Below are 72,089 nucleotides of genomic sequence, written 5' to 3'. Positions count from 1 at the left end.
ATAAAATAAAAAAGGGAAAATAGGCTATTTAACACTTAGCCCATTTCTATTTTAATTACAACCCTTGCACCTTTCAATTTTGGCCCTCAATTTGACCCAATTCCGCCCCCAAATTAAACCATACCAATCCCCAAACTACCCGACCCCGACCCGATTAAAAAAAACCACCCGGCTCCCCTTTGATCCAGGGCGTTGATCATTTTGATCAACGACCGTAATTCACCCTTTTCTTTTTAATTCCCAAACCCCCTTGACCTAATTCATTTCACCTAGATTCCTCCTTTGAACCCCTTCGTCTCTCAAATCCTCTCGAGCCTCTCCGAAACCCTAATCGTCTTCCACCTTATCTCACCATGTTTCCACCGGAATCCATGGTGTCTCCGGCCATGGATGGTCTGTACTCATCCTTTCTCACCATCAGACCTAAACTATTCAAGGTTTTGAAGCCCGACTTCAATGGCTCTCTTCAGATCCTTCTCAGATCTGTAGATCTATGGCTTCTCCGGCCATTACCCCGGCATGTTCAAGCAAGATGAGTCTTTTCGACTCAGGATCTGACTTTCCTCAAGACCTTTCTCATTTCTAGGGTTTTCTCTGCAATTCTAAGCCGTCTGAGGTTCTGTACTCGCCTATGTTTTCTTAGATCTGTGATATGTCTGGGCTTTACTTGAACTTTTTAAAGGTTTTCCCCAAATTCTCTTTTCAAAATCATTTAATTTCAATTTTAGGGTTTCTGAAAGAGTTTCTTCAAATATCTTTCCGATTCTTTCTTTTCTTTCTTCATGTGTATTTACCTATGTTATGCTCGTATTCTTTCTTTTCTACTATGCTTGAGTTTGCTCTCGTGTTTCCTTTCTATTATGCAAGATTCTTCTACTTTTGTTGTTATTCCTGTACTCACATGTTAATCCGTGTTGTTAATCCTTATTCTTTTCTATACGTGTTTATGGTTGAGTTCTTCGATTTTGTTCACTTTATTTAGCTCTGTTTGTGTTCTTGCTACGCATATTTCACCTGCTTTTGTTTAAGCTCGTATCATCTCTTTCTTCTGAACTTGTTTAAACTCCGAGTTTTCTCAAACATGTTCTCATGACCTTGAATCAGTTCTTTCTATCATGTATGTTTGTTTCTCATAAAGTCTTTGGAAGAGACTTCTGAGCCTCTTTCAATGACCTGCTCTCTCACCTCTATGTCTGACTCAATTCGAAACCCTAGGATTTGGGGGTTTCTTTGGCAAGTGATATTAGGGTTCCACTTTGGGACCCTAGGCTTTCAGACTCACTATGAGTCTGTAACTGAACTCAATTCCCTTTTGTTGTGACTCTAAGGCTTTCAATGTTAGACTCTTTTTCTGAGTAACTTGGCGATTCTTTTCGTTTGATTGGTGTGCTTTATATATGTGAAATTTCTCTTTCAAAAGGTTTTTACCAACTGATTGATTGATTCTGAAATCCTTTTAATAAGGCTGACGAATTGTCACTGATTTTTCTTCGATTGAACCTCCTTTACCTTTCTTGACTTGGTTCATTCGAATTGAACCTATAATTTTGGTTTCATGGCTGTTTGATTGATTCACTTGCCATATTTGGCACAAACCGTGTACTATTGATGGTTTTCCTTAAATAACTTCTATGTATTTACCCCTTTTGTGCTACTTTGAAAGGTTTTAATTAAAATTTATTTCCTTAACTGGCTTTTACCCGTTGGAATCAGAATCCCTTAACCAAAGGAAGATTGATTTCAATGATATTTTCTTGACTTTCTTACTCGTTTTCTGCACTATAAAAGGGACTACCCTTCTGCACTTTTGAAACCACTTCGAGTTCAATACACGACACCTTCACATTACCAATCTTTAAACTTTCAATTCAATACTTACAATACTGCTTTGAACTCAATACTTCTTTCAATGCTCTGCTTTGCTTGAGATCTTTTGGAACTGCTTTCCTTACAACTTGGATCTTTCAAGACTACTGTTTTTACTTGTTTTCCCTGAAACTGGTATGTTCTGGTTTAATTTTCTGTCTCACCCCTATGTGTTTACTTCATAGCTTCAGCATTCCTGTCTACTTTACTATTGTTGTTGAGTGCTTAAACTACGTATGTCCTTTCTTTGCATCTGTTTCTATTGTGAATCCCTACCCCATATTCCCTTCTACGTGTTTGAGTTAAGGTTCTTGGCCTGGCAGTATTCAAATTACTGCCCAGGTCATAACCTGATCCATAATGGATCCTAACTCCTAAGATTTGGCTAACAGGCTGGTCAGGGATGTGCCAGCATTCCCAATTGCTGGGCATGACCACCAGCCTGCCATGGCTTTCCCTGATCCCCCTATGAACTTACACTTACTCTTAGATTCTTAAGTTCTGCCCCCTCTTATGAGCCATGCTTTGGGACCTTGAGTTCCTTCTGAACTTGGACATCTGAGGGCTGGCCCTTCCACACTGCACTATGATCTTAATTCTGCAATGTGTTTGTGGTGTAAGCACTGCCCGGAGCCCCTTTGAGACTCTTAGAAACTTTGACACATCCCAAGTATGAGAAAGGCTTTTGGAAATCCGATCCTGGAAGTTGGTTTATCTCATATTGTTGGACTTTGAGTCTTAATTAGGCTGTTCGGTTGTAGCTGGAACTTCTAATGTAATTTTTTACCTTTTCTTCTAAGTCATTCGGGTCTGTAATAATTTGTAATAACTATTGGGGATGGCTAGTGGAAAGGGATGGGATGAATGTATGCAAAGGGGTATATAACTTGCCTATAGGATTTTCTGATTCCTGCATTCACATAAACAACATGCCTATAGGTTACTTATAAATTTCTGCATCTTAGAAATTATGCCTATAAGTTCTGCATTTCTGCATATAGAAATCCTGTATCTAGGTTTCTACATATAGAAATCCTGTATCTAGGTTTCTGCATTTCTGCATATAGAAATCCTGTATCTAGGTTTCTGCATATAGAAATCTTGTATCTAGGTTTCTACATTTCTGCATAGAGAAATCCTGTATCTAGGTTTCTGCATTTCTGCATATAGAAATCATGATCATATGTTTTCTGCACTTCTGCATATACATGTCATTAGGCAAACAATCATAGGTTTAATAATAATCAACTTCATTCTAGATATCATGCCTATAGGACTCTCGCATTTTTGCAATCGTTTAAAACCCAATAACGCTTAGAAATCATGCCTATCGAAGTAATCAATTGAACTAGTTTCGCTATTCCATATCAGAGTTTAAAATCAGTAGTAATATCCTTTACAATCTGCAGAACTCTTGTTTATAAAACCAGTAATCCTTTCTTTAAAATTAGTATTGTTAGATGTCATGCCTATAGGTATCACCTAGGCAAACCATTAGGTGATCAATTAATTGTGTCAGTTTTGATAAACTACAATCAGACAAGGCTAATTCGGACTCCTCATCTGAGAAATATGTGATAAATCAGCCTGTCCTACGCTTTAATTCAGACCATAACCAGTATTTGAAGTCATGCTATATATTTGCTCCTCTAGGTGAGAGGCTTGTTTGAGCCTTAACTGCTATTTGTTTTTCCCCTAATTGCTTATGTATTCTGTTTGTCGCCTAGACTTTTTATCCTTTTAAAACTCTGAAAAGCCCCAACTCCCTCCCCTTTAGGATTAGTAGTCTCAAATGCCTCCGGGACTGATAGGATTGGGACGGGTAATAGCATGCAATAAGAAATAATACTATTCTGCGCTTTAATACCTTACCGGGTAGGAAGGGTAGATATGGATATGATGACCGGTGCGCTAATACCACGTGTAGCCCCTCTTTTGAGGAGTGATTACCGGGTATTGCATTGATGTGATCCATATTATTTGTAAACCGAGGACCCCCTTTCCTTAATTTGTTTATTTTATTCTCAAACTATTTCTTTAAAATTTCTGCTTTCTTTACTTTCATTAAACTCTCAACTTGCTTGCAATATTATGTGAAAACCTCCCTTTACTTGAGACTTCTATTTGCTTACTTGTTATTCAAAGTCACAATTGTAACATGGCCGGGAACCACACTAGTGGATCTTAGGGGGTGCCTAACACCTTCCCCTCGAGATAATTTCTAGCCCTTACCCGAACTCTGATTTTCCAACTCGAACTCTTCTTTAGTGTCCTAATGCACTTTAATCATTAGGTGGCGACTCTTCAACCAAAAACCCAATTCCCAAGAAGGAACGAGTTGTCCTCCTAAATGTCATGAACCCGATTTCGCCTCATAAAAAGGGGGCGCGACAGCATGGCAACTCTGCTGGGGATGCTTTAGGCTTTTACCATCTCATGTTACTTGTGACTTCACTGCTTCTTTATTACCTTTATTTAATGTCTTTACCTCTTTTTTTATGAAACTGACTTGGCTCTTTGTTTCTTTTCTTTAATGTTTTCTTTTACTGCTTTCCTTCAATGTCGTTGTAATTATGAACAATTATTGTAATCATTACTTTATGAACGTGCAAATACGTGACAACTTGTTTCATTCTTGTAATTGCATATTCAACATCATATTCCACTCGTGCCCAACAAAATACCATAGCAACGCTTATAATGAGTGGTTGCGCCCTTCCAATATTATCACCCCCTAAATTTGGTAAAGGCGTATTTGCGGTAAAACCAGTCGATCAGCGGTGCAGTCGACGGTTCCATGCCTTTCCCTCTTGAGTTGTCCGCTCAAGGGTACCGGTCTAATACCCCATAGAAACCTTACTCTTTTCAATTGTGCATGCATCACTGTCAAACCTATTTGAGTTAGTTATGTTGTCCGCATAATGACTTTTTAAGATAGCATTGTCCAAAGTCCACTAGGTTTCCTTGAAACCCAAACGGACGCTACCATGTCTGTGCATTTATTTGGAGAACTAAATGCTGCTCATGCTAATTGTTGATATGTAATAGCCGAGTCTGTCAGAAGTATGGCCTCACCCTTTTATTTTGCAGAAATGAATGACAAAGTTCCCGACTTTGGTATGGTCAACATATCCTCACTCTTGCTGACCTGGTGGAGGAACCTCCCATCAAGTAACCAAATCAACGAATGGAAAAAGGGAATCACTAGGGCTAGTGAAAAACTGGAATATCTGGAATACAGTCTGCTGGAGTTGGAAGGGAAAGTGAGGAAGAGAGTCACCGACTGTCAAAACGCTGAGCAAGGCAAAGGAGAACGCCTGGCGAAGGCATTTTTACTAGAAAATCTGTGCGAGCTGGAGGATCTGATCAATGAAAACATTCAACCTGAAGAAGGTCCTTCTGGGACCAAGTAGCTAAGAGTCTTTTCTTTTGCTTTAAGAATGTAATAAGGCCAATGGCCATTAGTGACATTTTATTTTCTGCTATTTTTAGTGTCATTTTGGGATTCGTCTTATTTTTATCAATAAAATGAGGCATTTAGCATTATAAGTTCTCCAAATCAACTTGTCGCTAGGCCTACCTCGGGCACGACGAGGCTCCCAAATTAGGACACGATTTATATTCTTGCACTATATGAATATTGCAACGTTTTCTTCTCATAACCCGCACTAACTTGCTACCTTTGTTTTTTTGTTTTATTCCCCTCCCCAAAGGTTAGTTCGTGCACTCTGGCATTGTCATCATACTCCACAAGATCTAAGGGCCCTCCGCCCCTCCTCCTCTGAGTCCTATCAGAAACAAGAACAAGGGAAAAATGGAAGATTTGAGCGACATCAGAAAGGAGAACTCAGTTGAAAGGGTAGAGGTTCCTCAGGGTATTCAGGTTTCCAAGGTAAGTGCCTCCCAGCTCGAGCAAAGGTTGTTGAAATTTCAGGAAGAACTGGACCAAGTTCGGAACTTGGCAAGCTTGTCGTTTTCCCTCACCACCCCAGATGTCAACTTTCCCAACACTCAAAACCCCACACCTCCACAAAACATCCCGAAACCATAAAACCAACCCGTCCCCATCACCACTGCAACACATGCCACACTTCAAACAACACCCCACTACTCATCCCTGAACCACTAAACTCCCCAAATGATCATCTCCACAACACCCCCATCTATATGGAAACCATACCACACTATACTCAACCTATTTCAAGTACACCTGAGTCTGATGACAAAGACTCTCTTATCAGGAATCTGGCCGCAGAACTCAAGAAGCTGACTAGCCGAGTTCAGGGTGTTGAAGGAAGTAAGAGGATCGAGGGATTGAATTACGAAGACCTTTGCATTCACCCAGATGTCGAACTGCCCGAGGGGTACAAACCTCCCAAGTTCGAGATGTTTGATAGCACAGGGGATCCTAAAGTCCATTTGAGGACCTACTACGACAAGCTGGTCGGAGTAGGAAAAGATGAAAAGATTCGCATGAAGCTCTTTATGAGAAGCCTGAAAGGCGATGCTCTATCTTGGTACATTAGCCAAGACCCTAAGAAGTGGTCAAATTGGGTAAGTATGGCATCCGATTTCATGGACAGATTCATATTCAACACGGAGAATATCCAGAACTCGCAAATCCTACTCAGAAGCACACACTTCGGAGATTATCTAACAACTTCTTTCATAGCGGAGGAATCCTGTATAGTAGGACTCCTGATTTGGGATTACTAAGGTGTGTCGACGCAAAGGAAGCATCCAGGCTATTGGAGGAAATTCATGTAGGGACCTGCGGTCCACATATAAACAGCTTTGTCTTAGCCAAGAAAATACTCCGAGCTGGTTATTTTTGGATGACTATGGAAACGGACTACATCCAGTATGTCCCAAAATGCATCGCTGTCAGATACATGCAGACATGATAAAGGTGCCTCCAAACAAGCTTACTGCAAGAAGCTCGCCATGGCCGTTCGCCGCTTGGGGAATGAATGTTATCAGACCTATCGAGCCTGTCGCATCAAACGGGCACATGTTCATTCTAGTGGCAATTGATTATTTCACCAAATGGGTTGAAGCAACATCGTACAAAGCAGTGACTAAGAAAGTGGTAGCAGATTTTGTCCGCGGTCGTATTGTTTGTCGGTTCGGAATTCCGGAGTCAATCATCACTGATAATAGTTCTAATCTCAACAGCGACCTGATGAAAGCCATGTGTGAAACCTTCAAGATCAAACACAAGAATTCTACAGCTTACAGACCTCAGATGAATGGAGCTGTAGAAGTCGCCAATAAAAATATCAAGAAGATACTAAGGAAGATGATAGAGAAGCATAAGCAGTGGCATGAGAAGTTATCATTTGCTTTATTGGGATACCGCACCACAGTTCGCACATCAATTAGGGCAACTCCCTATATGTTGGTTTATGGTACAGAAGTAGTCATTCCCGCCGAGGTAGAAATTCCCTTTTTGAGAATCATACAGAAAGTAGAACTGGACGATGCAAAATGGGTAAGGAGTCGCTACGAGCAGTTAGCTCTTATAGATGGGAAAAGAATGAATGCAGTTTGCCATGGTCAACTTTATCAGAACAGAATGTCTAGAGCCTTCAACAAAACAGTCAAGCCGAGACAGTTTGCACCAAGGCAGCTGGTGTTAAAGAAGATTTTCCCGTATCAAGATGAAGCCAAAGGGAAGTTCTCTCCCAACTGGCAGGGTCCATACATGGTTTACCGGGTTCTAACCGGAGGAGCCCTCATACTTGCAGAAATGGACGGTGAAGTTTGGTCGAAGCCGATCAATTCAGATGCAGTGAAACGATAATATGTGTAACTCTTACGATTTCCTGTATGATGTAATTTGAACTACGCCTGACCTGATTCCCGTTTAAGAGGGGATACATAGGCAGCCTTATGGGTTCGGTCACAATTCAATAAAATTTTCATTTCCCCTCGCTATTAGAAACTGGGGCAGAATTTTGAGGAGGACCCTCAAAATTCCGAAGTTGATTTCAGCCATTTATCGCACGCAGCCGTCAAAAGCACCAACGTAGTAAACTGGGGCAGAATTTTAAGGAGGGCCCTCAAAATTCCGGAGCGAGAGAGGTTTCAATGTTTTGAATCGCGTCGCATTCGTCTGTTTATCTAAAGAAAACTTTTTTAAATTATGTATTTATGTTACATTTTTTCTAAATCATGCATGTCTGGTATCAAAATTGCTTTGTTTAGCAACACTACCCCAATTATACACAACACCAAGCAGGACAAGCGAAGCTCATGGGGAAACGAACTAACCTTCCCCCTTTACAAAACTCACGAGTTTTCTTTGGATGCAGACACTCAAGTCATAAAATCATCAGATATATCTATACACTCATACTTCCCGGGAATACAACTCTCGCAATCATCACCTATTTAAAGTTGCTATCCGTACACGACATCCACAGCAGCCACAATATAGCAATCAGCTATCAGCTATCATCTATCAGCTAAGAGATTTCATTACTATTCGCCTTTTACTTTCTGCATTGCATAAGGCTACCTTTCTGTCTTCCAAGGTTAAGTTCTACCTCCATTTGCATTTCTCTGCATTGCATAAGGCTACCTTTCTGCCTTCCGAGGCTATGCTCTGCCTCCATCTGCATTTTATGCATTGTATAAGGCTATCTTTCTGCCTTCCGAGACTAAGCTCTGTCTCCATCTACATTTTCTGCATTGCATAAGGCTACCTTTCTACCTTCCGAGACTAAGCTCTGTCTCCATCTGCATTTTCTGCATTGCATAAGGCTACCTTTCTACCTTCCGAGACTAAGCTCTGTCTCCATGTGCATTTTCTGCATTGCATAAGGCTACCTTTCTGCCTACCGAGACTAAGCTCTGTCTCCATCTACATTTTCTGCATTACATAAGGCTACCTTTCTGCCTTCCGAGGTTAAGCTCTACCTCCATCTGCATCTTCTACATTGCATAAGGCTACCTTTCTGCCTTCCGAGACTAAGCTCTGTCTCCATCTGCATTTTTTGCATTGCATAAGGCTACCTTTCTACCTTCCGAGGTTAAGCTCTACCTCCATCTGTATCTCCTACATTGCATAAGGCTATCTTTTTGCCTTCCGAGGTTAAGCTCTACCTCCATCTGCATGGCTGAAATACTGCCACCTTATTTCTCTTGCATGGTTGAAATATCGCCACTCTATTTCTCTTACATGACTGAAATACCGCCATCTTATTTCTCTTGCATGGCTAAAATATCGCCACCCTTTATTTACGTCTTGCATCGGCTGAAAGATCGACACCTTTTGCATTTTCATGGGCTGAAAGATCGTCAAATTGTCCAAAGGCGTCATTGTTCGGAGACACCATTTTCATAGCCCGAGGACCCCTTTTATCTTTTGCATATTATTATTCAAAGGAATCATAGTTCGGAGGCATCATTCTCATAGCCCGAGAACATCATTTCATGGCCTGCAAATCCTTTACTATACGCTTCATGGCCTAGGACGTCATGGTCTAAGGACGTCATCCTAACCGTCCAAAGACAGCATTCATGGTCCAACGGGAACTTGCATCATGTTTAAATTTCCGCACAATACATATGGTTCATTTGTAGGTAAACCATCGAGTAATGGCCATCTCAGAGGATCAATCCCGCTCCAGTTCCCGCAACCTTATTAGACTTTAACCATCCATCCTAACCCCTATCAGACTCTGGCCATCCTTTCTCAACCTAAACATCGCGTCCGCTTTTCGAAAATCTCCATCGGCATACTCCGCCAATGGATCCCAAACTACATATGGCCTGATTCCTGTAATACCAGGGATATGTAGGCAGCTCAAAAACCAGAGCTCGGTCAAAACTCTTCAAAATCGTTTCATTCGGTCAAAATTGGGCATCATATCTTTACCTGACAACTCTTTCATCCTTCCCGGGTAAAGATGGGCAGCTGTTGATACCCAATTTTTTTCTATGTATTTTTATATACAAAATACTTTCCAAATAGCATGTACATACATATATAAGCATTCCCAAGAGTTTTGGTATTTTTTCCTAATTTTTAAGATTTTAAAATCAATTTATTGTCTATTTTAAGCAGTACAAAATCCAATAATTATTCCCAAGATTATCATTTTGGTGAATAACTTATTTTATTCTTATATTTACACCAAAATATAATTAAGGTGATTTTTTTATTTTTTTTACAAATCTATTTGATATTTTTAAGCTAAATTACATGTAATTGCAATTATAGCCTATTATACGATTAGTAGCATTTTATAATTATAAAATTATTTCCAGTATTTTTAAATTAATATTTATATAGTATTTGTTGGCTCAGTTTTTTTAATTTACTTTTAAAATTATTATTACTATTTTTATAAAATAAAAAGTGAAAATAGGCTATTTAACACTTAGCCCATTTCTATTTCAATTACAGCCCTTTCACCTTTCAATTTTGGCCCTCAATTTGACCCAATTCCGCCCCCAAATTAAACCAGCCCAATCCCTAAATTACTCGACCCCGACCCGATTAAAAAAACCACCCGGCTCCCCTTTGATTCAGGCCGTTGATCATTTTGATCAACGACCGTAATTCACCCTTTCCTTTTTAATTCCCAAACCCTCTTGACCTAATTCATTTCACCTAGATTCCGCCTTTGAACCCCTTCGTCTCTCAAATCCTCTCGAGCCTCTCTGAAACCCTAATCGTCTCCCACCTTATCTCACCATGTTTCCACCGGAATCCATGGCGTCTCCGGCCATGGATGGTCTGTACACATCCTTTCTCACCATCAGACCTAAACTATTCAAGGTTTTGAAGCCCCACTTCAATGGCTCTCTTCAGATCCTTCTCAGATCTGTAGATCTATGGCTTCTCCGGCCATTACCCCAGCATGTTCAAGCAATATGAGTCTTTTCGACTCAGGATCTGACTTTCCTCAAGACCTTTCTCATTTCTAGGGTTTTCTCTGCAACTCTAAGCCGTCTGAGGTTCTGTACTCGCCTATGTTTTCTTAGATCTGTGATATGTCTGGGCTTTACTTGAACTTTTTAAAGGTTTTCCCCAAATTCTCTTTTCAAAATCGTTTAATTTCAATTTTAGGGTTTCTGAAAAAGTTTCTTCAAATATCTTTCCGATTCTTTCTTTTCTTTCTTCATGTGTGTTTACCTATGTTATGCTCGTATTCTTTCTTTTCTACTATGCTTGAGTTTGCTTTCGTGTTTCCTTTCTATTATGCAAGATTCTTCTACTTTTGTTGTTATTCCTGTACTCACATGTTAATCCGTGTTGTTAATCCTTATTCTTTGCTATACGTGTTTATGGTTGAGTTCTTCGATTTTGTTTACTTTATTTAGCTCTGTTTGTGTTCTTGCTAAGCATATTTTACCTGCTTTTGTTTAAGCTCGTATCATCACTTTCTTCTGAACTTGTTTAAACTCCGAGTTTTCTCAAACATGTTCTTATGACCTTGAATCAGTTCTTTCTATCATGTATGTTTGTTTCTCATAAAGTCTTTGGAAGAGACTTCTGAGCCTCTTTTAATGACCTACTCTCTCACCTCTATGTCTGACTCAATTCGAAACCCTAGGATTTGGGGGTTTCTTTGGCAAGTGATATTAGGGTTCCACTTTGGGACCCTAGGCTTTCAGACTCACTATGAGTCTGTAACTGAACTCAATTCCCTTTTTTTGTGATTCTAAAGCTTTCAATGTTAGACTCTTTTTCTGAGTAACCGGACGATTCCTTTCGTTTGATTGGTATGCTTTATATATATGAAATTTCTCTTTCAAAAGGCTCTTACCAACTGATTGATTAATTCTGAAATCCTATTAATAAGGCTGACGAATTGTCACTGATTTTTCTTCGATTGAACCTCCTTTACCTTTTTTGACTTGGTTCATTCAAATTGAACCTGTAATTTTGGTTTCATGGCTGTTTGATTGATTCCCTTGCCATATTTGACACAAACCGTGTACCATTGATGGTTTTCCTTAAATAACTTCTATGTATTTACCCCTTTTGTGCTACTTTAAAAGGTTTTAATTGAAATTTATTTCCTTAACTAGCTTTTACCCGTTGGAATCAGAATCCCTTAACTAAAGGGAGATTGATTTCAATGATATTTCCTTGCCTTTCTTACTCGTTTTCTGCACTATTAAAGGGACTACCCTTCTGCACTTTTGACACAACTTCGAATTCAATACACAACACCTTCACACTACCAATCTTTAAACTTTCAATTCAATACTTATAATACTGCTTTGAATTCAATACTTCTTTCAATACTCTGCTTTGCTTGAGATCTTTTGGAACTGCTTTGCTTACAACTTGGCTCTTTCAAGACTACTGTTTTTACTTGTTTTCCTTGAAACTGGTATATTCTGGTTTAATTTTCTGCCTCACCCCTATGTGTTTACTTCATAGCTTCAGCATTCCTGTCTACTTTACTATTGTTGTTGAGTGATTAAACTATGTATGTCCTTTCTTTGCATCTGTTTCTATTATGAATCCCTACCCCCTATTCCCTTCTATGTGTTTGAGTTAAGGTTCTTGGCCTGGCAGTATCCAAATTACTGCCCAGGTCATAACCTGATCCACAATGGATCCTAACTCCTAAGATTTGGCTAACAGGCTGGTCAGGGATGTGCCAGCATTCCCAATTGCTGGGCATGACCACCAGCCTGCCATGGCTTTCCCTGATCCCCCTATGAACTTACACTTACTCTTAGACTCTTAAGTTCTTCCCCCTCTTATGAGCCATGCTTTGGGACCTTGAGTTCCTTCTGAACTTGGACATCTGAGGGTTGGCCCTTCCACACTGCACTATGATCTTAATTCTACAATGTGTTTGGGGTGTAATCACTATCCGGAGCCCCTTTGAGACTCTTAGGAACTATGACACATCCCAAGTATGAGAAAGGCTTTTGGAAATCCGATCCTGGAAGTTGGTTTATCTCATATTGTTGGACTTTGAGTTTGAATTAGGCTGTTCGGTTGTAGCTGGAACTTCTGATGTAATTTTTTACCTTTTTTTCTGAGTCATTCGAGTCTGTAATAATTTGTAATAACTATTGGGGATGGCTAGTGGAAAGGGATGGGATGAATGTATGCAAAGGGGTAGATAACTTGCCTATAGGATTTTCTGATTCCTGCATTCACATAAACAGCATGCCTATAGGTTACTTATAAATTTCTGCATCTTAGAAATTATGCCTATAAGTTCTGCATTTCTGCATATAGAAATCCTGTATCTAGGTTTCTGCATATAGAAATTTTGTATCTAGGTTTCTACATTTCTACATAGAGAAATCCTGTATCTAGGTTTCTGCATTTCTACATATAGAAATCATGATCATATGTTTTCTGCACTTCTGCATATACATGTCATTAGGCAAACAATCATAGGTTTAATAATAATCAACTTCATTCTAGATATCATTCCTATAGGACTCTCGCATTTTTGCAATCGTTTAAAACCCAATAACGCTTAGAAATCATGCCTATCGAAGTAATCAATTGAACTAGTTTCGCTATTCCATATCAGAGTTTAAAATCAGTAGTAATATCCTTTACAATCTGCAGAACTCTTGTTTATAAAACCAGTAATCCTTTCTTTAAAATTAGTATTGTTAGATGTCATGCCTATAGGTATCACCTAGGCAAACCATTAGGTGATCAATTAATTGTGTCAGTTTTGATAAACTACAATAAGACAAGGCTAATTCGGACTCCTCATCTGAGAAATATGTGATAAATCAGCCTGTCCTACGCTTTAATTCAGACCATAACCAGTATTTGAAGTCATGCTATATATTTGCTCCTCTAGGTGAGAGGCTTGATTGAGCCTTAACTGCTATTTGTTTTTCCCCTAATTGCTTATGTGTTTTGTTTGTCGCCTAGATTTTTTATCCTTTTAAAACTCTGAAAAGCCCCAAATCCCTCCCTTATAGGATTAGTAGTCTCAAATGCCTCCGGGACTGATAAGATTGGGACGGGTAATAACATGCAATAAGAAACGATACTATTTCGCGCTTTAATACCTTAACGGGGTGGGAAGGGTAGATATGGATATGATGACCGGTGCGCTAATACCACGTGTAGCCCCTCTTTTGAGGAGTGATTACCGGGTATTGCATTGATGTGATCCATATTATTTGTAAACCTAGGACTCCTTTCCTTTATTTATTTATTTTATTCTCAAAATATTTCTTTAAAATTTCTGCTTTCTTTACTTTTGCCAAACTCTCAACTTGCTTGCAATATTATGTGAAAACCCCCCTCTACTTGAGACTTCTATTTGCTTACTTGTTATTCAATGACAATTGTAACATGGTCGGGAACCACACTAGTGGATCTTGGGGGGTGCCTAACACCTTCCCCTCGAGATAATTTCTAGCCCTTACCCGAACTCTGGTTTACCAACTCGAACTCTTCTTTAGTGTCCTAATGCACTTTAATCATTAGGTGGTGACTCTTCAGCCCAAAAAACCCAATTCCCAAGAGGGAACGAGTTGTGCTCCCAAATGTCATGAACCCGATTTCGCCTTAGAAAAAGGGGGTGCAACACGTTCGACTTGATTCCGAAAGGATACGTAGGTAGCCTCTCTCTGAGGTTCAGTCACACCAAAATAAAAATCCAAATTCCCCCAAAGTTGAAACTGGGGCAGAAGTTATAATGGTTCGGCGGTGGTTTCGCCTGAGAGGTTCCAAAGTTGTAATTCAGTCAAAATTCTTTTTACCCCAAATCCAGTTCAAGTCCTTCCGATCAATTAGTAAAAAATTTCAAAATTGGAGGATATGTGTAATGACCCGGTTGGTCGTTTTGAGAAATTAAGCTCTGTTTTGCGGCGTAAGGTCCGGAACATCTTCATAATATGAGTATCGACTTACGTACATGGTTGAATTCAGTTAATGGATGATTCAGAACCAAATTGGAAGAAGGAATCTAGTTTTGGAAGTTTAAACGGTGAGAATTTGACCGGAATTGGACTTTTCACTAAATGACCCCAGAATGGGTTTTGGGTAATCTCAATAGCTTTGTTTGGTGATTTTGGACTTAGGCGTGCACGAATTCGGATTTTGAGGTCCGTAGTGTAATTTGAGGCATTTCGGTGAAAGTTGAAAATTTTGAACCCATAGTTGACTTTTGTGATATCGGGGTCGGAATGTGATTCCAAGAGTTGGAGCAGCTCTGTTATGTCATTTTGGACTTGTCTGCAAAATTTGGCGTCATTCCGGGTTGATTTGATAGGTTTCGACATACGTTTTCGGAGTTGGAAGATTTGAAAGTTCATAGTTTGATTCATGGTGTGATTCGTCGTTTTGGTGTTGTTTGATATGATTTGAGACCTCGAGCGAGTCCGTGTTAGGTTATGCGACTTGTTTGTGTGTTTAGACGGAGTCTCGGAGGACTCGGGTGTGTTTCGGATGTATTTGAGATCATTTTGGGCTACTTTGGATGTTGATTATCTGATATCTAGTGTTGTTCTTCATGTTTGTGAGGAGCCTATCGCGTTCGCGAAGCAACTCTCACGTTCGCGAAGAAGGAAATCTAGGTTGTACAGGTCTGACTTCGGAGGCTCATATCTCATAATCTATAAGTAATTTGGAGATAATCCAAAAATGAAAGTTGTAGCCCTTTGTATCTACTTTTTAGAAATGTAAATTAATTGGAACTTAGATTTGTATGCAAAAAGATATGGTAGTTACACTACAGTCTGTCCGGGGAGAGTTCGAAAATCTCTGCTTCAGAGGGTTGACTTTGGAAGATTATATCTCACAATATATAATGACTCAGGAAATGAACAACCTATGTAACTATAGCCCTTAGTATCTAGTTTTCAGAACATTAAAGCATTTGCCATTTGTAGTTGTGTGAAAATAGTTATGACCATTATACTAAAGGCTGTCTGGAATGAGTTTGGAAATCGCTGACGAGGAATTTAGTCATCGCGAACGCGAAGCACAATCCGTGGGCAGGCAGAATATGTTTCCAAATCAAGGGTTAGACCATTTTATTCATATCTTGACTTGTAGAGCTCGGTTTTGAGCGATTCTTTGAGGGGTTTTCACACAAATCGACTGGATAAGTGTTCTTCACCTAGAATCTAACATATTCCATGATTTTATCTTCAGTTTCATCATTTAATTTGTGTTTTGGGTTGGGAAAAATGTTGGTTTTTGAGAAAAATTCCTAAAATAAAAAATCTTGATTTGAGGGATCAAATGGTATCAGAATTTGATAAATTTTGTATGGTTGAACTTGTATCAGAATGAGTATTCGGTTTTTGTAAACTTTGTCAAGTTTCGAGGTGCGGGCCCGGGGGATCGACTTTTGGACCGATTTTTGGATTTTGTTAAAGATTGAGACTTTATGATTCGGAATAGTTTCTTATATGTTTTATTTGTATGTTGAAGTTAATTTGGTTAGATTTGAGTCGTCCAGAGGTCTTTTCACCCGAGAAGTGCATTTTAGAGTATCAGTTTGTCGTCTTTGAGATAAATTTCTTGCCTAGCCTTCTGTGGGGGACTTACCCTTGGGATTTGAGTCTATGTTGATTGTAGCTCATGTACTCAAGGAGACGAATGTGTGCCCGAACCTATTTGTGGAAAAATTGAGCTTTTAGGGTTCTTAGGTCCTTATATTCATTGTGTATGAATGTGTACTTGATATGCTTGTGTTTTTCACTTACTAGTTTCACCTCTACATGTTCTAATTTGATTTAATTGCTTATGATTCATTCTTATTGCCTATATCACTCTTATTTTGCTTAACAAAAGATTTTTACCTCTTCTATTGTCATGTTATCTTTCATAATTACTCGTCTTTATTGGAAATCATTATTATCTCCCCTGTAATTATTTAGTCTTAATTGAGGTTATGCTTATCTTCCCGTTGTTCATCCTTAATTGAAATTGTTGTATATTCATCGTAAATTACCCAACCTTAAAAGAAGTTTAGATATCCTATATTTAGTTGATATTTCCTTATTTGGAATTATTTGATTCATGTTAGCTTCCTTGTTGTTGAATTACATATTGTGGGGTCGTTGCTTCATATTATTTTCTCCCTTGTTGAGTTGTTCTTATTACGCTTAGTATTCTCTATTGTTGTTATTCCTTATGAGCTAGTTTTACCGTCTCCTTGTGATCGAAAGTTTTTGAGTTGATTTACTTATCGTGTTCTTCTATATATTGTTATTGTTGTTTTTGTACTTGTTATGGTGATGCACGAGGTTCCTGTCGTGCGTTTGTTGATATTGTGATGCACGAGGTTTCTGTCGTGCAGTTGTTGTTATGGGATTGCACGAGGTTTCCGCCGTGCTATTGCTACTATTAATATATTGCACATGCGGCGTGACAAGGTGGGGTATGTATATATATGCTTATATGTGGGTTGCGCATGTGGCAAGACAAGGTGGGAACATTATGATGCACGTGTGGCAAAATAAGGCGGGCACTTATTATGTTATTATTTTCACACGTGGCGAGATAAGGTGGGCTATGTCATGGATTGATTGTGATGATTTGTGATGGCCTGGGGGCATTCTTGTTGTTTGATATTATGTTGTGGTACGCTTACCTGTATGAGCTTTATCCCGTGGAAGTTGTGAGGAAACATCTTACGTGCTATCCGTTCTTTTCCTTATGCTTATTAGCTGGTAAGAACTATGTTAAAGCACTTGCACAAGCATACACGTAGTCTAACACTCCTATTGATGTGAAATCCTCCTGATTTTGCTGAGTATAGATGCACACCCTTGTTTACTTGTTATATATGTGAGAGTGGCTCTAGTTAGCAAGTGAGTTGTCAGCATGACCATGAGGTGTGATGGGGACACATGATGCCAAGTGTTAGATTTCAGGTACTGGGACTCGTGAGCTGTAATTTGTCCGAGTTTTGGTACTTCGTGGAAATTGTTGGATAAGACCTGATGTGAACACTGCCGTAGGATCTGAGTTATTGCTTACCTTTATTGTATTGTGAATTTAGGATTTGGATTTGTATTTTCGCTCGCTCTTCTATGTCATTATTTTGGTATTTCCATTGTTACTTGCTATTTTCTTCCCTTGTTGTGATTGTAGTATTGTTAGCCATTTCGTATAGTCTTTATGTATACATCATGTTCCGTTGTTCCTATATTTGTACAGTTTATTGGATCAGTAGGTGTCTTGACTGTTCCTCGTCACTACTCCACCGAGGTTAGTCTTGATACTTACTGGAAAACGTTGTGGTGTGCTCATGCTACTCTTCTACACATTTTTGTTGTGCAAATCCAGGTATCGATCATTAGTAGCTGTGCGGATCATTTCTGAGGAGACTCAAGGTAAACCTGATGCTGCATTAGCAGGCTTCAGAGTCACCTTCTTACTTATATTCAACCGTTTTCACTCTTTTCCGAACAATTATATTTAGAAGTGGTAGCTAACTCTGTAGAGCTTATGACTTGTACTACTGGGTTTTGGGAATTATAAATTTTGTAGAGATTTCTGCTTCAAGACTGTTAAAATTCATTTATTATTGTGGTATTTTAGTATGCGTTAGGCTATCCTAGTCCCTAAGATTAGGTTCCATTACGATACCCAAATGGAGGGAAAGTTGGGTCGTGACAATATGGTTACTTGGATCTGATACAATCAAATAAAAGAAATAAAATGAGAGAGTCTTACTGGTGAAAACCCACACGGGCATCGTAAGGCGATGAAAAGCAGAGAAATTGAAAATGAGAGAGCCTTGTCAGTGAAAACTTGAAAAGAGCACTATAAGGCAACAATGAGAAGAGAAATGAGAGAGGTCAGTTGGTGAAAACCCACAGAAGGCGGCATTGATCGAAAAGAGGATCCTCACAATCATCAACATCAAACAGAGTCCTGGTAAGGTTCCTCAGTTTCCATGCAAAGTTGTGATGAATTTTTTAGAGTCGGACGGCTTACACAGATCAGGCATCCAGTCCAAAAGACATGTCATGTTCATTGAAGCCCGCATACACTCTAGATAAGTCCTTTGTTCTTTTCCCCGAAAGGGATACCTCTCGCCTAAATTCATTATCTATTCCATTATTTATTTTTTTATGAATCCCTTCTGGTCTAACTCTATTCCGAAACTAAGACAAAGAAAGGATGGTTAGACTGATTTACAGGGCTTTCGTTTGATACGAGCTAATGTGAAAAAAAGGCACCCAGTCGTTAGGGGCATCAAGTCGACCTCGACTGGTCATGGAAGCCTATGCTTCGAAATTAGAAACTCTTGGAAGGAGAAAATCAAATTGAAGTGCCTATAAAGGCAAATGAAGTTGAAAAGGTTGAGTCCCACATGGCTAACCGTCTCGGCAAAGGTTTGAAAAGCCAATGTACCCCAAATGCTCTAAAATTGAAGTTAGAAGAAAGAAGCCAGAAATGAAAGGCCTATAAAGGCTAAATAAAGTTGGAAAAGGTTAAGTCCTACGCGGCTAGCCGTTGCGATAAAGTTTGAGGAGCCAAAAGTTCCCCATTACTTCGAAGTTTAAAAAAAAGAAAAAAAAAAAAGAAAAGAAAAACAACAAGTTAGAAGGGAAGGGCCTATAGAGGCAAAATAAAGTCGAAAAGGTTGAGTCTCATCGACCAATCATCATGGCAAAGTCTAGAAAAGCCAGAGTTTCTCCAGGATCAGAAATGCAATCGGTATTCAGGAAACAACCAGCTGCAGATGAAGGGGGCCGAGATCAAGTGGTTGAAATAATCAAGGCCACAAAACCAACCACCGTTTCAAACTGATAAATTGTTCTTTGTTTGAAAAATAGGAAACAGGTGCAACGCACCAGCAACCATGCAAGAAGCAGGTGCTACCAAAAAGAAACTGCGCAAGAGCTAAAAAATAGTTTTGCACAACAACTCCAAAAAGGGAAGTCTCCTCCAAAATTCTTTCCCGCATTTACTCATTCTATGAAATTAAAAAAAAAAAGAGAAAAAAATGATGATGAAAATGAAAAAAAAAAAAATTCCATGTCATGGTAGTAGAGGGTCTCCAATCCCTAGCTGCATTTTTTCCAACATAGGGTCTCATTCCCTAGTTGATGCCGGTATAACCAGATGGCTTTTCTAATATAGGGTCCCACTCCTTAGTTGATGCCGGCATAACCCGATGACTTTTCCAACATAGGGTCCCACTCCCTAGTTGACGTCGGCATAACTCGATAACTTTTCTAATCGAGGGTCCCACTCCTTAGTTGATGCCGGCATAACCCGATGACTTTTCCAACATAGGATCCCACTCGCTAGTTGATACCAGCATAACCCGATGACTTTTCCAACATAGGGTTTCACTCCCTAGTTGATGCCAGCATAACCTGATGACTTTTTCAACATAGGGTCTCACTCCCTAGTTGATGCCGGCATAACCCGATGACTTTTCCAACATAGGGTCTCACTCCTTAGTTGATGCCGGCATAACCCGATGACTTTTCCAACATAGTGTCCCACTCTCTAGTTGATGCGAGCATAACCCGATAATTTTCCAACATAGGGTCCCACTACCTAGTTGATGCCGACATAACCCGATGACTTTTCCAACATAGGGTCCTACTCCCTAGTTGATGCCAGCATAACCTGATGACTTTTCCAACATAGGGTCTCCACTCCCTAGTTGATGCCAGCAAAACCTGATGCCAACATAGGGTCACCACTCCCTAGTTGATGCCAAAATAGGGTCTCCACTCCCTAGTTGATACTAGCATAACCTGATGCTAGCATAACCTGATGCCAACATAGGGTCACCACACCCTAGTTGATGCCAATATAGAGTCTCCACTCCCTAGTTGATGCCAGCATAACCTGATGCCAGCATAACTTGATGTCACCACTCCCTAGTTGCTGATTTTCCAACAATAGGGTCTACAATCCCTAGTTGATTTCATTTTAGATATAGGGTCTCCAGTCTCTAATCTCTTTTTCCCAAGGATACACAATCTTGATTTTTATTGCTTTCAATAATGAATTAGTATAGAGTTTTGGTTATAAATAACTAATGAAATTTTCCTAGTGAAAACTAGGGCAGAAAAACTTCGTTTGTTTGTTTGTTTTGGTGTCTAAGCAGGTTTTACCTCGAGGCACAGGGTTCGAGATGACCAAAAGAAGGAGTCTTAATCCAAAATAAAAGAAAAAAGAAGAAAAAGAAAAATAAAAAGAAGTGAACTTAAAGTGCAGAAGCGGAGAAAAGATGTGGACTGCTCAAGACGTGATTGAAGTCACAAGCTTTGCATGTCCTGCCTTGATCCGAGAAGTTGAAAAAGGAATGAACCAGCACCTGCAGCTGAGAAGCATCAAGACTTAGATCAGAGTCCGCATGAAGAACCAACCAAGACTCAAGATCAAGCTTCAAAAGACTCATAGATAAAAATCTTGTGACTCGTAGCTAATAGGCTTAGTTAGTCTTTTTAATTTTAATTTTGATGTAATAACAGGACCACGGACCGGAGCCTCGACGGAACCTCACTCGACTCTTGAATTCATCACTCCTTCATTCACGTCTGAACTACACGTGGCCTGATTCCTTTATAGCCAAGGATATGTAGGCAGCTCAAATACCAGAGCTCGGTCACATTCTCCTTTCTTTTAAATTTTGGTCTCTCTAAATAAGGGTCGGGTCAAACATGTCTCATCGTTCTTTGTCAGAAAACTCTTCGTATTTCCAGTCAAAGAGGGGCAGTTGTAGACATATAATTTTTTACCCTCCCCGAGATTTTACACATTTTAGCGTTTAAATACTTAATTTAGGTCTAATATTGCTATTTTAACTAGTTTTGACTCTTTTACTTTATTTTATCACAAAATAAAAATTACAAAAATATTTTTTCTCTTATTTAGCTAATTGATATTTTATTTAGTTACTTTTGGTTTATCTACCTTTCATAAAATTAAAAAAATATACAAAAATAGTTTCACTTTTAGTATTTAGTTTTATTTTAATAGTTTATTTTAATTAAGAGTGATTTCTATATTTTATAAATACATTATACTTCTTAGAATAAGATTTGGAATTTTAGCTAAAAGAGTTTGAACAACCCCAAAACTAGTCTCATATTTAAATTTTCTTAAGCAATTTTGGACCCACCCAATTACTCTTGGCCCAATTCAGACATTAGCCCATAAATCCAAGCCCAATATCCATTAAACCCAAAAAATAACCTAATATCCTAAAGTTAAAAACCAGATATTCTCCAACACCCTAACCTAGCAGCTAGGCACATACAAGAGAAAAAGGGAAAAGTTGGGCGCAACTCCTTTCTTCGAAGAACGAACATAGCAACAGAGAGAGGCGAACTCTTCTTCTTCCTTGATAAAAAAACTTAGATCTAAGAGTAGTAAAAGAAACGAGCAGTTATAGAAAAGGAAAAATACATTAGCTATGTTTTATTACACTGGAGAAATAGCATACCAAATACCATTTTTCATCCATCATAATATAGTCATGTGAGCAACTTGAAACCATCCAAGCACCACCGTTGCTCACCCCAAATAAATCAGTTGCGAAACACCGTTGTTAGCACTCCAAAACCACAAGTTCATTTGGCCGAAATCAGCCACCAAAAGTCTTGTGTCCACGAGCATTCTACCATTTCATTGTCCCTGTTTTCAGTTTGAGCTTGGGGGCGTCCATACGGGATTTTCGGTCCGGATTCGTGAGCTTGAAGACACTGTTAATGTGCACTTGATTTGGAGCTCTATTGTTTCATAAAAAAGGAAGATTCGTCAAAGACTTTCGATCTGGGTTTCTGTATTTTCACATTCAGAAGTTTGTTGGTTATATAAGAGGTCAATTTACCCTCTTCTCTCTTTATTTTAATATCGTTCTTGTGAATCGAAATATGATGCTGGACTTTCTCTTATTTGTTTGTTGTGAATCGAAATATGCGCACTATTTATTTTTTCATTTTATGATTGCAATTCTTAAATCTTGATTGTTGCGGGAATTTTCCGATCTTTGTTCTAAGATAGCTTCAAATTGATGTTTTGTTGGATAATCGCTATAACTTTGGTGATTCTCGTTGAAATTTCTAGTCATAAAGTATTTGTTCATACCCATGAGTATTGTATCTAGTAGTATGATTTTCTCTTTTCCTTTCCAAATAACATTTTTAAGCTTCATTAATATACTACCGGTCTATATTCTCGTTAGTTTTGGTTCAAGTTTGCCTTTGTCATTTTCCCTTATTCTTTTGGTTAAAACAACGTTAGTTGGCCATGATTTTAAGTAATTTCCATCACTTCTTCATAATTTATCAATTCCTTTAAGTGATCATCTTTAGCTAATTTGTTATCCATAATCCATAGCCTCACAACAAATCCGAAACTTAGGAAAACAATTAAATACATCGAAGTTTGCTTTAGGCGCGTAATTAAATCATCACGGCTATGGGTACGGTTCTCGTGGCATAATCATGATACATAATCCCTAATTCGGGTGTCCATTTCATGTGACCCGGCCATAACTTCAAATAATAATAAAATATACATGTTATAAATTGTGGGTACGATTCCCGTGACATGATTCGCAACGTGTACAAAAACAAACAAGTGTACGACAATTGTAACTTGTTTCAGAAATAATTCCATAAATAATTAAAAGCGGTATAAAAGGTAAAAATGCACAATAGGTTCTACATATGTAATTGATCAGATAATTAGGCCAATTATTAATAGTTAAGCAACCGTGCTAAAACCACGGAATCCGGGAATTCCTAACACCTTCTCCCGGGTTAATAGAATTCCTTACCCGGTCTTCTGTGTTCGCGGACCAAAAATAGAGTCAATTTCTTCGATTTGGGATTTAAAATAAACCGGTGACTTGGGACACCATAATTATTTAAAGTGACGACTCTGAATTTAAATTAATAATCCCATTTCGATTTATGTCACTTTAATTGGAAAAAACTCCCTTATATCCTTTTCGGGTAAAAATGAGGTGTGACATAGACAAAATACCGGGCGCCCCAAAACTCTTGACAAAAAGAGATGTCGGCCGGTTCGTCGAGCAACCGTATAGTGATAAAGCCACACCGCATACCATACCTAAGACCTTCAAAATGCCCCCATACTTAAAAATATACGATAGCACAACATACCCTGAGGATCATGTGACTCACTATGTCATCGCAGTAAAAGGCAATGACCTCGCCAAAGAGCAAGTAACCTCCATCTTTAAAAATGTTTGGCGAAACCCTCACGGGGGCGCGTTAATTTGGTATCCACAGCTGCCTGCATTCTCAATTAAAATATTCGAGGAGATGGCCGACAAGTTTGTAACAGCCTATGTTGGAGCCAAGAAGGCGGAGGCAAGAGTAAATGATATATTTGCCATCAAACAATCACCTGGAGAGGGACTGAAGAACTTCCTTAGTCAATTTAACCGCTTAAGGATGACCTTACCAAATGTGTCGGAAGGAATGGCTATGGTAGCTTTCCAGAACGGGTTGAACAAAAGAGGTTCAAGGGCGACCAGAAAGCTACTGAGTCGGCACATGAAATATCCCCAACCACTTGGGACGAAATACACAATGCCTATTGCGCTGAAGTTCGAGCTGACAAAGACGACCTAAATGGACCGACCCAACGGTTGACTTCAGTACAAGCTGAGTCCAGAAAGGATCAGAGAAAAGACAACAGAAGAGATCTAGCAGGTCCCCGACCCAACCTAGAAATACATCAACCATATGTCAGAGGCTCCCACATGCCGCCTTCTCGCCACGAGGAAGGCCCATCCAGGCCAAGAACAGGTACTCACCAAAATGAGAGAGGTATGCCCCCTTTATTATCTGCTCACATTTTTTATGTTTCGCCTTCTGAAATAGTCTACGCATTGGAGAAGCTCAGCCCAAAAGTGAAGTGGCCATAGAAGATAAGGTCCGACCTAAGCACCAGGAAGTCAAACGCCCTCTGCGAGTTCCATTAGGAACGAGGTGATAAAATCATGGACTGCATCACTCTAAGACAAGAGGTCGTGAACATGTTTCACCAGGGGCATTTGAAAGAGCTGATGAGCAACCGAGGAAGAGCCAACTTCGCTCAAGAATGCGAATAGAACCTGGGCCCACCCAAACCACCTTACCTGACTCGAATCATACAAATGATCATCAGAGGGGGCGACGGCACTTCGATCAACAACGTGAAGTTCACCACCACCCACAAACTGAAACGGTCGTGTAACACCCCAAAAAATTTCGAAGTGGTTTAAGACCATTAAGGAGATTGACAGGTGCTAATTATATTAATTCGGGTATGAACAAGACTAATAATATGAATGATATTAATTGATGTAGTTAAAGTGTCTAATGGTAGATATTGAATTGTGGGTGATATTTGGACATTTTAATCAATTGGAGCATTGGAGCTTAAAGGTTGAGGTAAGTTGATTAATACTTACTCTTCTTGAGGGATTTTCTCTAAAAATCATATATGAGTAATTACGTGAGTTGGTTTGTAAATATGCATCCGTACTCGTGGGGACAAGCAAGAGAGATGTCACCACCAGCGCCTTGAGAATATTCATCTTCATACCAAGCGTCTTGCTCGATCCTGTCCACTTCTTCTTCTTCCTCGTCGTCGCCGATCCTCAGAGTAGCTGGGTTATAACCACAGGCAATCCGAGCTGCACGCACCTTAGCACGAGCATCCACAAAATTAGCCTCAGGAACTCTCCCCGCCCATCATCAAATTCTTGAATATGTCCAGTTAAGCCTCGGCGTGGATCCATATCTTGTACAAGTTCCGCGGAACATCGGGGTAAGCAAAAGTATGAGAGGAGGACAGCTGAGCCAAAACCTGCGCCTTCTCGGCCTCAAGAACAACAATCTGATCACCAAGGTTCGAGACCTCTTTTTCCAGCCCCCCAATCCGCTCATCAAGTCGTGCCTCCATGAGCGTGGCCATCTCTATATCATTCGCTTGTTCATATCAGAGGACGCGTATTGAGTCCTCCAACGCGCCACCTTCGTCGAAGCCACTAACCGAGATTAACCGGCCTTCTCCAATTCCGCCATCCTCTCGATGACTTCATCACTCAAAGCATTAACTCTGATCATACACTGCTCTAGCTCGGCCCGCAAAGATGTCACTTGGGTCTGAAGATTCGCACACTCAACCTCAACTATATTGCTCAATTCAAGCTCCTCTTATTTGTCCCTGAGCGCCCCCTCAAGCTCGTTGCATTTACTGGTGACCTTCATAAGCTCATCATCTTTTTGCCTCAGATCGTCTCTGATATCTTGGAAATTACCACTCGTAACGAACCGCCTGCAGATCTCGCGGTGCTTGTTGCGGTACTCTTGGTATTTCCTTTCCATCTTCTTGAAAGTAGCTATGCAGCTCTCATCTCTGCAAGCACTCTCAATCTCCAAGATGATAGTCTATAAAAAAAGAACAGAAAGAGTCAATCTAAAAAGAAAAAGGAGAGGAGGAAAAGATACAAGGCATAAAAACTAGGAAGATCGAAAAGTTTACCCTCAAAGCGAGGCCAGCTATGCCCATTGACAGGGCGGCATCATTGAACATCGTTAAGGTCCTGCCTTCTGCATTAGAACAAAGGTGACACAAGGAGGGGACTACGTCCTCCGTGTTTACCAAAAGGTCATCGTCCATGGGGATTGGGATGGAACGAGAAAACCCTTCTAGCCTCATCTCCACCCGATAAATCCTTCATTATACCTCTGCACCTCCTCGGGATCGATATCAAGACCAATTTCATAACCGTCCTCGAGAATGTCCTTTTCTCTCTTCTCGATCGATGAAGGAACGTCGACCGTCCTCGAGGATGATGGCTCGCTCACTAGCACGACATCAGCAGCCTCAAACAGCCCTCAAATTCCATCTCCGACCTCGGGCAAGGGCGACCTTTCCCCGACCCCCGCGGACAACGACATCTCGGGTAGGATGGCGTCACTCTCCACTATAGCTATTGTCGACCCATGGTCATCCCTTGGAGAGTCCACTGCTCGGGTTACGCCGTTGCCCATATCCACCACTCTCCCTTTACGGGAGACCAAGTCTTCATCACTTGGCGACGACTCATCTATCAAATGGAGTACGGGAGAAGCGGGAGTCTCTACTACTGGAGCCGCCGATGGTTGACTCGAACTACTCAATGTCGGGGGATGAGAAGAAGTGATCGACTGGGTAGGCTTAGTTATAGCCGCAATATGAACAAAACCCGTAGCGACACCTGATTGGCGAAATGCTGGTATAGGAGCCCTCGCCCATCTCGAAGCTCTCCGACCTAACATCGAAAAACAAAAGGTTAGGTCAACTCTCCACAATTCAAAAAAAAGGAAATAACGACCCAAAGGTCGAAGCACCTAAAAACTCACCAGTCGTCGGAGGCTTGGGCCCGAACTTCTTGTAAAATGCCAGCCATTTACGGATCCCTATAGTATGAGGAAAAACCTGGCTAACCCAGTCATGAATGTCTGCAACCAACAGAGAGGGCTCTTTCTCGGCTGAATAATATATATATATATATATATATATATATATATATATATATATATATATATATATATTACACTACTACCGAAATAAGCAAAATGAACATTTGGGGAAGGTACTAACGAGCATAATTCCACGCCTTAGGAAAATTGTTAGTATTCCTCACCACGGACTCGGTCTTGACGTAGAAGAAGTTAAACTAGAACCGACGATTGGCCTATCGTCCATCTTCACCACCAGACTCTTACCTCCCTGATGACGAAGGTGTAACATCGTCCCCCTATGGAAACTGGGCACGTAGAGGTGTAGTAGATGGCGGATAGAGATCCCGTGGCTGGCCAATTCCGCATACTTCGTCAACATGAGAACGAGTTTATAAATATAAGGGGAAAACTGGGCCTGGCAAACACCGTAATAACGGAAAAAGTCCTCTGCCAATGAGGGAAAGGGAAGTGAATAACCCACTGTGAGCACGTGATTTTTGCCTTACGAAAACTACTCCAAAATAAATCAAAAATAAAATAAATTTCTTTTACTGTGTAATTTTTTTGAATTTGCGTGGTGTTAAATATTTATTGTATGTCCGTAAATGTTTACTTTGTCATAATAAAATGAAAATTAAAATAAAATACATGTTGCATGCATATAGGATTTAATTATGTATTTGAAAGATAATTTAAATAAAATCACCAAAATATGCATTTTGTTCTATTTTTTATATTCCACTATGTGATTAATGTTTTATCTGTATGTTGAATAGTTGTTATGAAGTGATTAATATTTTGTGTAAGGTTAAAAGTTGTTTCATAATTTTTGTTAGGATTTTTTAATGATAAATAATAAAATAGAATAAAAAAATAATAAGTTGTAAAATAAAAATTGGACCTGGATTAAAATCCAGGCCCAAATCAAATTACCCCCCCCCCCCCCACAGCCCAATCCAACATCCCCCTGTCCGGTCCAATTCGAACAAGCCTAAACGACGCCGCATGAGATACCTCAAATCTGAGCCGTTGATTCGTTGCAATCAAACGGTCCAGTTCAGCTTCTGCATAAATGAAATGACGACATTTAAGGGCAACTAGATCTGAACCGTTCATCCATCTTGATCCCACGGTCTTAAAAACTCACCCAAACCCGATCCATTTCAACCCCGGGTTGACCCCTTTCCCCAACTTAAATCAAACGATGTCGTTTGGATAAGTGGATTGATCTCAACCGTGCATCTTAATTGATCCAACGGATGAGATCAATCCACCCCACCCCTATATAAGGCCCAAGCCCCTACCCCGGCCCCTAACTGAACACCCCCCTCCTCTCACTGTTCATCATCGTCCCCAAACCCCACCCCTAACCCTAGCCGCCCTAGAATCCCACCGCCTGAAACCCGGCGGCATTGCCGCCGGTCACCAAAATAACACCCTAGAACCCCCTGAACATCCTCTACACAAATATGACCTTAGTTTCCTTCGAATCAGACCCCAACTCTTCGAATACTAAATCGAAGGTGGGTCTGAAAACTCAAACCTTTCCAATGGCTTCCAAAATAACACCATAGTATCCCCTAGCATGCCTCGTTATGGATTTGAAGTTTGTTTGGCTCGAATCAGTTCCGAGCTTTTCGAATCTTCTTTTGAAGATTCGGACCAAACAAGAACAAACTCAGATCCGTTCTAAACTGACACCAAATGACCCCTAGGCTACCCTCACCCTTGTGTCGTATTTGGTCCCCCTCGAATCTGACCAGAAATGGTTAAGTCCCAAATCGAACCTTCAAGAACCCTAGAAATACCAGACTTTTGGATTCTGTTCACTTCAGACGAAAGATTGAGGTTTAATCGACCTTAGTCAAAGTATTTTCAATAGAAAATACTTCGACTAAGGTCTGTTTGATTTCAAACAAAATCCGAAGCCAAGTTGAGTTCGAGTCTGATTAAAATTCAGAGGTACTTTTCTATTTCTGTTTGTGTATTCTGTATGTATTTTCGTTTGTTTTAATAACTTGTTAATTTTTCATATTTTTGTTTTGATTAATTCTGTCATCTTTGTCTCATGCCCGTCTATATGATCAAAATATGAAACTGTTTCTGTTGGTTGTGATTATTCACAATGTAAGTAATCGACTCGATTAAGTTCGTCGATTAGTTATATTATGAATTCTCATTTATGATAATGCTGATTGAAACAATCTGCTTCTATTGTTTTAAACTGATTACGGACAAATGTTGTAAATAATCAACTGATTAATACTCGTCAATTAAATCATGTTTGTTTACAAATCAGTAAATTCAAATGTATGATGTGTATGTATTGTTTTCTGAACAGGGCATTGTCAGTATATTGACAATGCTCCTGTGTGTGTTTGATCTTGGTTCAATGTTAAGTCCAGTCTGAATTGTTATAATAATTTCAGTAATATGTTGTTATGATTTAGTTCTGAATTCAGTGTGATTTTACAAATGTTGATTAGATGTAATTGTGTTAGAAGGTTACATTCTTAGTTAGGATTCAGTCTAAAACTTTAGGATTGGTTATAGCTGCTTAAACAGATTTTAAAATCTGTATTGTTAGATTCTGAATTTAAGGCAGTAATAACAGTAATTACAGTAGGAAATCTGGGACATTTTTTGGGACAGAATAGTGAGGGTAATGTGATAGAATAGTGGACTGAAAGTGGAATGTTGGTTGGCTATAATTTAAGATACTAATGGGAAACAAAGGGTAATGGGCTGCTGAAAAATCAGGATAAGAGCACTTGGATTTAAAGTATTCAAAAGCAGTTTTAATGGAAAACTTTCTGATTTTTAAAAGGAGAAAAGGGTCCAGGCAGCACTAGAAGGGTACATGACAGCCCTGTATAAATAGAGGGGGATTGGGACTGATTTAATGGGAGATTTTTGAAAGAGAAAAATTTGGGGGGAGCTCTTTGAAGAAAGAAAAACAAGGAAAAAAGAGAGCTTTCAAGCAGATTTTAAAAGAGAAAAAGATCAGTCTTTGAGAGAGAAAGAAAGGAGAGAAAGACAGAAAGAAAGAAAGGAGAAGAAAAATCAGATTTTAAGAGGAGAGTTTTAAAAAATAGGAAGAAGAAAACAGAAACAGAAAAAAGAAAATATAGTCAGAAACAGGAATCCGAAACAGGAAGAAATTGAAATCTGAAAAAATGTTATCCTCCTAGAATCAGTCCGTTGTTTGTGCAATTATTTTTGTGTGAATATTATTCAGTTTGAATCTGAAATCTTTCCCTCAAGTTCCTGTCACTGTTCATCTGGGTTAACGGGTCTTGTTCAGACTTGCTGTGTTATCGGTACATTCTACTGATTTTGTAATTGCTGCTACTGCTGAAATTTACTCCTTCTACCTTCATTTTCAGGTACATGTCTTTTAAATTTTATGTTGGAAAGAGATTCAACATGACTAATCAATGAAGCTTGAATTGCAATTTTGTTTTCCATTTGTCCAAGTTCATCAGTTTAAATTTCATTTTTTGTTTCATGTTAGTTAATTAGTAGTGAATTCAATTTGATAGTTATGAGTTAATTGTCTTACTTTGAAATTCGTATAAAGCTTTGTAATAATGTTAGCCCTTCATCTCATTAGTTTAGTCATGTTTGAACTGTCAAGGTAGGAAACATGACATAAAGATTGGCCATTAACTAGGCCTTGTGACGTTGTTAGTTGAATAAAGAATAGCGTGAAAATGTCAAAACCATATTGCTAGTTTATTCTGATACCTGATTTAGTTGTGGAAGGAATGATATAAGTTGTACGTTCTTATGTGGCATAATAACAGGTATCTATAAGAACCATTAGTGGATGGTAAGTTGAGTTGTTATGGCTCATTATGATGTTAAAGTGCTACGAATGTTTCAAGACATACAAATATGTGGCATGTAAGGCAATGTTGTTAATCAATTTGTATAATAATTCCCTCTCTTATCAATTTGATGCCTATTTACCATCCTAAATAAATAATTAGGCCTATTAGATTAAAAGCAAGTATATGAGAATAAGATGAGATATACAAATTGCAACACTTTATATCAACGACAATTAGAAATAGGACTTGCACTAAATAGAAATAATAAAAGTTCTTGAAAAATATTCTTCCCTTTATAAATCATTTTTAGTTTCATATACAATTCATTATTGGGCATATAGATATATATGTTGTATTTGCCGAAAATAGTGTTAATCATATTTTTACGCTTTTCTTTGAATTTGAATAGTCTGGCTGAATATAATTTATATCCGGAAATTATAATCGACGGGTAACATTTAATAAATTGCAAGTTCTTTTTCAAGAATTCAAGGGTATCTTAAATGGAGATTTCTCATGATATAAAAAACAATTTGGGGAAAAAGGCCATAATACTATTAACAAAGATTTTGCGCAATCAGGGATGCGTTCGCGCACCCTGATTATATTTTAAAAAAAAAAACAAATTCGGATTATGCGTACGCGCAATTTCGATCGAATATTTTAATAAAAATGATTTCTCCGCGGATGTCAAAATAATTTCATATAACCCGAGGTGTGCAGTTCATTATCTAAATAAAAAGGGTGATGATGTTCCTGATTTTATTTTTAATTTTCGAATATATATTTTTTATAAAAACTATAACATGGACAATTTTATTGTGTACACGTACGCGTGGCACGATCCCCGGTAATTATAAAAAGTATATAATACGAATATACGTACGTGTAATTCGTCCATATAATTGTAAACAATAAGTAAAAAGCGGTAGTAAAATCATGCAATAAAAACGTATTTAGTAAAATCAAGATAATTAAGCCAATAATAAAAACAGTTAAGCGACCGTGCTAGAACCACGGAATTCGGAAATGCCCTACACCTTCTTCCGGATTAACAGAATTCCTTACTCAGGATTTCTGGTTCGCAGAATAATAAACAGAGTCATATTCTCCTCGATTCTGGGATTAAAATTGGTGACTTGGGACGCCTTAAAATTCCCAGGTGGCGACTCTGAAATAATTAAATAAATCTCGTTTCGACTGTCCTTCAATTGGAGAAAATTCCCCACGCGCCCCGCGGGCGCGGTAAAAAGGAGGTGCGACAGCTCTGGCGACTCTGCTGGGGACAAAAAGTTACAGTGTAAACTGTAACCCAGAACCATTGGTTCAGGGTTTAAAGAATTCGAGCTTAAAATATCTGTGTTAATTAGCTTTATTTACTATATGATTTTCAACTGTTTATATGCTAATATGCTAAATGTTGCTTTTTACCGCTTTAATATTATTTGAATATATACAACTGCTACGAAACCCCCTTCTTTCTGAGTCTTCTGAATTTATGGTGTACACGTGCGCGTGACCCACCTTTCTGTTAAAGTCATACCAAATAAGACGGAGTTGGGACAAGTAACTAGGCCGGGCAGACTTTCGTGCTCCCGGTACATTGCCCCCGCTTCGGCTCAAACTGTCCGTTTGGGTAAGCCATGTTTAGAACAATCAACCTCAGGTTTTACACTTAGAATAACTCAGTCATGTACCGGATCCCTAGTAGGAACGAATATTTGCATCATATACATTTGGCCTTGGAGACTCAACACAGGGGTTGGGTCTGTCTAGGACAGGTGAACCCGAAACAAAAAGACCATCCTGATGCATCCTACTTACTACTTGTGCATTCATTTGCCTCGAACATGCTTGTTGACCAGCTTAAACGAAATCATGGTGAGAAGAGAGGAATAAAATGGGTTGTTTTTTTAAAAAAAAATAGTTTTAAATCTTGAAATAAAGATATTTAATAAATAAAATGATTTTTTTAGTGTAATTTTTCAAAAAATAAGTTTTGATTTTATTAAAATTAAATTTCAGATACAAAATGAGCACCACACAAAGCCCCTCATCCACGAGTACAGAAGAATTTCTCTTTCAGCTTCAAATGTGGTGGTATGATTTAGGCGAAGACGGTCAAAAATGGGTCGTCAAGCATTTGGGAAATCTCACGGACATTATGAAAGTTAAACCCCGTGATGATCTGATTGCGGCGTTAATAACCTTTTGGGACCCTGTTCACAATGTCTTTCGTTTCTCTGACTTCGAGTTGACTCCTACGTTAGAGGAGATAGCTGGATATGCTGGTTTTGACGGAAGTCTAAAAAATCAAAGCCTGATATTCACAAAGGCTCCTTCGGTACTTCGATTCTTCGGTCTTCTAAACATCAGCAGTCAAATCAGGAAAAGCAATGTCATCAATGGATGTTGTTCCTTCAACTTTTTGTATTCAAGGTTCGGAAAGTCAGATGGGTTCGAAATTCATGAGAAAGGCCATACTAACAAGCAAAACAAAGACACTTGGCAGATTCACCGTCACTTTGCCTTCATGGTGGCTTTTCTAGGAATCATGGTCTTCCCAAACAAAGAGCGAACAATTGATATTCGCACCGCGAAAGTTGTGCAAATCCTCACCACCAAAGAAAATCACACCCTTATCCCCATCATTCTATCAGATATTTATCGGGCTTTGACTTTATATAAATCAGGAGCAAAAGTCTTCGAAGGATGCAAAATTTTGTTGCAAATGTGGGTGATTGAACATCTCCAACAACAACCCAAGATCATACAGTATGGGCCAAACAATGATAATTGCATTGAGAGTTATGAGGAAAGAACAAAAAATTATCAGGCTCCAGAAGGGATAGAAGCATGGGTATCTCATCTAAAGGCTTTAACGGCAAATCAGATTGAATGGACTTTGGGATGGCTCCCGATGAGGGAAGTAATACACATGTCAACCTCAAATAGTTATCTACTACTATTGGGATTGAGAAGCATTCAGTCGTATGCGCCACTAAGAGTCCTAAGACAACTAGGGAGATATCAAGTAGTTCCTGATGATGAAGATTTGAGTATGCAAGTAATCGAATTACACCCAGAAGCCACTATTCCCGAGGCTCTACTTCAGCAGATGTGGAATGGATGTCGATACTTGAAAAGTGATACTCAAGTCCCAGACACTACAAAGGGTGAGATAAATCCTGGATATGCAAGGTGGTTCGAGAAACGGTCTCGCGTGGATGATGTACCAGAACCTGAGCTAAGAAGACCAACAAAAAGACCCCATATTCAAAACTTTAATGATAAGATCCAAGAGCGGTTGATCTGGGGAGAAAAGGAAAAAGGGTACAAAGCAACTATCCATGACCTAAAAGAAAATCTGAGAAGCCTCAGTTTGGAGAAAGATTTGCAAGCACAAGAAGCCGAAGGCGAGAAGAAGAGTCTAGCTTGTGAGAATGAAAATCTTCATGCTCGATTCCAAAAAATGAAAAGAGTTTCTGAAACACCAAAGAGGAGCTGGAAGGATCAAAAAACCATCGCCAATCTTTTTGAAAGAATGCAAGATTATGATTCTATTCTGGCAGAAAACGAAAGGACGTTGAGCAAAGCAAAAGAAAGGATCCAACGATTAAACGAAGAAGCCATGTCTAATAAGGAACGCCAAGATAGGCAATCCGAAAAAGACAGGGCACAATTCAAGAAGGAAAAAGACCATTGGATACGATCAGAAAACCAGCTTCGTGCACAACTAGAAGAGGCAAGAAGATGCAACAGAGAACATCAACAAGCAGACCTCGACAGGGAAAGAGCGCAAGCAATATTAGATCAGGACAGACTCCGAGCTCTGTTAGAATCAGCTCTAGATCGTGAAAACCGTGTTAGAGATATAGCCACCACTCGTCAGCAGCAATTGCAGGACCAAGACCAACGTCTCCAAGGTTTCAGGGCACAAATCCACGACCTGGCAGTCTTCACATCTCAAAGTTATGTAAACTGCCAAGGAATGGATTGTGAAATGTTTACAGAGCATGCACCCATTTTTGCTCGTCATCTAGCAATAGAGTTGGAAAGGATGTATCGTACGCTGGGGGGCCATCCAGGTCAAGCCCCACATTGAGCAGATAATCCAATATTTGACAACAAAAGTGGAAAGTGGGGCATGTTATGAGATGTTAAGAATTGTATCTTTTATTTTGATTTAAGTGTGTGTGTTTCAAACCATTTTCTTAAAAGTTTTCAAATGTAATTCCATCTTTGTATAATGAATAAAAGTGATTGCCTTTAGTCTGAAATACGCAAGGTCTGATTCATGTAAGGGCATGATACGTAGGCAATCTCTATAAGATTCGACCACCACGATAAAAGACATATATAATAAATAAAAGTGAATAACAATAAAAATTTCAAGAAAGCTGGGACGACACAAGCAGCCGAGCAAATGCATAATAGAAAGGGATTATTTGTCTAGGAGCATTGCATCTCAACGTGTGATTATATATGTGTTAAACTCTCAAAACTAACAAGTTTGTTCATTTTCAGAATTCAAGCAGTTAGTTTCTCTAAAGAGTATACTGGCATATTATCACTATCACACAAGATCAAAAGGACCAATACCCGAAAGTATGTCTATCCCAGATGTTGACACAGGTATGGAGCTAGAGGAGATGGATGTCGGGAAAATGAAAGAAGAGATGTTTAAACTCAAGCAGCAAATGGCTGAGATGTACCAAGCCTGGTCTACAGGACAGTTACCCCCATCTTACCCAAATAACCCTGCTCCATCAATGACCCAAACTCAGGATAATATTACCACTGAATTATCCCCAAACTTCCCCATTTACCAGCACTACCGAGGCACCACCTCTCAGACACCACAGTCTCCACCTCCGAAACCAGTTCCATACTTTCCTACACCTATGACTCCTGTTTTCGTAGCACCTCCCCCTGCTACATTTCACAAATCTCCTAGTGAGCCTACATTCCAGGCCCAGGACAACCAATATTACCCCCCGGAGCCCACCCTCAAAGCCTCCGAAATTAATTCAACTGCTCCTCGTTTTGATCTCCCAACCGAAATTGACAAGCCAGCCAAAAATGCTGAACAAGAAGAGATGTTCAGGAAGGTCAAGAGTTTAGAACAATCGTTCAGAGACATGCGAGGATTAGGTGGGCAAGTCAGTGTAGCATACAAAGATTTGTGCTTATTCCCCAATGTACAATTACCAGTTGGCTTCAAGATGCCCAAATTTGACCTATACAACGGGCACGGCGACCCAGTAGCCCACTTAAGGGGTTTCTGTAGCAAGATGCGAGGAGCTGGGGGAAAGGATGAATTATTGATGGCTTACTTCAGTCAAAGTTTAAGCGGATCAGCTTTGGAGTGGTATACACGCCAGGACCATGGGAGATGGTACACCTGGGATGACCTGGCACAGGCATTCGCATACCATTTCCAATACAATCTGGAAATCATCCCAGATCGATTATCTTTGACAAAATTTGAGAAGAAACACAATGAAAGTTTCAGAGAGTATGGTTTCCGGTGGAGAGAACAGGCAGCACGAGTGGATCCTCCTATGAAGGAGAATGAAATGGTAGACTACTTCCTCCAAGCCTTGGAACCAACTTACTATGCCCATCTAGTTTCAGCGGTTGGGAAATCATTCAACGAAGTGGTGAAGATGGGAGGTATGGTGGAAGAAGGCCTCAAAACAAATAAAATTATGAGTTATTCAGCAATTAAGGCAACTACTCAAGCTATTCAAGGCGGGGTAGGAGGAATCGGAAGAAAGAAGAGGGAGGAAGCAGCGGTAGTTGATTCAGGAATTTGGTCGGGACCCAGAGGTTCACCGCTTTACTATAATCAACAACGACCTCACCAATCAGCTTACCACCATGATTCATCCCAACACTACTATCACCCTTCAGAGCCTCATTTTTCCATTAACCATGCTCAAGCATACAATCAGCCACCTGTTCATACCAATTGGCGTGCTCCTGCCATACCAAATACTTACCCACGAGCCTATCCAGGACCAGGTTTCAGGCCCAGGCCAGCATTCAGGGGAGAAAGGGAACAGAAAAAGAAAACTTACACTCCATTGGGAGAGTCTTACACTAGTCTGTTCCACAGGCTGAGACAGCTAGACATGCTAAGACCAATACAATCCAAGCTACCCAATCCTCCGCCAAAGAATCTGGATTACACCATTAGCTGTGAATATTGCTCCGGTGCACCAGGCCATGATACGGAGAAATGCTGGCATTTGAAAAATGCAATACAAGAGCTGATTGATACTAATAAAATCGAGGTTCAAACCCCCGAAGCCCCAAATATCAATAGAAATCCAATGCCAGCCCATCAAGAGGCCAATATGATAGAAATCATACAAGCTGATGGGGAGACAAAGAAGCCGTCACAAACTGTCATGATGATCAAGTCTCATGAAGCCAAACCAGATAAGCAGTTAACAGAGGAGAAGTCGGTACCTAAACAGAGCAGAAATGGCGATGAATCATCTGTGGTAGACAAGGAGGGATCATCGAGCAAAGTTGCTCCAAAACAAGAAAGGCCGAAAGTGATAGTACCAGGGGTTGCTAACAAACCCATTGTATTCGTGGAAGGAGCCCGTACAGATCGGGTTATTATCGCACCTATAATCCAGTTGCCGGTCATCAATAACAAAGCCATCCCATGGAACTATGAACGGGTGACTGTAATGTACAAGGGAAAAGAAGTCAAGGAAGAAGTGTATGAGGTACAAGGCTTGACTCGTTCGGGAAGATGTTTTACTCCCGAAGAGTTAAGAAAAACTAAAAATAATCCAACACCAACAAAGAGAGCTGTGACGGAAGAAGAGGCTGAAGAGTTTTTAAGAAAAATGAAACTCCGTGATTATTCTGTTGTGGATCAATTAAAGAAGACGCCTGCTCAAATTTCATTGTTGTCATTACTGATCCATTCAGAGGAGCACCGTCTGGATTTAATGAAAATCCTGAATGAGGCACATGTTCCTGAAAAGATCTCTGTAAATCATTTGGGAAGAATAGCCAACAGAATCTTTGAAACAAACAGAATTACATTTGCTGATGATGAATTACCTGTGGAAGGTACCGAGCATAACAGAGCTCTTTACCTCACCGTGAAATGTGAAAACTCCGTAGTAACCCGGGTATTGGTTGACAATGGGTCAAGTGCAAACATATGCCCTCTCTCCACTTTAAGCAAATTAAAAATTAAAGAGGAGAGGATCCAGAAGAATAGTATCTGCGTACGGGGGTTTGACGGTGGAAGCAGAGATTCATTTGGCGACATAGTGTTGGAACTAACTATAGGGCCAGTTGAATTCACAATGGAATTTCAAGTGTTGGACATAACTGTTTCTTACAACTTGTTGTTGGGTCGACCATGGATCCATGCTGCTAAAGCAGTCCCGTCAACACTACATCAGGCTGTCAAGTTTGAATGGGATCATCAAGAAATAGTTGTGCATGGGGAAGAAAGTTTAAATGCTCGCAGCAGTGCCATTATACCAGTCGAGGGAACAAAAAATGACCAGGGACCATGGGTATACCAAGTGTCCGACACAGTGTCGGTGGAGAAAATTCCAGAGGGGAAATACCTTCCGAATCCAAAGATATCCTCTGCATCAGTCATGGTAGCTTATGAAATGTTAAAGAATGGCTTTATACCCGGCAAAGGTCTGGGCTTATCTTTGCAAGGAATTATACAACCAGTATCTCTCCCCGAGAACTGGGGAACATTCGGTTTGGGGTTCACACCCACTGTAAATGACGTAATAAAGGCCAGGAAGTTGAAACACCAAGCATGGGTTCTTCCAAAACCAGTCCCACGTCTGTCAAAGTCTTTTGTCAAGACCGGTGTTAAAAACCGCCCGATAACAACAATTCCTAAATCCCGGGTCAATCCTGAGGAAGAATTAATTGAAAGATTCGAGAAATTGTTTGATGATGTGAATATGTTGGAAAATGGAGAAGGGTGTAGCGACGCAGAAGTTCAATTCGTTGGGCCAGAAACAAAGCTTAATAATTGAAAAGCCACTCCTCTCCCCATTCGAAAGGAGTCTTGGTAGTTTATTTTGATTTTCTTTCAGTTTGTTTGGGTTACTTCAGGGTTGTAATCCTAAAGCTTATCTTACAGTTTGTTTGAAGTGTGCAAACCTTGTTATCTTTCATCATCCAATAAAAAGCAGTTTCCTTTTTATTATCATTCCTGATAGTTTTCTTTTCTTTTTTTCTTTTCTTTTTTTCTGTACAGTTCTTTTTACGCTGGCTCAAGTGATATGGCATGCATGAGGAATCCTCAGCCCAGTCTTAAAAATCAATCTGGTTCCGAAGTAATAATTCAAGAAATATATTGTGATTATGAATCAGAATATGATGAAGATGAGGTTTTTGAAGAGATTAGTAAAGAGTTAATTCACTTTGAGGAAAAAATCAAACCTAACTTGAGTGATACCGAAGACATCAATATAGGGGACACGAGTAATGTCCGGGAAACCAAAATAAGTGTCCATCTCGAACCAAAGATCCGAGAAGAGTTAATTAAAGCACTCATAGAATTCAAAGATGTTTTTGATGGTCATATGACGACATGCCGGGCCTGAGCACTGATTTAGTAGTTCACAAATTGCCCACCGATCCAACAGTGCCTCCTGTCAAGCAAAGGCTGAGAAAATTCAAGCCTGACATGAGTGTGAGAATTAAGGAAGAAATCACCAAACAATTGGAAGCAAAGGTCATTCGCGTCACTCGATATCCTGTTTGGTTGGCTAATATCGTTCCTGTACCAAAGAAAGACGGCAAAATTAGAGTATGCATCGACTACCGCAATCTCAACAAAGCAAGTCCAAAGGATAATTTCCCATTACCCAATATCCATATTTTGATCGACAATTGTGCCAAGCATGATATAGGATCTTTCGTGAATTGTTATGCCGGGTATCATCAAATTCTAATGGATGAAGAAGATGCAGAAAAGACGGCATTGATCACACCATGGGGAACTTATTGCTACCGGGTAATGCCATTCGGTTTAAAAAACGTCGGAGCAACCTATATGATAGCAATGACCACAGTGTTTCATGATATGATACATAAGGAGATTGAGGTATACGTGGACGATGTGATCATAAAATCAAAGCATCAGGCCGACCACGTTGGGGATTTGAGGAAGTTCTTCTTAAGACTTCGCAGGTACAACCTCAAGCTTAACCCTGCCAAATGTGCATTTGGAGTTCCATCTGGAAAGTTGCTAGGATTCATAGTCAGTCGACGAGGCATCGAGCTAGACCCATCAAAAATCAAAGCCATCCAAGAATTGCCACCTCCCAGGAACAAAACTGAAGTAATGAGTTTGTTGGGAAGGTTAAATTATATCAGCAGGTTTATTGCTCAGCTCACAACAACTTGTGAGCCAATTTTCAAATTGTTGAAAAAGGATGCTGCGGTCAAATGGACCGATGAGTGTCAAGAAGCGTTCGATAAAATAAAAGGGTATTTGTCGAACCCACCCGTGTTGGTCCCGCCAGAGCCAGGAAGACCTTTGATTCTTTACTTAACAGTTTTGGAAAATTCATTTGGTTGTGTATTGGGGCAACATGACCTCACTGGCAGAAAAGAACAGGCCATCTACTACCTTAGCAAGAAGTTCACAGTTTATGAGGTTAAGTATACTCATCTGGAAAAGACATGTTGCGCCCTAACATGGGTAGCTCAAAAATTGAAACACTATTTGTCATCCTACACTACTTACCTCATTTCTCGGTTGGATCCATTGAAATACATTTTTCAAAAGCCTATGCCAACGGGAAGACTAGCAAAGTGGCAGATATTGCTCACAGAATTTGACATCATCTATGTGACTCGAACTGCAATGAAGGCTCAAGCACTGGCCGATCATTTAGCCGAAAACTCGGTCGATGAGGAATACGAGCCATTGAAAACCTATTTTCCTGATGAAGAAACAATGCATATCGACGAGGTGGAGCGAATTGAAAAACCTGGCTGGAAACTTTTCTTTGATGGAGCCGCTAACATGAAAGGAGTCGGGATAGGAGCCGTAATCATTTCTGAAACAGGGCAACACTATCCTGTTACGGCTCAATTGCGATTTTATTGCACCAATAATATGGCTGAATATGAAGCTTGCATTTTGGGGTTAAGGCTAGCTGCAGACATGGGTATCCGAGAAATCTTAGTCATGGGAGATTCGGATCTTTTGGTACATCAAATTCAAGGAGAATGGGAAACTCGAGACTTGAAGCTCATACCATACCGACAATGTCTACATGATCTTTGTCAGCGGTTTCAATCAGTGGAGTTCCAACATATTCCAAGAATCCATAATGAGGTTGTCGATGCATTGGCTACCTTGGCATCAATGTTGCATCATCCGGATAAAGTTTATGTAGATCCGATACATATTCAAGTCCACGATCAGCACGCTTATTGCAATATGGTCGAAGAAGAATTTGATGGTGAACCATGGTTCCACGACATCAAGGAGTATATCAGGATGGGGATATATCCCGCACAAGCCACAGGAGATCAAAAGAGGACCATTAGACGATTGGCAAATGGATTCTTCTTAAGCGGAGGAGTTTTGTATAAAAGAACACCAGATCTTGGATTATTAAGATGCATAGATGCCAGACAAGCTACAGCTGTCATGTCTGAAATACATTCGGGAGTTTGCGGACCCCACATGAGTGGATATGTATTAGCAAAGAAGATCCTCCGTGCTGGTTACTATTGGCTTACCATGGAGTGAGATTGTATCAGTTTTGTGCGCAAGTGTCATCAATGCCAAATACACGGAGATTTGATTCATTCTCCACCATCCGAATTGCACACAATGTCGGCACCATGGCCCTTCGTTGCTTGGGGCATGGATGTGATTGGACCAATTGAGTCGGCAACATCCAATGGGCACAGGTTCATTCTGGTAGCCATTGATTATTTTACCAAATGGGTTGAGGCCAAAACATTTAAATCAGTGACCAAGAAAGCTGTGGTCGATTTTGTCCACTCAAATATCATATGTCGATTCGGAATCCCGAAGGTGATCATCACAGATAACGGTGCTAATCTTAACAGCAACTTAATGAAGGAAGTATGTCAACAGTTTAAGATTACACATCGCAACTCTACCCCATATCGGCCCAAGGCGAATGGAGCAGTAGAGGCAGCCAACAAAAACATAAAGAAGATACTTCGGAAAATGGTAGAAGGTTCAAAACAATGGCATGAAAAATTACCATTTGCATTATTGGGATATCGCACTACTGTTCGCACTTCAGTAGGAGCAACTCCTTATTTGTTGGTATATGGCACTGAAGCAGTAATTCCTGCAGAAGTTGAGATTCCTTCCCTTCGGATCATCGCCGAAGCAAAAATTGATGATGATGAATGGGTCAAAACCCGTCTAGAACAGTTAAACTTGATTGATGAAAAATGATTGGCCACAGTATGTCATGGTCAATTATATCAAAGAAGAATAGAAAGAGCATACAACAAAAAGGTGCGTCCACAGAAGTTTGAAGTGGGTCAGCATGTGCTGAAACGTGTTCTTCCACATCAGGTTGAGGCGAAAGGCAAATTTGCCACGAATTGGCAAGGACCATTCATTGTGACCAGAGTATTGTCGAATGGTGCACTATGCTTAACAGATATTGAAGGCAAATGCATGGACATGACGATCAATTCTGACGCGGTAAAGAGATATTACGCATAACTTTTGAATGTTTGTATTTAGCATTATTTCGAAGATTGGAATGACAAAGGCAATTTATTCTGCTATCCAAACACTATACCATTTGCTTTCCCTTTTGAGCCATATTTGTTTCGTTCCTACCCTCTCTTGGAATCGATGAAAATCAAATTGAAGTAACAATAATAATAATAAAAAAAAAGAAAAGAAAATCACTATTATTTAGTGAACTACGTTTGACCTGATTCCTCAAAGAAGGATACGTAGGCGCCTCACGGCTCGGTCATAGGGTGCACAATATACATAATGTGCACAAAAGGTTATGTCAAGTGACCCCAATCAAAAACTGGGGCAAAGAAACTGTATTGCAAATAAGAAAAAGATTCCAAGAGTTGTAATTTTTAACCCATACCAAGAACTGTTTAGCTTTTAATACCTTTTCCATTTCTAACCCCATACCAAAAAGACCTTTCGATCAATCTTAGAAAAATGCTGAGATAAGCAAATGAAGATGGTTCATAACACTCTGGTACAAATAAGAAAAGAAAGTAAAAATGAGAGAGTCTTATAGGTGAAAACCCACACGGGCACCATAAGGCGACGGAAGTTGAGAGAAAAGTAAAAATGAGAGAGTCTTATTGGTGAAAACCTTCGTAGGCACCATAAGGCAAAAAGGAAGTGAGAAATGAACAAATGAGGAAGTTTTATCAGTGAAAACTCTTTGAGATATTGCAAGTCCAACAGGTCTGTGAAATGAAAAATGAAGTTGGATTATGGAAATTTTGGGGAAAACAAAAATAAGACAATTGAGAGGAGATTGATTAAAAGACTGGGTTGATTAATCCGAAATGCATACCTTGATCATTGGCGTCAGTAACTCCAATCAGATAAGTGTTATTCCTTCTCCGACAGTCATCCAAATTTAGATTTTTCTTTTCATTCTATAATTGTCGAAATCAGCGCGTTTCGTCACTAATAATCTTACTTTTCTAAAGCTTTGAGATAAGTTTTATTCCAAACAAATAAGAAGGAATGTCAAGGTATACTACCAAGATTCAAGGTTACATGATGCAAAATACGGCCATGAAAGGCGGGAGATAAAAAGATATTGGTGTAAGAAAAGTGAAATCAAAAGTGGATCAGCAAAGTCAGAAGGGACATATGATTACAGTTAAAAGGATTTGAAGGAAAACATACAGAGGGAAATCCTATAGTCAAGGATCAATTACAAGGACAAAACGGTCTTTTTCAACCATTCCAAGGCAATAAAAAAGAGACGAAGAGAAGCCTCACCATCGGCAAGAATACCCCAGTTAACCACCCTGCTTTAAACTAACGAAGTTTTCTTTGATTTAAAACAAGGGCAAAGACAATATTTGTGTCAGGAAATACCTGGTAAAAAAAGAAGAAGTTAGGCGTCCACCTGGAGAATGAGGATGAGAAAAGAAGAAGTCAGGCGTCCACCTGGAGAATGAGGATGAGAATTAAAGAAGTCAGGCGTCCACCTGGAGAATGAGGATGAGAATTGAAGAAGTCAGGCGTCCACCTGGAGAATGAGGATGAAGAATTAAAGAAGTCAGGCGTCCACCTGGAGAATGAGGATGAGAAAAGAAGAAGTCAGGCGTCCACCTGGAAAATGAGGATGAGAATTAAAGAAGTCAGGCGTCCACCTGGAGAACGAGGATAAGAATTAAAGAAGTCAGGCGTCCACCTGGAGAATGAGGATGAAGGATTAAAGAAGTCAGGCGTCCACATGGAGAATGAGGATGAGAATTAAAGAAGTCAGGCGTCCACCTGGAGAATGAGGATAAGAATTAAAGAAGTCAGGCGTCCACCTGGAGAATGAGGATGGAGAATTAAAGAAGTCAGGCGTCCACCTGGAGAATGAGGATGAGAATTAAAGAAGTCAGGCGTCCACCTGGAGAATGAGGATGAGAATTAAAAAAGTCAGGCGTCCACCTGGAGAATGAGGATGAGAATTGAAGAAGTCAGGCGTCCACCTGGAGAATGAGGATGAGAAAAGAAGAAGTCAGGCGTCCACCTGGAGAATGAGGATGAGAATTGAAGAAGTCAGGCGTCCACCTAGAGAATGAGGATGAGAAAAGAAGAAGTCAGGCGTCCACCTGGAGAATGAGGATGAGAATTAAAGAATTCAGGCGTCACCTGGAGAATGAGGACAAAGAATTGAAGAAATCAGGCGTCCACCTGGAGAATGAGGATAAGAAATTAAAAAGAAATCAGGCGTCCACTTGGAGAATGAGGATGAGAATTGAAGAAGTCAGGCGTCCACCTGGAAAACGAGGATAAGAATTAAAGAAGTCAGGCGTCCACCTGGAGAACGAGGATAAGAATTAAAGAAGTCAGGCGTCCACCTAGAGAATGAGGATGAAGAATTGAAGAAATCAGGCGTCCACCTGGAGAATGAGGATGGAGAATTGAAGAAGTCAGGCGTCCACCTGGAGAACGAGGATAAGAATTAAAAAAGTCAGGCGTCCACCTGGAGAATGAGGATGAAGAAGTTTAAAAGAAGTCAGGCGTCCACCTGGAGAACGAGGATGAAGAAAGAAAAGAAGCAGTCAAGGCACCCACCTGGAGAACGAGAGAATGCAATTGAAGTGTTGAAATCAAAAGTCCGCTCATATGAAAAAGGAGCACACTTAGAATCAATAAAGCAGAGGAATCCAAAAAAATCCCCAGCAAGAAACAACAAGAGTCCCAAACAGATGAAAAAATACGGGACGCAATGAAAAGGAAAACGAAATAAGTCAAATGCCCAAGAGTCACCAAGATATCAAGACAACAAGAAACTCAAGGGCATGATCTAGATAAGATTTTTTATAATTCCTGTACCATAATCTAGTTTAGCTTTTTGTATTACCTTTGAAGTAAGGTATAATAAGGAGGTCAGCAAGCAGTAAAAATAGCACGAAGCAGCAGTAACATCACAGCCCCAAGGTAGTCCCAGCTACCCAAAACTTCCCGAACTACATTGACCTGATTCCTTTATAGCCAAGGATATGTAGGAAACCTTTGAAGCAGAGGTTCGGTCAAATCTTTCAAAAAATGCTTCCACGGAGTATTTGAAAGGGCAAAAATCGCTCGTGTCCGCTCACTTTATCTTTGCACGAAAAACTCTTCGAGTTTCCGCACAAAGAGGGGCAGCTGTGAGCACGTGATTTTTGCCTTACGAAAACTACTCCAAAATAAATCAAAAATAAAATAAATTTCTTTTACTGTGTAATTTTTTTGAATTTGCGTGGTGTTAAATATTTGTTGTATGTCCGTAAATGTTTACTTTGTCATAATAAAATGAAAATTAAAATAAAATACATGTTGCATGCATATAGGATTTAATTATGTATTTGAAAGATAATTTAAATAAAATCACCAAAATATGCATTTTGTTCTATTTTTTATATTCCACTGTGTGATTAATGTTTTATCTGTATGTTGAATAGTTGTTATGAAGTGATTAATATTTTGTGTAAGGTTAAAAATTGTTTCATAATTTTTGTTAGGATTTTTTTTAATGATAAATAATAAAATAGAATAAAAAAAATAATAAGTTGTAAAATAAAAATTGGACCTGGATTAAAATCCAGGCCCAAATCAAATTACCCCCCCCCCCCCACAGCCCAATCCAACATCCCCCTGTCCGGTCCAATCCGAACAAGCCTAAACGACGCCGCATGAGATACCTCAAATCTGAGCCGTTGATTCATTGCAATCAAACGGTCCAGTTCAGCTTTTGCATAAATGAAACGACGACGTTTAAGGGCAACTAGATCTGAACCGTTCATCCATCTTGATCCCACGGTCTTAAAAACTCACCCAAACCCGATCCATTTCAACCCCGGGTTGACCCCTTTCCCCAACTTAAATCAAACGATGTCGTTTGGATAAGTGGATTGATCTCAACCGTGCATCTTAATTGATCCAACGGATGAGATCAATCCACCCCACCCCTATATAAGGCCCAAGCCCCTACCCCGGCCCCTAACTGAACACCCCCCCTCCTCTCACTGTTCATCATCGTCCCCAAACCCCACCCCTAACCCTAGCCGCCCTAGAATCCCACCGCCTGAAACCCGGCGGCATCAATGCCGCCGGTCACCAAAATAACACCCTAGAACCCCCTGAACATCCTCTACACAAATCTGACCTTAGTTTCCTTCGAATCAGACCCCAACTCTTCGAATACTAAATCGAAGGTGGGTCTGAAAACTCAAACCTTTCCAATGGCTTCCAAAATAACACCATAGTATCCCCTAGCATGCCTCATTATGGATCTGAAGTTTGTTTGGCTCGAATCAGTTCCGAGCTTCTCGAATCTTCTTTTGAAGATTCGGACCAAACAAGAACAAACTCAGATCCGTTCTAAACTGACACCAAATGACCCCTAGGCTACCCTCACCCTTGTGTCGTATTTGGTCCCCCTCGAATCTGACCAGAAATGGTTAAGTCCCAAATCGAACCTTCAAGAACCCTAGAAATACCAGACTTTTGGATTCTGTTCACTTCAGACAAAAGATTGAGGTTTAATCGACCTTAGTCAAAGTATTTTCAATAGAAATACTTCGACTAAGGTCTGTTTGATTTCAAACAAAATCCGAAGCCAAGTTGAGTTCGAGTCTGATTAAAATTCAGAGGTACTTTTCTATTTCTGTATGTGTATTCTGTATGTATTTTCGTTTGTTTTAATAACTTGTTAATTTTTCATATTTTTGTTTTGATTAATTCTGTCATCTTTGTCTCATGCCCGTCTATATGATCAAAATATGAAACTGTTTCTGTTGGTTGTGATTATTCACAATGTAAGTAATCGACTCGATTAAGTTCGTCGATTAGTTATATTATGAATTCTCATTTATGATAATGCTGATTGAAACAATCTGCTTCTATTGTTTTAAACTGATTATGGACAAATGTTGTAAATAATCAACTGATTAATACTCGTTAATTAAATCATGTTTGTTTACAAATCAGTAAATTCAAATGTATGATGTGTATGTATTGTTTTCTGAACAGGGCATTGTCAGTATATTGACAATGCTCCTGTGTGTGTTTGATCTTGGTTCAATGTTAAGTCCAGTCTGAATTGTTATAATAATTTCAGTAATATGTTGTTATGATGTTAGTTCTGAATTCAGTGTGATTTTACAAATGTTGATTAGATGTAATTGTGTTAGAAGGTTACATTCTTAGTTAGGATTCAGTCTAAAACTTTAGGATTGGTTATAGCTGCTTAAACAGATTTTAAAATCTGTATTGTTAGATTCTGAATTTAAGGCAGTAATAACAGTAATTACAGTAGGAAATCTGGGACATTTTTTGGGACAGAATAGTGAGGGTAATGTGATAGAATAGTGGACTGAAAGTGGAATGTTGGTTGGCTATAATTTAAGATACTAATGGGAAACAAAGGGTAATGGGCTGCTGAAAAATCAGGATAAGAGCACTTAGATTTAAAGTATTCAAAAGCAGTTTTAATGGAAAACTTTCTGATTTTTAAAAGGAGAAAAGGGTCCAGGCAGCACTAGAAGGGTACATGACAGCCCTGTATAAATAGAGGGGGATTGGGACTGATTTAATGGGAGATTTTTGAAAGAGAAAAATTTGGGGGGAGCTCTTTGAAGAAAGAAAAACAAGGAAAAAAGAGAGCTTTCAAGCAGATTTTAAAAGAGAAAAAGATCAGTCTTTGAGAGAGAAAGAAAGGAGAGAAAGACAGAAAGAAAGAAAGGAGAAGAAAAAATCAGATTTTAAGAGGAGAGTTTTAAAAAATAGGAAGAAAAAAACAGAAACAGAAAAAAGAAAATATAGTCAGAAACAGGAATCCGAAACAGGAAGAAATTGAAATCTGAAAAAATGTTATCCTCCTAGAATCAGTCCGTTGTTTGTGCAATTATTTTTGTGTGAATATTATTCAGTTTGAATCTGAAATCTTTCCCTCAAGTTCTTGTCACTATTCATCTGGGTTAACGGGTCTTGTTCAGACTTGCTGTGTTATCGGTACATTCTACTGATTTTGTTATTGCTGCTACTGCTGAAATTTACTCCTTCTACCTTCATTTTCAGGTACATGTCTTTTAAATTTTATGTTGGAAAGAGATTCAACATGACTAATCAATGAAGCTTGAATTGCAATTCTGTTTTCCATTTGTCCAAGTTCATCAGTTTAAATTTCATTTTTTGTTTCATGTTAGTTAATTAGTAGTGAATTCAATTTGATAGCTATGAGTTAATTGTCTTACTTTGAAATTCGTATAAAGCTTTGTAATAATGTTAGCCCTTCATCTCATTAGTTTAGTCATGTTTGAACTGTCAAGGTAGGAAACATGACATAAAGATTGGTCATTAACTAGGCCTTGTGACGTTGTTAGTTGAATAAAGAATAGCGTGAAAATGTCAAAACCATATTGCTAGTTTATTCTGATACCTGATTTAGTTGTGGAAGGAATGATATAAGTTGTACGTTCTTATGTGGCATAATAACAGGTATCTATAGAACCATTAGTGGATGGTAAGTTGAGTTGTTATGGCTCATTATGATGTTAAAGTGCTACGAATGTTTCAAGACATACAAATATGTGGCATGTAAGGCAATGTTGTTAATCAATTTGTATAATAATTCCCTCTCTTATCAATTTGATGCCTATTTACCATCCTAAATAAATAATTAGGCCTATTAAATTAAAAGCAAGTATATGATAAGATGAGATATACAAATTGCAACACTTTATATCAACGACAATTAGAAATAGGACTTGCACTAAATAGAAATAATAAAAGTTCTTGAAAAATATTCTTCCCTTTATAAATCATTTTTAGTTTCATATACAATTCATTATTGGGCATATAGATATATATGTTGTATTTGCCGAAAATAGTGTTAATCATATTTTTACGCTTTTCTTTGAATTTGAATAGTCTGGCTGAATATAATTTATATCCGGAAATTATAATCGACGGGTAACATTTAATAAATTGCAAGTTCTTTTTCAAGAATTCAAGGGTATCTTAAATGGAGATTTCTCATGATATAAAAAACAATTTGGGGAAAAAGGCCATAATACTATTAACAAAGATTTTGCACAATCAGGGATGCGTTCGCGCACCCTGATTATATTAAAAAAAAAAAAAAAGCAAATTCGGATTATGCGTACGCGCAATTTCGAGCGAATATTTTAATAAAAATGATTTCTCCGCGGATGTCAAAATAATTTCATATAACCCGAGGTGTGCAGTTCATTATCTAAATAAAAAGGGTGATGATGTTCCTGATTTTATTTTTAATTTTCGAATATATATTTTTTATAAAAACTATAACATGGACAATTTTATTGTGTACACGTACGCGTGGCACGATCCCCGGTAATTATAAAAAGTATATAATACGAATATACGTACGCGTAATTCGTCCATATAATTGTAAACAATAAGTAAAAAGCGGTAGTAAAATCATGCAATAAAAACGTATTTAGTAAAATCAAGATAATTAAGCCAATAATAAAAACAGTTAAGCGACCGTGCTAGAACCACGGAATTCGGAAATGCCTAACACCTTCTTCCGGATTAACAGAATTCCTTACTCAGGATTTCTGGTTCGCAGAATAATAAACAGAGTCATATTCTCCTCGATTCAGGGATTAAAATTGGTGACTTGGGATGCCTTAAAATACCCAGGTGGCGACTCTGAAATAATTAAATAAATCCCGTTTCGACTGTCCTTCAATTGTAGAAAATTCCCCACGCGCCCCGCGGGGCCGGTAAAAAGGAGGTGCGACACCCACAAGTAACGGAAACGCATAGAATGTGCAATATTCGGAGCGGTGAACCTGTACTACATCATGACCCGCCGGGATAAGGTCGATATGGGCCGAGATTCTAAACTTGGCCCTAAACTCAACAAGGGCAGCCACGTCCATTTCAGATTCAATGGGCTCAAGATCGTCCTCAGGCCGCTTCGAGAAGACCGACCTAGCATTTTCCTTGCGAGGGATAAGCTTCCATCCTCTACAACAATGGCAGCCCCATTATCGCGAGGGGGCATGCTCACTGTCAATGGAACCAGGCTAGAGGTCCCCTCAGGGTTGGAAGATGCACTAGCCATTTTTACTTATATATATGCAAAGGAATTACAAATACAAAGGAGGTGGTAATGGCAGAAATCGCTGAAAGCAGGAAAAACACAGATGCAAGGGCACTGAGAAGAAGAAAGAAAAGCCTGGAGGTTCGAATGTTTGAAAATGCAACAAATCAAATAGGGAGTTCCCATCCCTATTTATAAGAAACCCAGGCACCTTAATCGAGGATACAAAGCATCACTACAAAAAAATTGAAACGGTAGAGGCGCGAAAAATGATGTAATGTATCGAGAAAATGTGTAATAATGATGCATGATGTTATGACATCATTCTAAATCGACGTAACGGTCAGTTATGGCTCACAAAGCGCCACATCATCACCTTTCCGTGAGCATTATTACTCGACCTGCCCTCCTAAATCTCTCAAATTGTGACTACCGAAGTCCGCCCATCGAGGTCGCCAAAAATTAACCTCGATAAGCGGAGAGACTAACTGTATTAGCCAAATTTTGACTAAGGGAATTCGACACGAGGAGATATTATTAGAAGTGATTAGGCCAAGGTCGAATAATGAATAATAGAACTTACTGTCGAGCAGTCAGTTATGGTCGAGGTCAAACGTTTAAAGCAACAGTAACGGCTAGTTTTATAATAGGATATTTGGAAGAATTGCATTGAATATTCTCTGTGCTTGTAATTTCAGGTCTAATAGGAGCATGTCCCATATGAATAGAAAGGGAGAGATAAGGTAAAGGGCATGTATCATTGATTTTGATAAGAACACTCTTGAAAAGTTGACTCTCTAGATAAATACAAACATTACATTTCTAAAGAGATTCGATTCATTGTTTATTCTACACATTTCACATCAGATCCGAGAAAGTCTCCAAGTTTTCCATAGTTATTTGTCCCACATAATTGTCATAAAGAGGAATCATCTACCTCATTCAATATTGGGTGAATCATTTTCCTTAATTACATTTCGTGCCATTTATTGTTATTTAATGCTTGTTATTCTCATTCTATTATTAACCTTCAATATTTAATACATATTGCTTTAAATCCATTCTAACACTATCTTGCGTTATCCACGTAAATTGATTTCAGATCTAAAATCAGTATCTTTAACTAGAGTTAACCCCTTATTTTTTTACTTAATTAGTTTAACCGAAGATTCATAATTTTTGGTCAAACATGTATATATATTAAAAGTAATCTAGACTTAAGCTTGTTATGTGGCTAGATCAAATAGTATTTTGAAAAGAAAAATATGATCTCTTGTTGATTCAATTTATGTTGATGAACTTCAGTGTTGGTTGAATTTCCAACTAACTAATAAGGCTTAAGTTGAATGTTTTTCTTCAACAAACACACAATGTCAATTTCTAACCTCATTTGTCGAGTTAATCAACTTTGAGTATTGCCCTGGACTAATGTGAATGAGCGTGGAGCCCAAGAGTTGTACATGCACTTGGGATGGGTCCCAAAGATGTGTCTTACGCTAATGTTTTCTCATTTAAAACATACTCTAATTTAAAGTTTAGTTAATTTTGGTAAACTTCAAATTGCTCATGATGCTGCTTCTTCTTTTCCAGTTCAGCTCCTAAATTCTAATTGCATTTTAACTTCAAACTTTGGTATGAAGTTAGGATTTGACATAGTCTAACTTCAGATCTGAATGTCTAAAATTTGAAACTTTAGACTCGTTATTTCAGTTCCAAAGATAACAGTCTAAAGATGTGATTACTTAACGATCCTAGCTTGTTGTCATTAGGGTTGTGCACGGATCGGATTGGATTTAGCATATTTTGAATTCGGATTTCGGATTTCGAATTCTGAAAAGGGTAATCCGAATTCGATCAAAATTAACATTGGATCGGATTTTAAACTTTGGATCGGATAATTTTTTGGATTGGCGGATCGGATTGTCACTCATTGGAGTACTTGTTCAAAGTACATAAACAGATGCTAGCAATCACTTTCCAAATACAAATTAAGCAATTATATCTTTCAGTAAGAACGACCACTAATAATTCAAAAACAATTATACTCCACGGCATAAAAATAAGATGAATGACATGTCAAATGCTGGCAACACTAATAAATAAAAATAGGTTTCATTCTTTTGAATCAGAAAGGTTGGTCAACAATGTTCAATTTACACATATAGGAAATATTAGTGTATAATTATAAAAGAAAAAGAATCAGAAAGGGCTAATCCTCCAATAATTTTAAAAACCAACCATAAAATACATACGACGGAACCAAAGAGCATTTTCAGAATGCAAACAAAACATAATTCATCTCCATTCATCTCTAGTTCCCCACACAACTAGACAGTAAACACCATTCATCTCCAAACAAAACCACAATCTGAAATATTACATAATGCAACAATTATCTTTCAAAGTTTCAAACCAAACCAAAATGAAGACCCTAAACAAAACACAATCAATTGTCTTTCAAACCATACTGTCATAGCAAAATAAAACAAAACAAACTAAAGTCCCCAACAGTTCTTTAACAGATTACACAATATAAAAGAGTTCCAAGTTCCAACTTTTGGGAAGCCGCAACAATCAACACAAACCAGCAACCAGGCCAAATATAGCTCTCAATCTCAGTTTCTCAGTAGGACTGTGAGACAACCAGTTAAACATTTGCAATTTCAAATAATTCAAAGAGCATTTTTAGAGAAAGAAAAAGACAGTTCAAGGCTTCAAGCTATCCAGATTCCAGAAACATACAACAAAGCAAGAAGCACGTGTATAACGAAATACCTGAGCTTGTACAACAAATGAAAAATCACTATATGTCGACGATGCAAGGCTCTCTTCCCATATTAATAAATTATGTATAATAAGATAGTAACACAAGAAATTAGTTTAGAAGTAATCTAAATAAACATACAAATAAAGTATACATTAAACACAAGTAATAAGATAGGCTTACCAGCTTCAAGTTGTTTAAGATTATCTAAATCTTCTTCAATTTTAACCGGAGTTGTTGATTCATTCCGAAGCCAATCTTGGACACACACAAGAGCTTGAACCAATCGAGGAGTCAATGAACTCCTAAATGGATCAAGTATGCGTCCGTCGGTGCTAAAGGTTGATCCTAAGGCAACACTAGAAATCGAAATGGCTAGCACATCACGTGCCATCTCAGCAAGAGTGGGAAATCTAGGTGAGTTCAACTTCCACCACCCCAGAATATTAAACTTTTCATGGTCTTCCTCAACATCTTCACCCAAATATTTATCTAACTCCATTTTAGAATCAAATCCGTCACATTTCTTATGCTTCTTTAAATCTAGAATGAATTTTGAGAGCAATGATGAAGAAGATGGAGAAGATGGAGAAGATAGAGAAGATGGAGAAGATGGACATGAACCATTACCACCATTTTTCATTGTATACACATTGAACAAAGTATCACATCCTTTTGTATTTTCAAACCTACTGTTTCTCCAAACATAGCACCAAGCGCAAATGAAAGAGTATTAAACTTATGGTGTGGATCAAGCACACATGAGATAAAAATTATTTTATTCATCTTATGTGGATCCCCCCAATACTTGTCAAATTTCTCTTTTATATTCTTTGCTATTTCTCTCAAGAATGCATCTTCATTTTGCATTAACTCTTTCAAAAAAGAATCAACAACACACATTTCAAGAAAGTGCACATTAGATGTAATATAAAGTGTACTTGATACTTTCAAGGTGAGTTCATAAAAAATTTCTAGAAACTTCACAATACGTCTTACACTATCCCAATCACTACTTAAAAGTGGACCTGCAGGTTGTCCATCCTCACAAATGCAGTTAGAATACATGACATCAAACCATAATCAATATCACAATATTTTGTAAAGGCTTCCTCATAAACTGTAGCAACCTTCAATATCAAATATGTGGAGTTCCACCTAGTAGGAACATCCAAGCACAATGATTTTTTAGAAGTTATCTTATCAAGATCACAACATTCTTTAAACTTTTTCCATCTTGCGAGAGATTATCTTATGTACCTAACAGCTTGTCTTATTCATTCAACAGACACACTCCCTTCTCTCTACCCATCTTGAACAACTAGATTGATGATGTGAGCCATACATCTCACATGAACATGCTTACCTTCTATCAAGTTAGTGTTCCATCTAGTAAATTGCTTGGATAACTCTCTAACCATCACATCATTAGAACTCGTATTATTAACCGTCAGAGTAAATACTTTATCCACTCCCCATTCAAGTAAACACTTAGCGATACCACTAGCTAAATCTTGACCTTTTTGACTAGTAATTGGACAAAAATTCAATAACCTTTTATGCAATTTTCAATTCTTATCAATGTAATGGGCTATAACACACATATAATTTATTATTTGAATTGAAGTCCATGTATCAGTAGTAATACATATTCTCTGTTTTGATTCTTTAAGAATAGACTTAAAATCAAGTTTCTCTTTATGGTACATCTCAAGACAATCCCTAGTCATAGTAGTATGAGATGTAATATGAAATAAAGGTTGAAAAGTTCTCACAAAGTCTCTAAATCCATCTTTTTCAACAGAAATAAAGGGAAGTTCATCTTTAATAATCATACGAGCTAAAGCCCTCCTACATGTCTCTTGATCAAATTTCCAAGGGATAACTGAAACATCACCTGTTAGATCTTTCGGTTGAAAACCTAATATTGTCTGGCTACCTTCTTCCTTGTAGGGATTGGTCGGACATTTGGGCATATGCAATAACAAATTGTTTATGCCGCTATGCTTGGTATCAGCTACATATTCTTCTGAACAATACTTGCATTTCGCTTTTTTCACACCCTCGGCATCAGTGAACTTGTTGAAGTAGCGCCAAGCAATTGATCTTTCTTTAACCATTTTTCGTTTCTTCGAACCAGATTCAAATTCACTATTGTTGGTTGTGGAATCAGTTGAAGCATTACTTTCACCAACTTTTTCAACAATTTGAAGTTCATTATGTGTCTCTGCCTCGTTTTCCATCTACCAAAACAAACAAAAAATCAAAATAAAATCAGAAGTAGAAGAATAGAACATGAAAGAGACATAAAAAATAGAACATAAAGCCAAATTGATACATACATACATACAAAAATTGGAAAAAAACAACATGAAAATTCAAAATAAAGATGTTGTAATCTCTCTCTAACTCACACAAAAAAAAGACACAAAAAACACACATTATTTGATTTTTGCCATGAAATAAAAGGTGAAAAATATCACATTTGAGCTCTAAGAGAGAGGGAAAAAGCAAAAATGAAACCAATAATAACTAATAGTTAGAGAGAATGCCAGGCTTACTGTCAATTAGGGTTTTGCGTCGTTTGCTCTTGATTGGAAATCGAACTGTGGAGACTTGAGAGTTGAGACTTCGAGAGGAGTTTTCTACTTCACTGGACTTTGGAGTTCACTGACTTGAGACTTCGAGAGGACTGAATTACTAAATAATGAAGAGTGAAGACGAGAGGCGGAAGCTTGGTCTTCACTGGACTGAACTGTAAATAGAGGCGGAAGAGAGGAAATATGTGAGAGTGAGAGAGAACATCGATATAACCTAGGGGTTGTCTGATAAATGAATAAGCTTACTTAACCCTAAAATTTTAATGTAGTATTTATATATAGGCCCATATAATTTCGGATTTTGGATCGGATCGGATTAAAATCATGCAAATTCGAATCCAATCCGAAAATTCAAAATTTTATAAAACATAATCCGTATCCAATCCGAAAATTCGAAATCCGAAAATTCGAAATAGAATGGATCAGATCGGATTTCGGATATCCGATCCAAATGCACAGCTCTGGCTGTCATGATGGAAGTTTGTTGTATATCCCTTTCCATGACTTTTTTGTGATATATATAAAGGTTGGGGTTTACACCTAATCCCCCACCAAGCTATGACTTTTCGAAATTGACTTAAAAGCCACCTTACTTTGACCAAGTATATTATATTCTTATCCCTTATAACTTTTCTTAATTTTGAAATTACCTCTCAGTAAAAAAAATCCCTAAAACACACGATAACCTTCTTTTCTCCCTTCTTGTTGCAGACTCTGCATTCTTCTTCCTCAGACTCTGCGTTTTTCTTCTTCTTGTTGCAGACTCTCCCCAACTTCAGCTCCAATTTGAAAGCCTCTTCGGTCCAGTAAGTTTAATCTTCCTATTGAATTTCAATTCCTAGTGTGTTTTCAAAGTTTTGGATTAATTTTAACGGGAAACCCCTTTAAAATTCAGGACCCTTTTTCAATTTGACAACTTTAAAGCCAACCTATTTTTCATAAAAGAAAGTTTAGTAATTTAACTCTTAAAAAGAGGAGGAAAGTGTATTCAACTACCGTAGCCATCTAAAAAATCATGTCTGTGCAGTGTTCCAACACATGAAACCATCTTTGTATGCATGAATTATATGATTTCCTTCACTTATCCTCTTTATGTCGTTCTTGAAGATTTGAGGGCATTTTTCTGAACTTCAAGTTTTGCACACTTGAGCCTACTAATGTCCTAATATTTGATAAATTTATGAGGTAATAGTTTTTGGACTTTATGAATGTCTAACAGGGAAATGCTCAAAGAGTGATGAACTCAGATAGTTTGAAATGGCTAAAGTTGTAGATATGCATTGCTCACAGATGTGTAAATGCACATAATACCTTTAATAAGTTTTTGATTAATTTATCTGCTAGCTAAATTGGAAGTTTGTATAGTAATCTGATACTAATATACTGATAATATATGTCACTTAGAGTAGCAAAATAATCTGTATTTCACCAAATATATTTGTTTCAATTGTTGCCTTCTTTAGCTTCTTGGTTGCTCTGCTTTCTTCAGATTATTTACATTCAATTATGCCCTACAATGCTAAGTGGGATGATGATACACATATAATATTTCTTGAGTTGTGTGAGCAAGAGGTTAGAAAAGGAAACAGACCAAACACTTACTTAAATAAAGATGGGTGGAAAAGTATTGTTGACGAGTTCTGTAAGAAGACGGGAAAACATTATGATAAAAAAAATGAAAAACCATTGGGATTACATGAAAGGCGAATAGACACTTTTTAAGCAGTGATGAGAGGGGAGATAGGTTTAGGATGGGATGCCATGAAAAATACGATTATGGCAGATGATGATTGGTGGGAAAGAAAATTTAAGGTACATGTCTCACATTATTATATGTGTAATTCTTATTTTTTTTCATTGTTAATTTTATCAGTTTGATTAAAGTAGTTTTGATTTTCTCTTTTTATAGGAGAATGCAAAATATAAAAAATTTAGGAACAAAGATTTTTCGCTAATATGGTTTTGCTATGATGCACGTTTTGCTGATGTTGTTGCCATAGGAGAAAGAGCACGTGCAGCAAATCAAGAACAATCATCCGGCATTGGACTTAATCTTGATGAAGAAGGAATAAATGTTATTGATGATTGTGACAAAGAACACTTTATTCATCTTAATGATGAAATGAGCGATGAAAGTGATGATCTACAAAATATAAATTCTGTTATGTTTCCAGAGCCATCACTAAAAAGATAAAAATCAACTGATGGTGTTAGCACCAGTAGTCAAGTAAGAAAGAGTAAGAAAAAAATAGTTGCAACACTAATAAAAGAGGATATACACTCTTTCATAGAGTTTATGTCTAGCAAAAGTACTGCTACATCTCCTGCAGTTGATGAGACATCCATCGAGAAGTGTATTGGCACGTTGGAATAAATTCCTGATATTCTAGCTGGGAGTAAAATTTATAGTTTTACTATGAATATGTTCTGCAAGACAAATAACCGACAGATATTTTTGGGGATGCCTACTGATGAAGCTCGCAAGTCTTGGTTGGAGTTTAACTCTCAGTTATAGCTCAAGAAAAATGTGGTTGAGTATTTCTAGTATTCTGTGTTCTAATATTGTGATTGTATGTGTAAATGTTATTATGGTTTTATGTGTAAACTTTATATATTGCTTCTTGTTTAGACGTTGTGATTGTATCATTAAACTTTTATTGAATTAAAGCTTCTGTTTGTTGAGCTTCTATTGTTAAGCTTCGGTTAAACTTACTATTGTTAAACTTCCCTTTACTTTATATTTGGAAAACTTCAGTTAAGGTTATGTTTAGAAAGCTTATATTAACTTTATGTGTTCATTTTCAGTAAAATGGAGAGTTTGAACTCTAGTGACATAGTAGATCCTTATCCAAGTTATTCTTCACAATATGAAGATGAAGAAGAACTGTAGGAAATACAGAGGGAGCAAGATGAGAAGGAATGGACGGCTTTATGTCAAATAGCAGGTAAATTGATTTTGATGTATTACGAAAAATACCTATGCAAGGAACCTTGTCATACGTTTAGTCGCTCTGGAAATGTATTTATTCAAGAGATATTAAGAGGAAACGAGACTCGTTGTTATGAAAATTTTCGATTGAGGAAGTCAGTGTTTGTTGATCTATCGAATGACTTAACTGGAAAGTATGGGATAAACCCACACGTGGAATATTTATACACAAGATGTTAGGCATGTTCTTGATGACTTGTGCACATGGAGCTGGAAATCTATTAATACAGGAAATCTTTCAACATTCGGGAGAAACAATTTATAGACACTTTTATAGTGTTTTAAAGGCTATTTGTGAGCTTGCAAGAGATATAATTAGACCACATCAAAATTATAATAATGGTGCAGGAGCTCATAAGCCATGTAACGGTCGATATCTCCCTTTCTTTAGAGTAAAAAATATTTTTACATAATTCTTTTTTATTAAACTTATAACTTAACTTTTACAAGTATTACTAACTTATGTTAAATTTATACTTGTAAATGTGTGTAGGATTGTATTGGAGCACTTGATGGCACACATGTTAAAGCAAGGTTACCGCAAGGTCAAGAGATACCATATATTGGACGTAAAGGTTATCCGACTCAAAATATTCTTGTTGTCATAGATTTTAATATGTGTTTTACATTTGTATGGGCTGGGTGGGAAGGAGCAGCTCACGATAGTCGTATATTTGGTAAGGCCCTTCGTAGACCAGAACTCAACTTTTCACGTCCAATTGGAAATAAGTATTATCTAGTTGATACAGGATATCCGCATATGAAGGGATATATGGCTCCATAAAAAGGAGATAATGTGAGATATCACCTAGCACAATTCCGTCGCGGTGCAACAAGGCAATTGCGAGAACCAAGAGGGCGAATTGAAAATTTTAACTATTTGCATTCTTCTTGTAGAAATATTGTAGAGCGCACATTTGCGGTTTGGAAAGCAAGATGGTCTGTTTTGCGAGACATGCCTTTCTATCACATTCACACTTAAAGAGACATCGTACTTGCTACTATGGTCATTCATAACTATATTAGAAAGAAATACAATATGGATGATGCATTCCGAGCAGCTGAGAATGAGGAATATGTTCCATTTGTTGATCCTGATGTTGGTACATCTTTGAGAGCTAATAACAATATAAATGTGAAAAATGTGGAAGAGCAAAGTGATCTTGTTTAGATGGGTCTTCGCGATTTGATTGCTAATGAAATTTGTGAAGCTTGATACTTGTAATTGTATGAACATATTTTCCAATACTTGAATTTGTTGTATCAACAGTGTGTGGTTTTTTGGAAAATTAAAATAGTACTTCCTAGTAGGATAAACCTATGAGTAAAAAAATTACATTTCATGGTATTGGGCATATAATTCATACTTATATCTTTTGAATTACATTAGAATTAATAGTGTTCTTGGCTATCATGCAATAATGTTTCAGAACTATACTGTATCAAGCAGACTAATTGAGTCTGAATTCCTTTCTTTTGTATTGCCTTTGATAATTAATCACCTCCTTACATACACTCATCATGAGCTGAGCTTGTTAACTGCGCATCCATACACGTGACAATGACTATCAGGTCTATATATGTAATTTGACATTAACTAATTGAAACTTAAATGTTATTTTGTTTCGTTCTCTTGAAATATGCATATAATTAAGTGGTTGAAATTAGAACGACTGAAATTAAAGAATAGTAATACTTGATTTATTGAAATTAAAGAGTAGTAGGAACAAATTATTTTTCTTTCCTCTTTTGTACAAACTAAAAATGAGCGTTCAAGAATTATATTTGTAAAAACTATCTTAAGTAATCATTTAAATTGAAATTAAATTAAAATATAAATTATTTTTTATTTGCATTAATTATATGAATCAAATATATTGTAGTAATCAGATCCTTTATAATGTTAACAGTTTTAAGGATATTTTTGTCTTTTTAACAGAATTTTTTTTTTACCAGCACTTGTTTACCAAACACTTCAACAGCTTTTTTTAAGCTTCAACACTTTTATCCAAACAGGTAACTGCTTATTTATAAAACAAGTTTCAGCACTTAAAAGTTGCTTTTGCTGCTTAAAAGCTGCTTTTACTGCTTAAAAGCTACTTTTTTCCAGCTAATCCAAACGAGCTCACAAGTTGGGTTGGTTTTGGCTTTTTCTAAAGCAGATTTTAACTTTTTTTAAATCTTTTTTTGGTTGCCAAACACTACTTAAAATTAAAAAGTGCTTAAAAGTTGGTCCAAACAGGCTCCTAGAAAGCTACATAGAAGCCTGCATTGCAACATTTTCCAACAGTTCAAACCCTAAATAACATTACTTGTAAAGTAAATAATTAGATATTCCTTTTCATAATTTGATACTTAAAATTACTTTGTTGAAATATAGGCCAAACATAAATGATTTCTCATGTATTAACAAAAACAGTTTCAAAAATAATTGGACCAAACATAACTTGCTAAAAGTACTCATTCGGATACTTCAATTGAAAAAGAAGTCATTTCCAAGCTCGGCATGTCTTTTTCTTTTTCTCGAGGGTTTTGCGAGAACGCAATAGAGTAGTTTTTCTTTTAATTTCATGAACAATGAGAAAGCTTTTAGGTAGTTGAGCCAGAATTTGGCCATTAGGTCGTGTAATTAGAACAGCTGTTCAATATGGTACTTTAGAAACTTGCAATCTGGAATCAGTTTTAATAATTCTACTATTCTAGCAATAATTATTACTTCATCCTACGAAAGCATTCAATATACTTTTAACTTATTTTAATCTTAGCTCTTCTGCTTTTTAATTTTTCTTTTTTTTTGTTATTCACAGGGAAGAGGGAAGGAAATCTTTGCTCTTTATTGCATAAGCTATTATTAATTATTAATATTAATATGTAATTATGTTATTTAATTTACAGCGCTGTACAGAATCCCAAATAGTATCAAATAAGCACTAGAAGCCCCCTGCAGGAGAACAGTTATTACACGTTTGGCCTTGACTTTGTATATTGTCAAGGATTTGGCAAAATCTTTCCGTTACCAGTTACAATCAAATATCACCAAACTCTCCACCAAAACGTCCTTCCTTTTTTCTTACATAATTTCCAAATTTATAAAATAAGGATAATGACGAGAGAAATAGAATTGCTTACTATCTTACCACAGATCTATATGAGAAAATTTTCTTTTTATTTTAATATTGAATATAGTACTACTACTTAATTAGATCTTTATAATAACAAGGACAGCTGCGCGGCAAATAAATAGTTTGCCAACCCCCACGTTGAACCCCAGACCGGTCGTTGGTTAACCTTAAAGGTTGACTTTTCCTTTGGGATCGATGGGCTTAACCGCTAGAGCTTCCAGATTTCATTCTTCTATTTTTCGACCCAAATCTTTGCTACCCAGGCACCTTCACACCATGAGGTTATATTTCACTCTTATTGTTTCTTTATATTGTACTTGTTTGTTTTTCTGTTTCAACCGGCTTCAAATGGAATGAAATGGATATTAGAAATTGGTATACACGGTCTGAACTAGTTTGATATTGAGGCATAGGACTAATTGTTCATTTGGTTTTTTGGTTTTGGTTTTTTGTTCCACTATGTGATTGTAGTTTCGTGGAGGTTATTAGTTTCTTAATGGTTTTTGGATTCATTATGGATATTGATACATCTGCCATATGACCAGGAGGCCACGGGCCTCTTGCAGAGATGCAGGGTGAGGTTGATAGACCCTTGTGGTCCGAAACTTCCCTGAACCCACGCATAGCGGGAGTTTAGTGCATCGGGCTGCCCTTTATAGATATTGATACATCAGCACTTCATCTGTTTTATTTTAAACAGTGGTTTGATATTGAGTTTAGGGTAAAAACTAAAAAGAAAGGCTTTTTGCACATACCAAAAGTTTAATTTGAACTTGTGCTTTTAAACATGTCATGGCGTTGTTAAGACTATAAAAGCACACCATTAAGGTTAAGTTTAAAGTTAAAAGAGTTTCAAAGTGTGGAAAGATATCTTTTTCTTAAATATAAATTAACACGGAATAGTGTTATATAAAATGGAATACACCACAACAACAACAACAAAAATATACCCAGTGTATTCCACAGGTGAGGCAAGTGTTATATAAAATGAAACATAGGGAGTATTTATTTACATGTAGGACCTTCTCCTCTGTCAGCTTTTGTTTGCAGGATTCAGATATTTTCTGCAATTACAGTATTAGAGTGGTTGTTAGATCAAGGTTGTTGTTTTCCTAATTTTGTAGGTGTTAGAGTTGATTCTGGATGTTGTCCACAAGCTTTCTCAAGAAATGCAAGTTTTAGATGAGAGGATGTTGATAGGTTGAGAGTTTTGTAAGTGAGATATCAATATTGATCCCCAGGGTATGGGTGCAGATAGAAAACAAATGAGCTTTAATTGATCATTAAGTCTGAATTTGATGAAGTTAATTGCTACCAAGTGGAAACACTTTTCTCTTTTGTTGTGTTTAACGGCAGTTAAGTAGAGTAAGTGACACGGGGAAGATCAGCCAAATCCCCAGCAAAAGAGGAAGAAAAACTTTTCCTTAAGTGGACCTGCTAAAGGGAAAGTCTCGACTCCATTTGAGTTGGAGTAGATGCAATTGATTACATAGACAAACTTGTAAAATTAAAATACAAACTGAGTTTTAAATGGAAGGTGATTTGCCTTGAGGAACACATGCAGCTGCATTTAGTTAGTAAACATGTACTTCTCCGCTTTCTGTTGAATGTTATAAGCTTTCATGCTACTCCTATAGTTCTTTCCATCGGGGCAGAACATATTGCAGTGTGATCCTTGGGGTTATAGGGTTTGATACTTTTTCAATTGGAAATCAGTGCAACTGCTCCTTTGATGGAAGTTATGGCATAGATTGAGATTCACTTTCAATATGCCGCTATACAAAGCTTCAGTCGTCTCATTTCGAACTACATCGAGATGGAGAACTGAATCCTCTTGCTGTGTATCCAAAACTGTGAATTTGGACCTCTTAATCATTCATTTGCTTTTAAACGCGACATGTTACTTACTCATACATGTTTTCACATCAGTTGGTCGGATGAATGGTTTTTGTTTGACAATTCTTCAACTTATCTTCTGCTTGTTTGAATCTCTGCACATGATAATGCAATGACCTCCTGAAAATTTCGACTTTTCAGAGAATATGTTGATACTTGATAGCCACTCATTCGTTCAATTAGACCTAGTTGTCCTGTACCCTGGTTTAGATGGGCTTTCAACAGTAAATTTCTAAGTAACGGCATCAATCTTTTTTGTTATTGTTTGTTCTTTGACCTTTTAATGTAAGGCCTTAAAGTGATCCGTGTGTTAAACGTTGAATACTGTAGTTCTAGTGAATTTAGTGATTGAAAGACTTTCAGATGGATTAACATGCCCACATGACCTGTAGAAGAAACAATTCTTTTAAGCAGTGTTGTCATTTGGATACTGCAATGTAAACACACATAAGCAATGAGACACAAGATGGGTGAATTTATAAGCTATGTGGGGCATAATTCATGAAAATGATGTCAAATTTCTGATCAAGTAATCCACACATTTTAATTGAGTTTATCGCTCTTAGTTTTCATCATCCTGAGACTTGGACTATACATCTATCCTATTTCATGACGCTAAGTGGTGCAACAAGTTTGGCTCTTAGCATGACCTGAACCTGTTATTCTCGGTGTCCATTAGATCCAAATGCTTTGTGATTTTCTCCTAAAACTGCAACTTATACAGATAAGACGCTGATTGTATTGAATACTCAAATCTAGCAGCTTACAACTCACACTTACAAGTTAGAAGGCAGTGATTTCTATTGCATGTTTTATTAAGCGTCAGTTTACCTTATTTTATGAACCTGTCATATAGGTCTTCTACAATGTTACATCAATCAACTGCAGGAGTGCTTTGTTCAAGCATTTAGGTTCTGACTGTTGAAAGATGTATTTTTATTTGTATTACCCTTTCTACTGATCATGTTCATAGCTTCTATAAAATTTACCCTTATCAAACAACAAGAAAATTACCTTTTCCTCGGATCAAACTTTTGATCTTACCATAAGATATTTCCTGCTAGAGAAAATGTGATCCCCCTTTGTTTCAGGTCCTAGTATATGCTGATTATAATCCAATAAGAAAAACTGTTTAGTCCCAAAAGAGATGTAATGCGATCTTATTCAATCCATTTGATTTTTGAGAGAAGATTCTTCCTATACATATTTACTGTAGCATTTCTACTTTAGATTTTAATATGTTGGCCCACTACAGAACAAGGACAATTTTTGGGATTTCCCTTTCCCTAATCATCATCAACATGGCCGCTATAATGGAGCGCGCTGATGAGAATCTCCTTCCAGCTGTTTACAAAGAAGTCAGTGAAGCTTTTACAGCAGGACCATCTGATCTTGGGTATCTCACATTCATAAGGAACTTTGTGCAGGGAATTGCATCACCAGTGGCAGGTATTTTAGTTTTAAATTATGACCGTCCCACGGTTCTTGCAATTGGTATCCTCTTCTGGGCCTTATCAACCGGTGCAGTGGGTGCGAGTAAGTATTTTCTGCAGGTTGCTTTCTGGAGAGCAGTAAATGGTTTCGGTCTGGCAATTGTGATACCTGCACTGCAGTCCTTTATAGCTGATAGCTATACGGATGAAGTCAGAGGAACGGGATTCGGATTTCTTAATCTAATTGGTACTGTGGGTGGGATAGGAGGCGGAGCTATAGCTACAATTATGGCTGGTCATGAATTCTGGGGCATACCAGGATGGCGCTTTGCCTTTGTCGTGATGGCAACTTTGAGTACTTTGATAGGAGTTCTTGTTTTCTCTTTTGTTGTTGACCCAAGGAAAAAAGGCAGCGTCCATCGTGATATTTCAAAGCATTCTGATAGGTAGTTACTTGTTTATCCACTTTTATGTTCGTTAGTTGTTGCTCCATTTCCTATTCTGTAGTTAAGCAGATTCTACTCTTTGTTGTTATTTTTGAGCTTTCCTTTCTCATGCCTTAGGGAAGAATTGATAGAGAAGGGACGTTCAAATATCAATTCAGTGTCAATTTGGATGGAGTCCTGGACAGCCATGAGAAGTGTCATCAAAGTCCAAACATTTCAGTTCATTGTTTTGCAGGGTCTAGTTGGATCCCTACCTTGGACAGCCTTTGTTTTTTTTACATTGTGGTTTGAATTAATTGGTAAGTGGCCTGTTTTCTGGATTTAGTATGTAATTTCTTCTTATGCTGATATTCATTTTACTTAATCTTTTATGGGTGTTAGCTGCACCAACTGTCATCATGAATATATATGATGCAGGTTTTGATCATAATAGTGCAGCAGCACTTGTCGGTCTATTTGCTGCTGGATGCGCATTAGGATCCTTTTTCGGTGGAGTAGTTGCAGACAGAATGTCTCGAATATACCCTCATTCAGGGCGTGTCATGTGTGCTCAATTCAGTTCTTTCATGGGCATCCCGTTCTCATGGTTCATTCTCCGAGTTATCCCCCAGTCTGTAAGCAGCTACTCCACATTTGCTGTGACTTTATTCATAATGGGCCTCACAATCAGCTGGTGTGCTACGGCTACAAATGGTCCAATGTTTGCAGAAGTGGTGCCTTCAAAACACCGCACCATGATATATGCTTTTGATCGTGCCTTTGAGGGTTCATTTTCTTCATTTGCTGCTCCAATTGTAGGAATTCTTGCCGAGAAAATGTATGGTTATGATGCCAAGTCAGTTGATCCCTTATTAGGATCTACAAGAGAGGCTTTAGCATTGTCGAAAGGCCTATTTTCAATGATGGTTGTGCCTTTTGGTTTATGTTGCTTGTTTTACACCCCTTTGTATTGGACATTCAAGCAGGACCGTGAAAATGCAAGACTTGCTGCTGCAAAAGAAACAGAGATGATATGATGATCCCACACTTGTCATTTCTTTGTTAATTCATTCTTCTTGGACTCTGTGTCCATCTGGCAAGTTCAGTTCATTTGGATTTGGAGTTTCTCTCTGTGACCACATAGATGAAAGCCTACTGCACTGCTAACAGTTTTCCTGTCTAATTTTGCAGAGATGTCATATGGTGGTCGCAGCAGGTTACTAATCTCATCTAACACAAAAATGTACTGGTGCCGGAACAAGAGGATGCATTTACTTACCAATGCACGCCAATGCTCAAGTAGTTGCTTCTGTAATGTCAGACTGGTTAGAGGGGGGAGGGATGGATTTCGCATGTTTGTCTATGTTACGCCTAAAACCTACCACTTTTCAAGTTAGAAGAAAGCAACACACTAAATGTATCCTCTTCAAGATCGGTTCAGTGTCTAATATTAAAGTTGAAATTGTTTATACAAAACAATAGGGTTTTAACGTGACATCTTTTTACCTTCACCCTTTGCAATGGAGGCGGGATAGATAGTTAATTTTGTTCTCGCTTCTCTTCTACTTAGACAATGCATTTTTCAGACATGCCATCTTTCAACTGTTTTTTTTTTCTTCTTTTTTCATGGCATGCTGTTTAAGCTAATATAACAACCCATTTCTTGTGGAAATGAGAAGAACTCCCAACTTGAGAATTGACGGTTGTTACACATCGTTTCATAATGTATCGTATTGTATTGTATTGTACTGTATCGTGTTTGGATAGATTGTATCGTTTGCCGTTGTTTCATGATATCATGCACTAGCAATATGAAGAATAAATTTGTAATATTATAAAGATAAATTATGATACGGGGTAAATTTATTATATAAAAAGGTAGGATAAATGATAAAATAAAATAATTTAATAATAGTGAAGGGTGAGATGAGAGAAAAAAGCAAGATAACGATGCGCCCACACCAAATCGGCCGTTACATAAAGTGGCACATTTCGTCGTTACGTAACGACGGATTTAACGATACGATACAATAAAATTTAAGTAACAACCAAAACAAATATCGTATTTAAAGTAACAATACGATATGATATAATAGGTAACGACCATCCAAACAAGCTGTAAGTTGTATATGTTACAACTTTATTCTTTTCAAATCAAGTTACTTGTGCTTGTAATAAGCGGATTATTTTGACTAGTCTTTCGGGGGTGGAGCACATCTATGTATATTTTTCACTTATTTATAGTTTTTTTCAATTTTTATGTAATTTTACCTATTTAAAAATATTTACTGTAATTATAATATTTTATGAAATATTAAAAATTAAATAAGCCCCGAGGCTTACGCTCACTGAGGCATTTACCTCGCCTTACGTCCACGCCTTTTAAAACACTGCTTACAACTAATCTGATTGTGTAAAAAACATTTATATTGTAATGCATAAAACTTAAACTCTTTAAATTTAATTATATGCACAAACAGAAAACTTGCAGATAAGAGAGAAATTTTTGCTCAAAAAACAATCATGTTAATGTTTTTACTTTTCTTATTTTTTCAAGCAAAGAATGAGAATCTTGTTTTAGAATGAAACACCATTAACGTTTTAGTTTAATTTGTTCTCAATTAGTATTTTTTTTTCTTTTTCTTTTTGCTCGAGTCTGAAAATTCAATTTCACGAATCACGATTACAAGAGTGGTTGATAGTATGTTAGTATAAATAAAATACCGAAATTATCTGACCATACAAACTGAAACCAAAAAGGTTAAAAACGAACCATACCAAACTTATCTTGATATGGTATTGATATAATATTTAATATTTTTATAAACGAAAACCAAAAATACCAAATCAAATCTTTCAAAACCGTACAGACTGATGAACACCCGTAGGCTACACGCATCGCGCGAAGCTTATGTTGTCCACACATCCACCATACATAGCCTTTCTCACATTTGATTTAAACAACTCAGGCCTGTCTCTCAACACAGCAGCAGCATCAGTATTAAGAGGATCCTCGGGGTTTGGTTCCTGCACAGGTGTTGTACGGGATAAGTCAGAGACGAAGCTAAGATTTCAAGCTTAAGAATTCGGAATTCTAAGCATTTTAAGTCACTGAGTTGTAAATTATTAAATTGTAAATAATTAATAAATTGTTCTAGACTAATACAGGGTTTGAACCAAAGTAAAGCTACTGGATTAGCTGAACCCGCCGCCAGAACATTGGCCTCGCCCCTGGGATAAGTTGACTGTGTATTTACATGTAACAAATAAGATGTTGGAGAGAACAAAACAATACCGTAAAAAGATGATATAATCCATAAACAATTGTGTTGATGTTGAGAACAGGTTTCCAATCTTCTCTAAGTACGTTGAGGCAGACACTACCCTCCAAATCGATATTAGGATGGTATACCTGCATCTCATACAGAAAGCTAATGAAAAACAGAATCTCAGTGTCTGATGTATGCCAGAATATAACGGAGAGGGAAATAGCTGTACCTTGGTCTTGCACTTTACTTTTGGTGGTTCGTGTGGATAGATTGATGGAACCTCGAAAGAGAATAGAAATTTTCCACCACTGCAACACCAAATCAAGTTGTTGTTTAGATGAGAATCACCATGATTGTGCAGTAATTATATAAACTGAAAGTGCAGAAAAGTGAATGCACCTTGTTGAAACAATTATGCTCGATATGCAGTTGTTCTAGATTCTACATTAAGAAGGGAGAAAAAACAGTTGTGCAGTAGAAATTACTTACGCATAGTATCCGTCATATGGCTTAATTGTAATTTCAAAATTCATCAGCTTATCCTTCCCACCAGGAAATGATATTGTACAAGTACGGGGCAGGTTCAGCTCGGTAATGTCTGCAAAGAGTGAGTTGAAGGGGTAAGTCTCAAGCGAGAGTACTTTACCATAACAAAGATTGAGAGGGAATTTCCAATCAAACAACCTCATGATAAGACCATGAAAAGAATAGAACAGTGGAAAAATGCAATCACAGTTGAGCATTCACAAACAAATTCAGCCCCCCACCCCCAACAAAAAATCAAAAAAAAAGAAAAAACAAGAAAAAAAAAGGCACCACGTCGTTAAAAAATATTCCGAAGGAAAAGGACAACATAACACAGCATATTTTTCTTGATCAATCACTCAATGTATTTCTATTCGAAAGAGAACAGGCACCAAAATATTTTCAAAGGACGGAAGATAGTGTGTTACGTATATAAAGCATCTCTTCTTGGAAAGACACAGTGATTAGTAACACATTAGTTACATCCCTGGTGAAATTGAATCAGCATGTATTTGCTAGAGGCCCTGCCACACTGCTCGTACACCTCAATAATAACCATCTTGAATGCATAAAGCTACAAGATCATCAACATCATCCTTGGAAATCGAGTAATGGTTAATGCTGGAAATCAGGACCACACACGTTCACATACAGAAAAGTAATTGACATCAGTTTGCTCCTTCACATCCATCAGCACTCAATCTACAAAATATTTTTCATCCTCCTGGAATTGGAAGAAAGGCGAAGCTATGTGTGGCCAAGGGTGATTAACTGAACACCCTTCGCCGAAACACAGGATAAAATATTACTTGTTATTGATAAACAAACAGACTTTGAAGACCCTTGAATAGCCCGCTGGCCTTATTGAGTGGAGGCCTGCGGTTTGACATCTATAGACCAAAACAATCCTCATTATTTTTCCAATTGAGCAATCTACGGAGTTCTTTTCTCCAAGGAGAAAATTTTCAAATTCAATTTAATGTTCTTTCATCATTCACGTTAATATCACCCAGTTTCGAGATATTTCTATACTGATTACTGCATCAAAAAACATGTTGCTATGATTGCTGATTTAATTTCCAACAGAACCAATGTGTGATGCTCAAATAAAACACTCCAAACAAAATTATATTGCAGAAACAACAATAGAAGAGTTAATATATCAAGCAAAAAGAGAATATCAAAACCTTTGTGTAGACGCAGTTCCCCAGCGGTCTGCTTGTTGCAAGGGCCCTTCCCATTGCCATTCTCATTAGCCTCTTTTTGCTTCTCTTTTACTTTGAACAATTTGATCATTTTTCCTAACACAAGTACTAACAATCAGTTCCAGGGGCATAGTTTTCCAGCAATAACTTGAATAGTGAAAAGGAGTTCACAAAATGCAAGTATTTTTACATTAAGATCAACAACCAACGAGTAATGATGACAGTTAAAGATAATCCAATTTTGTACTGATCATGAAGAGCAATGTAAGTAACTTGTAGAAACGGCTGTCAAAGACAAAGAACGGAAGGACTAAAAGAGCAAAGATTTAAAATAGCTGCACTCCAGAGATTTCATCCAACTACTTCTATGCTAGTCGTTAACCTACCGCAACTCCCTCTATTTTTATATTTATGTAATGTATCTAAATGACATGTCTAATACACCTATGAATATGTCAAACATAAAATAGTAAAGTCAGGTTCTTTGAAAAGAGCCAGGCACTTACTTAACTATGCACAGGAAGCAAAAGCCGAGAGATGAAAAACATTTTTTTTTCCTTGATAAGTAAGAAAGAATGAGATGGAGCACACTGTTTAAGTAAACAAACACCACTTTCAATTCAAGTAATAAGTTACACTTTTTATTTGTGATAACTGAATTACAAGTAATTTGAGAGATCAATACTACTCTACTAGTAATATATGCTTAGACGATTCGAACAGTAGTATATTTACTTTAACATGAACAAGTTCATGATTTTGTATACACCTTTCTGAATATGATTGGGAGGCTCCTACAACATATTTCAACATCTACACGCTTATTAGAGCAAAACTCTTCAAATTTTATAGGAATCCAGATTCAATTTTGCTCCAAATTCAGAATAAAGACAATGTAGCTATCAACCAATACAGTTCTAAAGTCGTAAATTATGTGA

General features: G+C 37.9%; 3 protein-coding genes and 1 long non-coding RNA gene across 8 annotated transcripts in view; 2 read left to right on the top strand and 2 right to left on the bottom strand.

The window, feature by feature from the left end:
* Positions 1-26,673: 26,673 nt before the first annotated feature.
* Positions 26,674-55,930, bottom strand: LOC107767579 (zinc finger BED domain-containing protein DAYSLEEPER-like). Its single transcript, XM_075245883.1, has 5 exons — positions 55,395-55,930; positions 55,054-55,214; positions 54,496-54,715; positions 53,871-54,376; positions 26,674-27,089 (listed from the first exon to the last, which is right to left on the bottom strand). The coding sequence occupies exons 1-5, from the start codon at positions 55,928-55,930 to the stop codon at positions 26,674-26,676; spliced, it is 1,839 nt and encodes a 612-aa protein (XP_075101984.1).
* A 991-nt stretch (positions 55,931-56,921) lies between these two features.
* LOC107767580 (uncharacterized) lies at positions 56,922-60,442 on the top strand. The gene is made up of 3 exons (XR_001643943.2): positions 56,922-57,093; positions 59,093-59,232; positions 59,770-60,442. It is a non-coding gene; the product is annotated as an uncharacterized LOC107767580 (long non-coding RNA).
* Positions 60,443-62,319: 1,877 nt separating this feature from the next.
* LOC107767568 (uncharacterized) lies at positions 62,320-67,647 on the top strand. 5 transcript variants are annotated; one of them, XR_012707829.1, is made up of 6 exons: positions 62,320-62,679; positions 65,550-65,743; positions 65,822-66,173; positions 66,291-66,472; positions 66,591-67,252; positions 67,344-67,647. XR_012707829.1 is itself a non-coding variant. In XM_075249899.1 (4 exons), the coding sequence occupies exons 1-4, from the start codon at positions 62,594-62,596 to the stop codon at positions 67,187-67,189; spliced, it is 1,491 nt and encodes a 496-aa protein (XP_075106000.1). In that variant the 5' UTR covers positions 62,320-62,593; the 3' UTR covers positions 67,190-67,647. The 5 variants fall into 5 exon arrangements, 1 of the variants encoding a protein (XP_075106000.1); XR_012707828.1 differs by having other exon boundaries at positions 62,321-62,679; positions 66,591-67,248; XR_012707826.1 differs by having other exon boundaries at positions 62,321-62,679; positions 65,550-66,173; positions 66,591-67,248.
* Positions 67,648-68,911: 1,264 nt separating this feature from the next.
* Positions 68,912-72,089, bottom strand: part of LOC107767571 (putative NEDD8-conjugating enzyme Ubc12-like) — a 3,714-nt gene continuing 536 nt past the window's right edge. The window contains exons 2-6 of the mRNA XM_016586608.1: positions 71,134-71,247; positions 69,911-70,019; positions 69,651-69,729; positions 69,448-69,564; positions 68,912-69,179 (exon numbers count right to left, since the gene is read on the bottom strand). Of these exons, the coding sequence (XP_016442094.1) occupies positions 69,042-69,179; positions 69,448-69,564; positions 69,651-69,729; positions 69,911-70,019; positions 71,134-71,242 (552 nt within the window). The 5' untranslated portion in view covers positions 71,243-71,247 and the 3' untranslated portion in view covers positions 68,912-69,041. The remainder of the gene's footprint in view (positions 69,180-69,447; positions 69,565-69,650; positions 69,730-69,910; positions 70,020-71,133; positions 71,248-72,089) is intronic.

Source organism: Nicotiana tabacum, chromosome 3 (genome assembly GCF_000715075.1).
Source record: "Nicotiana tabacum cultivar K326 chromosome 3, ASM71507v2, whole genome shotgun sequence".
NCBI lineage: Eukaryota > Viridiplantae > Streptophyta > Magnoliopsida > Solanales > Solanaceae > Nicotiana > Nicotiana tabacum.
Note: the sequence above shows the minus strand (reverse complement) of the source record. Positions and strands in the feature narration are given on the sequence as shown.

Bases quoted from the DNA above. Each gene is read 5' to 3' on its own strand.
- LOC107767579 (XM_075245883.1), bottom strand. From the start codon at position 55,930: ATGGAAAACGAGGCAGAGACACATAATGAACTTCAAATTGTTGAAAAA. The intron at 55,215-55,394 runs GTACCATAAAGA...TCCAATTACTAG, and splicing joins ACTAGGGATTGTCTTGAGAT to TCAAAAAGGTCAAGATTTAG. The intron at 54,377-54,495 runs GTATTGGGGGGA...GAGAAACAGTAG, and splicing joins ATAAAAGAGAAATTTGACAA to GTTTGAAAATACAAAAGGAT.
- LOC107767568 (XM_075249899.1), top strand. From the start codon at position 62,594: ATGGGCTTAACCGCTAGAGCTTCCAGATTTCATTCTTCTATTTTTCGA. The intron at 66,174-66,290 runs GTAGTTACTTGT...CTCATGCCTTAG, and splicing joins ATTTCAAAGCATTCTGATAG to GGAAGAATTGATAGAGAAGG. The intron at 66,473-66,590 runs GTAAGTGGCCTG...TATATGATGCAG, and splicing joins ATTGTGGTTTGAATTAATTG to GTTTTGATCATAATAGTGCA.